The sequence below is a fragment of the Lissotriton helveticus genome, chromosome 7 (assembly GCF_964261635.1).
Source record: "Lissotriton helveticus chromosome 7, aLisHel1.1, whole genome shotgun sequence".
Classification (NCBI taxonomy): domain Eukaryota; kingdom Metazoa; phylum Chordata; class Amphibia; order Caudata; family Salamandridae; genus Lissotriton; species Lissotriton helveticus.
In genome coordinates, this window is record NC_136068.1 from 648,273,152 (window position 1) to 648,345,240 (window position 72,089).

A 72,089-nucleotide genomic window follows, 5' to 3' on the forward strand; every position below is an offset into this window, starting at 1 on the left:
GCTGTGGGCGTACATTTGTGTCGGGTCGGGCACGATCATTCATATTTCCCCGTGGCTCCGAGGATCCTGAACCATTTCTCCCTTGGCCCCTCCCATGTGAATCCTGCTGGGCACGCAATAATGGGCAATTACGCATCCAATGGCCAAGCTGCTTACAATATGCACATTGATTGATAGATAAATTAGTACGAGTGTAAGGAGTATTGAGAGATGCTCGTCCACCTCTATCATAGTTTCTATCAGGGCCCCTATCATAACCTCTAGAAGGCGGACCGTAAACCTGGGCCAACATAACTTTCATTTTTAACTCTTTAGATTTCTTGTCCTCATTCCCCTTCGCCTCCGCTTCTTGGCGCTCATAATATTGAGCCATCGTTAAAACAGAGGCCGGAGAGGATGTAGTCCAAGAACTTTCGCTAGCTTTTAGATGGCTGGCTATCCCTGGTAACAGATTCATAACATATTTGTCAACAAACAAATCCCTGCCGGAATTATCTGTGAAAGACAGGCCACTAAAATCATGAAAAGCTTCCTCAAAGCGTGTAAAGAAGTCAGAGACCGATTCATCTGTCTTTTGTTTACACGATGCTAGAACAGTCCAATCAATCTTTTTAGGGGGAATAATCGTTTTAAGTTTAGTCAAAATGGCTGTAGGAAGAGCTAATATTAACCGATGCGGTTTTTGGGCGGGTTCCCTGTCCGCATCTAATTGTTCCAAATCTTTCCATTCAGCACTAAAAATAGCACGGTCATCAATTTTTTGAACAGTCCTCCACATATCTGGAGGCAAAATTTGACCGAAAAACAAATCTATATCACATAAGGTCATAGTACAAGAATTTAAAGCGCCTTCGACTTCCTCATAGAAGGCAGCTGGATTTTTACGCGGATCTGGCAAAGCTGTTTTATGCGCCATTACATCTGCTCTATTCCAAGGAGTATACACCCAATTATAAATAAAATATCCCTTAGAATCAACTGAAGTTTTATCGTCACTATCACCCGTTCCTTTAGGAGGAACATATAAGGGCGCGGCTTCCCGCATAGGTCTCATGTCAGCTGGTTTTATCTTATCTGTCTCGAAGATGGAGGACTGCGACTCTCCAGTCGGATTGGACTGTGGAACGCTGTCCGCAATCTTTTTCTGCTCCTGCAGGTGGCATGCCTCATTTCGTAATTTAATCAGTCATCTAACCGCGTCGGCTACCTGGGAAAAAACAAAAGAACCATCACGTAATTGTTTACGATCATTTGCTATATCATCAGGTTCTAAAACCGAAGAGTGTTTTCCAAACTTTTCCACAACTTCCTCAGCATATGTTGCAAGAAAATATAACTGCTCCTTCTCCGACCAATCCCTCATACTTGTTAAAAGTTCAGGAGCAGAATCAGTTTTACGTAATGCCAAACGAGCAGCTTGTCGAAGTTCGACCGAACGCGCAGTAGTCAGCATGGATCGAGTATCCCGCGCTTTTCGTTGGTCCAAATCAGAGTCCTCGTCGTCTCCAGACGGAGCGGACGGAATGGCATACGGAGATGGAGGTCGATCTAATAACAAAAAATCATCTTGTGGTTTATTAAGGACAGGATAGAGAGGCTGGCGAACAGGATATTGGCCAGATATCTGCAACCTACTTTCTTTTTCCTCTCGCTCCTGTAATTCTTTTGCTTCTTTCTTTCTCAATTCCAGCGCTTTCTCATACACAGTCTTTCGCTGTTCTTTTTCAATCAACGCTTGCTCACGCTTCTCTTGCTGTCGTACCTCTTTCTCCCACATTCGCAAACTTTCAAACATATCACGTCTAGACTGTCGCTCAAACAAACATCGTTCCACATACTCAACCTTTCGCGCATCAAATGACCCATAAAGTGGCCAACAAAACTCAGGATCCTTTTTAGTGTATTTGTGCCACAACGTGCTGTACATTATGGCAGAAAGACCAAACTTTACATACATATCCCTATTAGGCATCCCCTCTGGGGGAGCCGGCTGCGATTCCTCAAGTCGTAAACTGGTACCCTTACAAAAGCAGCACAACCTTCGAAGTGCGCTGAAAACAGGCATGACACAAGAATAGTGCAAAATATACACTATTATAGGTAAAGAGCGCTTAAGGTACTTCCTTAGTACATTGTGCTATACAAATCAAAAGTTGAGGAAAAGTCCTCGCATAACCTGCCTATATGAGTTGCAACACATATATTTCCCATATGCAAATACAAATACAAATACCAAAGTAGACAAGTCTATTCCCAAATGCAAATATGCCACAGTAAGTGTTCCTAAAACTACTTTACCATACAAGGGCATCCAAAACCTACAACAGGCGCCGCAAAACGGCTCTTACCAATCATAGGCTGTCCAGATTCCAACTGCCAAGTTCTTAAATTCGACCAAACAGTCACTGCACGGCAGACCAACAGAAGAGATCTCAGTCGAGGACCGGAGCCGCCTGGATGGTTGGATCGGAAAGAAGGGAAGAACCGCCTCGGGTGCCAAGACTCGGGTCTCCTCTGGCAGCGATCGCGTCCTCAGCGAGGTTCCGAACCTTCGTCACGACCAATCCTTCGGGCATCCGAGTCGTCGATGAGCCCCACGTGCCGGGCGCCAATTTGTCATAACAGGCCTCAGCCAGACCCGCTAGTGCAAGGGGTTCGCCCTTCTGTGCACAAAGTTCTTAGACCCCAAAGGAAAAAGTTGGCACGGAAACTGGAAATACAAACATAAACATTTATTACACCTCATGAGGTGGTGCTATAATTCAACGAGTACCCTTCGGTACTGCGAGAGGTAGCACCCAGGGCTACTGAACACATGGTTTATTTATACCCACACAGGGGCTCAAAAGAAGGCGTTACAAAGCATAAAAGCACATTTTATGTCCATACAAGGCAATATCGAAGAGCACAAGTGATCAGTGGGGGGAGCTAACAGTCTTGGGGTCTCGGCTAACACATTCCAATCTAAGGTTAACCTTTAACAGATGTGGACCCTAACGGTCAGCAGCAAAACTCAGGGATGCTATTAATAGCCTGTTGCCGGGCAGATAGAGAGGCAATGTGCAGAAAGGTAGGACAACACACATGGTCGACATGAGGCAACATGTGACAGACAAAATGGCAGCCGTGAATCCAAAATGGATGCCGCTAAATGTCAAGATAACGGCCAAAACTAAGATGTCTTTTGTTAAAGCTCAACTTAATCGCTGTTAAATTACAACAGAGGGACCAGATCGAATGCGGTTTTTAAGTCAATGAAAGCCAAATATAGACTACCCTTCGCGACAGACACAGATTTCCAATATATGGCACAGAATCTAAAGACCTGATCCATTGTGCCCACATTTTGCCTGAAACCTGCCTGGAAGTGGGTAAGTATGTTACCTTCCTCTATCCAAGACCCCATTCTAGTGACTATGACCCTGCCAACTACTTTCTGAATTGTATCAATTAAACTTATTGGTCTGCAGTTGGCAGGGTCTTCTCTGTCGCCTTTCTTGTATTTAGTCACTACCTCGGCACCCTTCCATGACTCAGGGACAGAATGTCCCTGGAGGATCATATTCATTAGGAGGACAATGAAGTCTGACCACAACTTGGGTGCATACAGTAATAGGTCGCCAGGGAGCCCATCTGGGCCTGCTGCCTTACCAGGAGATATATTCATAATGGCATCGTGTACTTCTTTTGTGGAAAAAGGGTCAACATGGCTATGATTCTCTATTAGAAGTGCAACTTGCACCGTTATTGCTACATCACAGTACAATTTAGCAAAGTGGCTATACCACTGGTCCTTGGTTATGTGATTCGATATAGGCTCTGTACCCCTTCTCTCCAGTTTATTTATCAAGTTCCATTGTTTGAGTTGCTGCCAGTGTTCCTCCTCCCACTCCTTTTTAGCCAGTTTGATGCTATTTTGATATTCCTTTCTGGCTACCCTCACTGCTATTGCATCTTTACTCCTGATTGAAGACGATATGGCAGACACACATTTAATGGATGATGTCATCATTGATGTCATCAGTGATGTCATTTGCGATGTCATCAGTGATGACCATCACTGACCATGTCATGAATGATGTAATATGTGACATCGTCAGCAGTGGATTGCGGGCGCGCGAGTTATAGTGAGTCCAACTAACTATAACGTGGGAATTTCAATGGTTTTGTATGAGTAAAATGTTCATCTAACTATAACTGGTGTGAAACCTATGGTTTTTTCAGTGAATTTCAAAGGTTTTTTCAATGCTAATTCCTAACTATAACGAGTGTTAAACCTGTGTTTTTTTCAGTGAATTTCAAAGGTTTTTTAAATGCTAATTCCTAACTATAACGAGTATCAAACCTATGGTTTTTTAATTGAATTATTAGGTTTTTTAATAGCTAATTTTTATTGCTATTAATTATTATATTTTTTTCTAATGTTCCAATATTCTATATTTTTATAAAAAAAATTTTGGAATGTATTTTTCCTGTTTTTTTAATATTTAAAGCTTGGAGTGCTCAGGGAGCGCGTACCGGTAAGCGCAGCCGTACACATAGCGTGAGCGCTATTCCCGCGATCGAAAAAAAATATATGTATGTAATTAAAGTAAATAATATTGCAAGACATTCAGTGGCTTACTCACAAAAGTAGTATTTTTGATTTTTAATCACCGTATTTTGACTTTTAAACATTTCCGAAAATCAAGCAAAACGTCATTCATTCGCGCCGCGTAAGCGCCACCGGAAGCGCCTTGGTAAGCGCCTACGTACGTGCCGCGTAAGCGCCCCCGGAAGCGCCCCGGAGCGCGTAGCGTAACCGAGCAACAAGCCATGTCACCTTAAAACAATACTTTTGATTGGTATGGAAAGTCTCCACCCATTTCCCTCACTACCTCTTTGCAATTGCTGAGAGAACACCTCTTCTGCATTCTTCTTGAAAAAACTTCTTCTTTTGGAAAGATGTCTGTTTCCAGGGAGCCCTCTTCAGACTCTGAGCTGGAATTCCTACCTGAGGACGCCCCCCAGAGAAAGGTGAAAGAGCACTTCATTTGGAAGTTCTTTAGTTTCCCAGAGGGGCAAAAAAAAGTTCATGCAGTGTCATGTATTCCTATAGGTTCTGAATCGATCCCCCTATTCCTGACCCTATTCTGGTTAAACTAACTATCAAGTTAACTAACAGTCAGCCCATGAGGCAAGAAAAGCCCCCATGATGCAGATACCGTTATCTGACGCAGTCACACTACGGCACAGGATGGTGTTATCTGATTAGGTCATAACGCTTGAGATCTAATTAGACAAGCGACATTCCTCCAGCCCCTGATAAGGCATACGACGTTCTCATAACAAATCAAACCTATGACAACCTGGAAAATCCGTGCGGCCATTGTTTTGATTTCACAGAGAACTTCAGTAAAAGAATGTGCTAACGAGCAAGTCGTATGACATCTTTATTGACGTATCTATGTCCATCCTTACGTCAATCTCGGCACCTTTAATATATAAATATTGCCGATCTTGCCCTATGCAAACGCACGCGTGGTGACGAGACGGAGCAGCCATACTTGCCGAAGCCCAGAAGCAGAGCAGACCCCGCTGGCAGCAGCCCCGCCTTCCTGACGCGCTGGGAGACGCGCTGCTATCTCCTACCGAGAGACCCAGCACCGGCGCTTTCGGGCAGCCCTCGCAGGCAGCCTGGAATATCGAGAGCAGAGAAAGAGATACCATTCCTCATTCATCCTAACTTCCAGGTACAGAACTGAATAACCCCTCACAGAGAATTCTTTAGTTATTCACTTGGCAAAAACAAACTTAACTTAAACTGTAACTTTCTATTCCCGCCCACGCATTAGACTTAGGTCAGGTACACGGGGTAGGCGTATTTAGAAACACCAGTTGAGTACGTTTAGTCAAATGTATATGTGTATGTAAATATATTTTAATCATTTTAAACATCATATGGCTCAGAAACCATATCAATGTTTTTACAGTATTATTTTATACTATTGCTTTTAATGTATGCACTTTACTTAACTACAAGTATTGCAATAATATCGATCCATTTCTCTTGTACGAGAAAAGAGACTGATCAATAAATAACACCTTTTTATTGAACACGCCCGTCTCTTCCTTTTCTCTACAATCTGATGAGACTAAGAATGCACGTACTGACTGAGTAAAATAATTGCCTTGTGCTCACACGACTCTGGAGATACACTCTTGATTAGGGGAGAGCAAAGTTGTCATGTTCTATGGTTGTCAGAAACTAAATTTCTTCTTGTCTAATCAGGGGAGTTAATTCTTTCCTGAACATTCGAGAAAGTTTCTAGCGAACTCTGAGCTATGCTGGCAAACCCAAAACTTAAGTTTAGTATCGACAGTAGTAGACCTAGTTAACGTCTGGCCTAGGCCTTTACTGCTGTAGGTATTATTCCAATGCGCAGAGCCTATTGGGAAGATAGGAACTACACTACATGGCGCCCAACGCGTTTGGAAAGGGCGATAAAACTAACGTAAGACATTTAGAGTAACTCAGTCGTGCTTTCTCACTCAGACCCCTTTTCCCAAATACTCCAAAGACGTCTGGAGTGGGTGAAAGGTTATATCCGCCAGACCTCACAGGAGGGAACTCCTATGTAAGGTTCTTGGTATAAGTCAACGTTGAAGGATACACTGTTCCAAAATATTGTGCATCTAATCTTTGTTCCATAAGAAACCTGATCTGCAAACAAACATAATACCATCCTGTCGGTAAAATGGGAGACAGTGATGAAGAAAGAGAGGCAGTTAGATTAGCAGCTGAAATAGTAGCAGCTGATACTGCAGCACTAGATGCGGACGGGGATATAATACTCATCCCGGTCGCCAAAAGGAAATCTATAACCTTAAAACTTATAGAAAATGGACTGACACCTAGAGGTGGCACAGTCATATTCGTAATTGAGGCACACGAATATCGGCAGACAGAGGTATACTATACATGGATACATTTTCCAGCAGCAAATGCTGTAACAAAGTACTTCCACTATTACAAAATAGAGGTTCCACCCGACATTTACACTCCTTTCGAGGAGGTGGAAGTACCACTCAAATTCCAAGAGCATTTGCTCTTATTTGATGGCGCCCTAATACATAACAATCACATTACAAGGCTCGGTCCTTTAGGTAGACCAGGAGCAACGTGGCCGGTCTTAGCCGGATACACACCACACCCAGACATCGAAGGGATGTCTACTGGAGAGCTGTTAATACAGCTAAAACAATTACTAAAAATTCATAGACAATTAGTCCAGTATGTAATGCGGACTTCAACAATTCAGCCAGCGATTAAACTTCCACAGCTGACCCCTCACCAGGGGAACACAAATAAAATTACACCACAGAACATCCAATCCTGCCTAGGTAAAGTTCCGGCTAAACCAGAACAAATACCATTCTGGTTGGCACAGAAAATCACCCAAATAGAGGCGGTGTTTCCTGACACCACCCCGCTAGAAAAACACAGGATTCTGACTATATGTCTACCAATGGGAATCGCACCACACATAGAGGACTGTGATACTTGGGGTACAGTCTTTGCTTCAATCTACACAAAAACGCACGGTGTTCCATCCATTTCGGTAATACCAGATGTGCTAAAAACAAATTCAAGATGAATACGGTCCAGAACCAGCTTTAACTCTTGGTATGAAATTACTGAAAGACTTCAAGCAGGTCTCGGCTATATTATTAGCCAATATAAAAGGTGAAGCAGCAAACGTGGCGATCCGCCAGAGGTTAAAAGAGACAGATATAGCAGACCAACCAGCTGAAATTGCCAGAATCATAGAAAAATCCTATGAGGAACTAGGTAGAGATAGTTTAGGTGGAATACCAGTAAAACCGCAACTGACTGAAAGTCCAGAAAAAATATTTTTTAATAATAATTCACCAAAAAAGAACTGGGATGGAAACAAACAATCCAATCCAAAAGAAAAGAAATTCCAGTCCCGAGGAAGGTCTCCTAGGCGAAGGGAGAAATCTCCGAACCAGAGACACAGGTCACCCCAGAGTGACCCCTCTGGGAAAAGATATAACCTTAGAAATAGGGATAATATTAAAAAACCTGATAGATATCAAGACATTGATACACGTCCCTCTCAATCTTTTCAGACTTCCTCGCAGAAATCGGAAAGAAGAGGACGATCAGAACAAAGAGAAGAGCACGCCAAGTCCAAAGACAAGGAACCTGCTCAACTAAAAAAGAAATTACAATTTCCAAAAAAGAAGGTAGCCAGTATCAAGGTAGTTAACAATGCCGAGAATACTGAGGACACAACTGAAGAATGGAGAGTGGGCTCAGACAATGCTAGACAGCGCAGCAGAAGTGAGCATAGCTCGCAAAGTCCTTATGAATCATCTGGAGACAGTGGACACGAATGAATATCTTCAAGTGGAAACTGCAGACACCAGAGTTAGCAAACCCCACAAGATATACGAGATAACATTACGTATAGAGGGAGATAAGACTAGGAAAATAAGGGGACTATTTTGGGATAACCTCTCCAAGGGTTATGACATCCTTCTAGCTGAAAAAGACTGGCCACCAGAGTTTGTCAGGGAGTGCCCTCATGGCGAAGAAGTAATTATGCCTGCCTTCTCGAATCAAATCCCGATTCATAAAAAATACACACTTGCTAGAAAGTGGGCAGTGGCCTTAGCACCTGCTTTATATACAAATCATGTAGGATGGGATGAGGATTCTCCTCCTCACAAAATCCAGTTAAAATCACAACCTACTGCACAAAGGCAGTACCCAAATAAGCAAAAAGCTAAAAAACAGGTAAATGAAATACTAGATCAGCTAGAATACCAGGGGGTGATTGAAACTTGCACCTCACAAATGAACAATCCTTTGTTTCCGGTCTCCAAACCAGACAATTCATATCGTCTAGTTTTGGATTACCGACACCTTAACACATGTTGCAAAACCTTTGCAGTGCAAAACTCACACAGTGCTGCACTAATGAATAACATAGTGCGCAAAAAATACAAAACAACCTTGGACATCTCCAATGGATTCTTTTGTCAAAACATAGCACCAGAGAGCAGATATTTAACTGCATTCTCAGTAAATGGCACTCAAAAGCAATTCTGTCGGTTAGCCCAGGGGTACAAGAACAGCCCGGGGGTATTCTCAGCGAGAGTAACAGAATTACTACATCTATATGATGATGAAGCATTATCTTATGTCGATGACATTTACTTAACAGACGATGACTTGGATACTCACTTGAAAAGAGTGAACACCATAATACTTGGGTTCGCAGCAGAGGGTTACAAATTCAACTTTAAAAAGTCCAGAATTGCCCATCTGACAGTCCTGTTCTTAGGATATGAGTTATCAAGTGAAGGTAAAAGCCTGGCAGACAATTTCCTAGAGAAATGTGCCGTAATCCAAGCTCCTAAAACACTAAAAAACCTACAGTCAATTCTAGGCTTCCTAAATTTCGGAAGAACATACATTGCAAATTACGCAGAAAGGGTCAAACCCCTTTATGATCTAATTAAACCAGACTTTAAAAGATCCAATTGGACTCAAACACACACAGAGATTTTGAGATCCTTACAAACAGACATGCTAATTAAAACAAAATTAGAAACACGTGATAACACACGCAATCTTGTGATTCGAGTCATCCCAGGGAGATGCGGATTCACATACCTAACCTCTAATGAGGGAGAAAAGGTACCAATTGCATTCAAATCACACTTGTACACAGAAGCTGAACAGAAATTCAGTAATACAGAAAAAATCATTCGTGCAGTTCAAACCGCAATAGCTAGAGAAAAAGACATAGCTGACGGTAGACATATCACAGTCAGAACAGCAGAATCAGCCTTTGAGGCACTAACAACACCGTGTAATTTACCAACAACAACATTGAATCCGGAATGGATACAATGGGTGAATTCAATCACAACGGACAAAGTATACTACTACTTTGATCCAGAACTAGAAGAATTAAAAAAATCTAAAATATGAAAAGACGTATCCTCTGCCAATCGACATTCTGCCTCTACGACATTACGCCTGTGTAATCTATACAGACGGACATGCTCAACCCTCCGTTTGGGGAGAACAAGCATACAACCCCACATGTGAGATTACAAAAGAAGTGTGGCGCGGAGGTAAACTAAGACCTCTATTAACAAAAACACACTCAGTTGAAACTAATTCAGAACAACAAACTGAAATAATAGCATTGAAAATGGCGCTAGATAATGCGGATCGCGAATTCCCGACACTTATAGTGTCAGATTCATATTACTGCGTCAAATCATATAACAAGGATTTGCAGACATGGATTCAGAACGGTTACAAAGATGACACAGATGCACCAATAAAGCAGAAATTGCTCTGGGAACAAATAGCTCTTTTACAAAAAAGAACTACCAAGGACTCACGTGACACACTCACTGAGTCATCAGCGTGATGGCGTTCACGTTGCAGGGAATTCATTGGCTGAAACAGCCACAGCGGCAGCAACTAAAACGGCTCCCGTAGTTCGAAAAAAGCGTACATTAAAATACATTGACGGTGAAACAGTGCTGGCAGTGAAAACGTCATCAAAAGGCGACTGCTCAGCGTTACCGATCAACTATCCACTCAATTATACATACATAATCGATGCAAACTCCGTCCCTTTTGCTCGAATCCCTGGAGTGGGGGATAGAGTGATTCCAAACATGGACAGGAGAAGCTTGTTAATCGCAGACGCACATATGGGCGAGGGTCTCAGACACCTTAAACTGAAGGATTCTCTGGAAGAATTACAATCACGGTACTGGTGGCCAGGCATGAGCCTGCATCACACCATGTTTGTAAAAAACTGCCCAAACTGCAACAGAGATCGCAGTGGGGAGAGAAACAGTTTAATACCTCGTCGTATCAAGGCAGATAATATGACCAATAAAAAGCAGGGCTTGCGATTAACATATACAGGCTAGTTTCCACTTATAATGTAGATCGCCAGCACTCGGCTGACGTCCGGACTGTTATACAAAGATTTGCGAGTCTAAATGGCATATACGCTAAGAGCATGCTACGTTCGACCATTGTTTACACTCAAGCCCACCAGCCTGGGGGGAAACATGGCCGAATGAGCACAGTCCAGCGGGAATCTTCTCACTTCCTTCCTGAGGGTACGGGATGGTGTAAAGAAAAAACCAAGGCATAAAGCAATCTATAGCGGAAAGGAAATTAGGTACGGGAGCTGGGTGGGTCAAACATCTAATAAGTGTCCAACGTAGTCTAAATAACTTGCCAAGAAATTCTCTGAAGGGATTCAGTCCGTACGAATTATTATTTGGAACTAGAATGATTATCTCTGACCTCGACAGTCAGACTTCAGTGGTTAAAGAAAAAAGCTTTGATGTCAAAGACCGTTTGGCTATTTTGCAGGACTTAAACAAAACAAGAAAAGACCTGAGCAACATACAGTTGAAACAACAGCCAACAACCACTGAAGAATCACCACCTGTCCCAGCAAGACCTGTCTGGATTCCAAAAGTCGGGGATCTAGTCAGGGAGAAGATCGCGGTAAAGAAGGAATTTGGGCCTTCTTACAGAAAAGCAGTTCCTGTCTTGTCTGTCAACGGGACAAGATCAGTTGTACTACCGCCACTTGCTGGTAAAAAGGAGAACCGAGTTGTATCCATCGACCTGGTAAAACCACAACATGTGGCCGATAACAAACAGTAGGCCAAGTGGACTCCCAATAAGTAGCAGAACACCAAGGTTTGCTACCAGTACAGAGGTCCTAACAAAGAGGCTCATCACATTCGAAACGCCTACAGAAGAACAACAAGGACTATGCAACAATGCAATAGAACTCAGACCTCTGAAAACCCAAATAAAAACATTTAGCAGAGACACACCAATCTATAATGAAGTACCAGGTGACAATTCAAGAAACAAAAATCCTAAAGCAATTGGAACAATTGACAGAACTGCATCCGGCTACTTCATAAACTTCGATGATTCCTCTGAAAGCCTCAGTGAATCAAAGACACAGCCATCATCAAAATCCTTTAAAGACAAAGCTAAGGAACTTTTGAACCAACTGAAAGAAACATATCTGATTTCTCCATGGATTGAATTTTGGGTGGGTTTTGGTGCATTTATCCTCATACTTTGGCTCATCATGGTATTAACTTTGGGACGCTTCATTGAGGGAAAATATGCTAGAATGGACACAGCAAGTCAGAACATCAACTTGGTCCTCAAACCACACACATCTTCACACGTCGAGAAAAGAGAACTTTCTTCAGCCAACTTCACAGCCAATCCTATACCTGGTGGGGTAGCCTGGGACAACACTGACTGTGAAATTTATGGTCCGGTCGAGATCCTGAAATATCCACACCAAATCAAGATCTCCTTGAGTGACTTTGCAAAACCAAACTCATTTGCTGATGATTGGGACTTCGAAAGCATTAATAACATGATGTCTGATTTAGTAATGTCTGCTAAATTTACAAAACATGATTATTTGCAAGGTTCTACAAATTATGACAGTATGTATTGCTATAACCACTATGGTAATCACTTTTTACATAAATCTGCACAACCTAGAAATGTTTTAAATTATAATCAATGGGAACATTGTGCAACACCTCCAAAAGGGAGCTCAAGAACCGTTTACGACAAATATTCATATTTTTCAGGTTTTAACACAAGTAATGCTGAAACATTCTATTTTAAATTGTCAAACAAGACAGGGATGAAAACCATGATAACCAACACAAAGTTGATATATTCAGATTCATTCTTCGAAGAAAGGAATACTTTTGGATTTGATTATTGGGACAAAAATGTTGATTTGAAAAGTGTTTGGGGTACAAAAGAATGGCAAGTACAGGGTTTAGAAGCTTTGTTTAGAGCTTGCATGATCCCAGAACAAATGATATTTTTAAATGACACTGTTCAACAAACCACCTGTCTTGGCCTAGCCAAAATCAAAGATTTAAATAAACCGTCTATTCCAAAGCCAACAATGTTTAGCAATAGCTCTGATACGGATGAAGAGATAGACGTAAACCATATATTAAACCAAAACAGAACACATCCTGATTGGAAACAATGGTTGATCTGGCCCACAGATACAAATAACTGTCAAGACAGATTCCTGAATAAAACACAGGGGTTCAAAATGACCAGGCCAGACCCTAGATATCCCCAAAGACATCACCCAGGGATAATAACAACCTACAGTGTGGGCAAATTATGCCTTCAGTGGCTACAAACTTCCACACTGCCTGAAATTAAGCAACACCTAACTTTACTTACTGATGGTGCTGACTTGCGTGATTTCATAATGGGACCACGCAAACAGCGTCAAAAGCGTTTCATAGCAGCCTCTGTATATGCAGCATGCAATGAGGCCTGGAAGGTTAATCAAATTGAAACAGCAGAGAGAATACGGGAAATTGACCGTATTAATTTGGAAAAATCACTTTCTGTAGTGGACAATGGGTTAATGACTCTGTCCTCCAGAATTTTTTCATTGGACAGCATTGTGTCTTCAGCAATCGATATATTATCGCAAGACTTACTGTTATTACAACATGGTCAGTCACAATTGCGTTCTATTGTACAGCTTGGCTGGACGTTACAAAATCTGCGTTCAGGCTATGTGCCTTGGCGTTTAATCAACACAACGTCACTATTCCAAATCTTTAACCTTACTGATAGACAAATCGGTATGGCGCAAAAGGGTGCTGATTATACAATCTTGAGCATTGAAAAACTAGAAAGATTACCAATGACAATGTCAGAACGACCTGTCAGTGAATGGATAATCCACGGAATCATAAATATTCCAATCTCAACCTTCAGGTTTCAATACTGCCAAAAATATATACAGGCTGGCATGTACGAGAAATTGGGGAAGGGGTACCTTAAAACAACTTGGAACCTGCCCTATTCACATGCATGTGTCAGTAATAAAGGACAGAAAGTGTTTCTTAGTGGCAACAATTGTGCCATGTCACTAAGCGGCACGCTTCTGTGTAACGGAATTAGTTTACATGGAGCCTGTGAAGGGAATTCATACAACCTTTCATGTCACCAGCAAGGCGCACCTGCAACTGAAATAGAACCATTCTTTCAAAGACTCTATAATGGGAGTTACATTCTTATTGTAGACCGCAAATGTTGTAGTCTTATGCCCGGGACTCCTTATCTAGTCACTACGACTGCGAAGGTCAAGTGCTGTGGACGTTCTTTGTTCCCCAGCTCCTTTCCAGACAGGGAGGCAAGGGCATGGCCCAGTTTGAAAATTACTTCTATTCGAATAGATACTTTAAGCAGAATGAAAACAGTGCTTCTTCAGACGCCTACAAGGCTCACGTCATCAAAAGAAACGTATGATCTACAAGTCGCAAGGACGACTGCAGAGATACATACATTATTATCGACTAATTCCCCCGTACATTTCGCGGAAATCCTGAGCGAAATCTTAAATATTTCTGATACCACTGGGGTCTCAAAGGTATTTAAGACAGTATTTTCGATGGCATTAACACCATTCAAAGCCATACTGGGTATTTTTCCAGATTTCGTCCATTCGATTTTTGGCGGACTTCCCCTGATCCTGGGACTAATTGCAGGAATCCTATTCTTAGTCCTTATTTTTCGTTATGGCAACCCATGTCACAGATCAAACTCTCGCGACAATGGAAGATACAATCCTACCCATTGGATACCGGGACCGGATATCAAAAATCCTGGGACTCTCCCGGCTTAGAGACCTGAACATGACTTGGTTTCTATCATTTCGACCAATGTGGCAAAGATGTGTTTTACCTGTATTGAGGTGTCTGCTATGCGGAGAAGAATGCGTGTTAGACACCTGTCTGACGCTACAATCGGATGCGCCAGTGGATGCAGATACATTGTTGATTCCTACCAAGGTTCACGCTTTGTGCTGCCCTCAAAGGCTGCCAATCCTGATGACGGCATTCGTGGAGTCTTCACCACTACGATTGAAGAGTAGTGAAGTTCAAGATGAAAGCAGCATCGAACAGGTACGACCTTCTGTCAGCAATGCGAATCAGAATGTCAATGGAGGCAATCATGCGCACGAATGCATGGTTACACCTATTTCCGACTTAGTGGAACTTTCCCATGAAGCTGTTGACAGTTTTTTCGAAAGCCTTAATGATATGATGTTCTCTCCAGAACAGAAATAGAGACTTTTGAGCAAGCTCGCACACGGCGTTCCCTGAATTCGGCCTTCAACTTTAAAAATAAAGTCACATGAACAATTTTTCCCACCAGTTCACGGACAACAATTTTTTAGCAGCCCCAAATTATTTTTAAAAAAATTTCGGGACACTTATCTTCTGCTTAAAGTAAGAAACTATTCCTAGAGAACTAAGATTTCTATTTTTAGATACTTTATAAACTTTAGTTGCCCGCTGGTATGTTCACAAATATTTTATTATGTGATGAAATGGTCTCGAACTTTCTTTCTGTATACCCATATTAAGAGCCATTTCATGTGTATTTCTCATATACCAAATAAGCAATAATGTCTACAAATGCGTGTTTACTTTAGCGTTTAATTCATAGCTTAAGTGCATACAATATATATGACTGCAATTTTTCAGTATATTTGAAAATTTCAAAATGCATTTATGTATTTTGGGGTGGTGAGGTATACACTATACTCTATAGTATGTTGTACTATGTTATACTATGCATAGATTAGTAAATATGACCATAGTTAGCGTGGAGTGGGTGTCATGTATTCCTATAGGTTCTGAATCGATCCCCCTATTCCTGACCCTATTCTGGTTAAACTAACTATCAAGTTAACTAACAGTCAGCCCATGAGGCAAGAAAAGCCCCCATGATGCAGATACCGTTATCTGACGCAGTCACACTACGGCACAGGAACGTGTTATCTGATTAGGTCATAACGCTTGAGATCTAATTAGACAAGCGACATTCCTCCAGCCCCTGATAAGGCATACGACGTTCTCATAACAAATCAAACCTATGACAACCTGGAAAATCCGTGCGGCCATTGTTTTGATTTCACAGAGAACTTCAGTAAAAGAATGTGCTAACGAGCAAGTCGTATGACATCTTTATTGACGTATCTATGTCCATCCTTACGTCAATCTCGGCACCTTTAAGGTATAAATATTGCCGATCTTGCCCTATGCAAACGCACGCGTGGTGACGAGACGGAGCAGCCATACTTGCCGAAGCCCAGAAGCAGAGCAGACCCCGCTGGCAGCAGCCCCGCCTTCCTGACGCGCTGAGAGATGCGCTGCTATCTCCTACCGAGAGACCCAGCACCGGCGCTTTCGGGCAGCCCTCGCAGGCAGCCTGGAATATCGAGAGCAGAGAAAGTGATACCATTCCTCATTCATCCTAACTTCCAGGTACAGAACTGAATAACCCCTCACAGAGAATTCTTTAGTTATTCAGTTGGCAAAAACAAACTTAACTTAAACTGTAACTTTCTATTCCCGCCCACGCATTAGACTTAGGTCAGGTACACGGGGTAGGCGTATTTAGAAACACCAGTTGAGTACGTTTAGTCAAATGTATATGTGTATGTAAATATATTTTAATCATTTTAAACATCATATGGCTCAGAAACCATATCAATGTTTTTACAGTATTATTTTATACTATTGCTTTTAATGTATGCACTTTACTTAACTACAAGTATTGCAATAATATCGATCCATTTCTCTTGTACGAGAAAAGAGACTGATCAATAAATAACACCTTTTTATTGAACACGCCCGTCTCTTCCTTTTCTCTACAATCTGATGAGACTAAGAATGCACGTACTGACTGAGTAAAATAATTGCCTTGTGCTCACACGACTCTGGAGATACACTCTTGATTAGGGGAGAGCAAAGTTGTCATGTTCTATGGTTGTCAGAAACTAAATCCCTTCTTGTCTAATCAGGGGAGTTAATTCTTTCCTGAACATTCGAGAAAGTTTCTAGCGAACTCTGAGCTATGCTGGCAAACCCAAAACTTAAGTTTAGTATCGACAGTAGTAGACCTAGTTAACGTCTGGCCTAGGCCTTTACTGCTGTAGGTATTATTCCAATGCGCAGAGCCTATTGGGAAGATAGGAACTACACTACAGCAGCAAAAGTGACCTGCAAGATATGCAACACAACTTTGTCATGTGGGGATCCCACCCGCAAATATAGTTTTGGGAATGTCAACTTGATCCGGCATGTACAGAGGAGGCACCCAAATAATTTTGCAAGGGAGAGCACCAGGGACCTGGCACACAATCCCCCAAGAGATGGCCCCAGCACCTCCACCGGAGCAGCAACACCTTCTGGTAGAGAAGCAGCACATCTAATCCCGAACATACAGCCGGTGTTTGCAGATTTAAAAATTAAATGCAAACAGTGTGATGAACTACTCTGCTACGGGGAGCAGAGCATTGAATTAATTGTTTGAAAGAAGGAGGAACACCGCTGCGTCAACCATCCCTAATTTTTCCACTTTTTTTTGCTCCTGTTGAGCAGTTTGGCATTCCCTAGTTTTGTTTTTGTTCTGAAAAAAAGACAAAAAAAATTAAAAACGTTTGGAAAAAGTAAAAAAAGTTCTTTTTAGAACTACCTCCAATTCTCCAAAAGAGCTATATTCTTTACATATTCTCAAGGAGTGAGTGAAGTGGAGTACAGTGAGAGAGGAAAGGAAAATGAGTGAGGGAGCGAAGGAAGGGAAGAGAGGGGAAGGGAAGTGAAGCAGGGGGACTGAAAGAAGGTGATTGTGGAAGGTGAGTGAGGGGAAGGGGATTGAACATGGGGAATGAGGATAAGTAAGGAAAGCGGAGTAAGGGAACGGGGGTGAGGAAGGGTAAGAGAAGAGCAGTGAGGTTGAGGAAAGAGTGGTGATGGAGGCTGGATAAAGGCAAGTCAGCGTGAGACAAGGGGAGTGAGGAAGTGAGGAGACAGAGAGAGTGAAAGAAAAGAGTGAGAGAAGGGGACTGAGTGAGGGTGCATAGAAAGGTAAGTGAGGGAGTGTGGGTGAGTTAAAGGGAGTGAGCATGAGGGAAGGGGACTGAGAGAGTGAGGGGATGGAGGTAGTGAAGCTAAAAGAGAGGGAGTGAGGGAAGGAGAATGAGGATGTGACAGGACAGAGGGAGTGAGAGAAGGAGTGAGTGAAGTGGAGTAAGGTGAGTGAGGGTAGGGGAATGAGTGAGTGAGCGAAGGAAGGAAATAGAGAGGAAGAGGACTGAAGCATAGGTACTGAGAGAAGGTGAGTGGGGGATGAAAGTAAAGGGAAGGAGAGAGAAGGATGGGGAATGAGGGATAGTGAGGGAACAGGGATAAGGGAACGGGGGTGGAGAAGGGTGAGAGATCGGCAGAGAGCGTGAGTAAAGAGGGGTGAAAGATGGTGGATAAAAGTGAGTGAAGGTAAGACAAGGGGAGTGAGGAAGTGAGAGGATAGAGGTGTGAAGGAAAGAGTGACAGAAAGGGACTGAGTGAGGGAGCAAAGAAAGGTAAGTGAGGGAGTGTGGGTGAGTTATAGGGGGTGAGCGTGATGGAAGAGGAGTGAGAGAGTAAGAGGACGGAGAGAGTGAGGCTAACAGAGAGAGAGTGAGAGAAGGGAAGTGAGGATGTGAGAGGACAGTGGCAGTGAGAGAAGGTGTGAGTGAAGTGGAGTAAGGTGAGTGAGGGAAGGGGAATAAGTGAGGGAGCGAAGGAAGGGAAGAGAGGGGGAATGGAAGTGAAGCAGGGGGACTGAAAGAAGGTGAGTGTGGGAGGTGAGTGAAGGGAAGGGGAGTGAACATGGGGAATGAGGATAAGTGAGGAAAGCGGAGTAAAGGAACGGGGGTGAGGAAGGGTAAGAGAAGAGCAGTGAGGTTGAGGAAAGAGGGGTGATAGAGGGTGGATAAAGGCATGTGAGCTTGAGACAAGGGGAGTGAGGAAGTGAGGAGACAGAAGGTCTGAAGGAAAGAGAAGGGATCTGAGTGAGGGAGCATAGAAAGGTAAGTGAGGGAGTGTAGGTGAGTTATAGGGAGTGACCGTGACGGAAGAGGAGTGAGAGAGTGAGGGGACGGAAGTGGGGAGCTAAGAGGGAGGGAATGAGGGAAGGAGAATGAGGATGTGACAGGACAGAGGGAGTGAGAGAAAGAGTGAGTGAAGTGGAGTAAGGTGAGTGAGGGAAGGGGAATGAGTGAGTGAGCGAAGGAAGGGAATAGAGGAGACGAAGACTGAAGCATAGGTACTGAGAGAAGGTGAATGGGGGATGAAAGTAAAAAGAAGGGGAGAGAAGGATGGGGAATGAGAGGTAGTGAAGGAACCGGAGTAAGGGAACGGGGTGAGAGAACCGCAGAGAGCTTAAATAAAGAGGGGAGAAGAACGATGGATGAAAGTGAGTGAGGGTAAGACAAGGGGAGTGAGGGGATAGAGGGAGTGAAGAAAAAAGTGACAAAAAGGGACTGAGTGAGGGAGCAAAGGAAGATAAGTAAGGGAGTGTGGGTGAGTTATAGGGGGTGAGCATGACGGAAGAGGAGTGAGAGAGTGAAGGGATGGAGAGAGTGAGGCTAAGAGAGAGGGAGTGAGGGAAGGGGAATGAGGAAGTGAGAGGGCAGAGGGAGTGAGAGAAGGAGTGAGTGAAGTGGAATAGGGTGAGTAAGGGAAGGGGAATGAGTCAAGAAGCGATGGAAGGGAAGACAGGGGAAGGGAAGTAAAGCAGGGGGTCTGAAAGAAGGTGAGTGTGGGAGGGGAGTGAGGAAAAGGGGAGTAAATATGGGGAATGAGAATAAGTGAGGGAAGCGGAGTAAGGGAACAGGGGTGAGGGTGGTTGAGAAAAGATTAGTGAGGTTAAGTAAATGAGTAATGAGAAAGTAAATTTTGTTTGTCAAACTTACCTTATAAGTAATGTAAACTTGATGACATTTATTTTTAAAAATGTAATATCTGTGGAAGAGAAAAAAAAGACTTATAATTTTATTAATAATTATTTCAAAATACAAGAGACGAGGCAGGAGATTAAAAGTCATAAAAGGGTAATAAGAGATAAAGTAGGAGTAAAGGACAAAGAAAGGGAAACAAAAGAATGGTGTAGGACAGAGAGAGTGAAAAAGAAATAGAGGGAGAACAAATTACTAAGAGGATAATGAGGCGAATAGGAAAGGGGAGTAAGGAAAGGGAAGTGAGTAACAGGGAAGGGGGAGTGAGTGAGGGTAGATTCACGACAATGAGGGATGGAAAGTGAGTGAGGGTGAGTGTAGGGGCATAAGAGAGTGAGAGGACAATGGGAGTCAGGGTAACAGAAAGGGAGTGAGGGAAGAGGAGTGAGGAAGTGAGAGGACATAGGGAGTGAGAGAAGGAGTGAATATAGGGGAGTAAGGTGAGTGAGGGAAGGAGAATGACTGAGGGAGCAAAAGAAGGAAAGAAGGGGAAGGAGTGTGAAGCAGAGGGACTGGGAAAAGGTGAGTGTGTGAGGAGAGAAAGGGAAAGGGGAGTTAAGGATGGGGAATGAGGAGAAGTGAGGGAACCGGAGTAAGGAAACAAGGTTGAGGGAGGGTGAGAGAAGGGCAGTGAGTTTGAGGAAAGAGGGATGATAGAGGGTGGATAAAGGCGAGTGAGTGTAAGACAAGGGGACTGAGGGAGTGAGGACATAGAGGTAGTGAAGGAAAGAGTGACATAAAGGGACTGAGTGAGAGAGCAAGGAAAGGTACGTGAGGGAGTGTGGGTGAGTTATAGGGAGTGAGTGTGATGGAAGAGGAGTGAGAGAGTGAAGGGACGGAGAGAGTAAGGCTAAGAGAGAGGGAGTGAGGGAAGGGGAGTGAGGAAGTGAGAGGACAGAGGGAGTGACAGAAGGAGTGAGAGAATTGGAGTAAGGTGAGTAAGGGAAGGAGAATGAGTGAGGGAGCGAAGGAAGGAAAGAGAGGGGAAGGGAAGTGAAGAAGGGGGACTGAAAGAAGTTGAGTGTGGGAGGGGAGTGAGGGAAAGGGGAGAAAACATGGGGAATGAGAATAAGTGAGGGAAGTGGAGTAAGGGAACTGGGTTGAGGGAGGGTGAGAGAAGGGCAGTGAGGTTGAGGAAAGAGGAGTGATAGAGGGTGGATAAAGGCGAGTGATTGTAAGACAAGGGGACTGAGGGAATGAGGACATAGTGGTAGTGAAGGAAAGAGTGAGAGAAAAGGACTGAGTAAGGGAGCAAAGAAAGGTAAGTGAGGGAGTTTGGGTGAGTTATAGGGAGTGAACGTGACGGAAGAGGAGTGAGAGAGTGTGAGGACGAAGAGAGTGAGGCTAAGAGTGAGAGAGTGAGGGAAGAGGAGTGAGGATGTGAGAGGACAGAGGGAGTGAGGCTAAGAGTGAGAGAGTGAGGGAAGAGGGGTGAGGATGTGAGAGGACAGACGGAGTGAGAGAAGGAGTGGGTGAAGTGGAGTAAGGTGAGTAAGGGAAGGGGAATTACTGAGGGAGCAAAGAAAGGAAAGAAGGGGAAGGGGAGTGAAGTAGAGTGACTGACAGATGGAAAGTGGTGGAGGGGAGAGAGGGAAAGGGGAGTAAAGGAATGGGGAATGAGGGGTAGTGAGAGAAGTGGAGTAAGGGAACAGGCGGTGAAGGAGAGTGAGAAAAGGACAGTGAGGGTGAGGAAAGAGGGATGATAGAGGGTGGAAAAAGGTGAGTGAGCGTGAGACAAGGGGAGTATAATATATATTTCACATGACAAAATACAAAATAACTTGTACAACATGTTATATGGTTTATTTCTGCTATTCTCAGAATATATTGAATTTCACTTAAAACAGTGAGTTTAATACTACTCATCATATGACAGCGGGCAAAAAAAAACACAATCAAAAAGATTGTGTTTAAAAAACCCATACAACGTTTCAATAAATAATGTAAAATTTATAAAAAAACATATCTTAACTCACTTTTGATCCATGTACTTTTCCACGAGGCCAAATAGTATATGGAAAGTCCTTTTCTTTGGAAATTACTCAATAGTATTCTTAAACTTCCATTTACCCGAGTTTCTGAAAGAAAGGCTCCAACATCTTTTACATCATGAAACAATAGTTATCTTTTTACCTCTGGCTTACTCATGATTAACATTTCCTATAATACTCATATCACTCACTATGTGATACACTTACACTACCTATATGACAACTACAAGTTTTTTATTATCTTGATCAATCTCACTCACAAACTAATTTTGAACAGTAGACTAAGTTTTATTAACTGCTCCAATCTTCATAGGCCAATTACCTTTCCTAAAATTTCGGTTGTAAGAACACTAGGTAAGAGTTTGGTAAGTCAAAAGGCAAACGTTTTTTAAAAGTCAATTGAGTATCATTACAGTGTGTCCAGCCTTTTGGACATTTTAAATAAGCTGTGTAATGTCCTGATGTTGTCGAGGGACCATCATGGAAAATAATTGCTGCAGTTGCAAAGGTTCTTCCTGAAATTGATAATTGAGAAGCCACAACATTTTTAATTAGAGTTGTCAATTTAGTTCCATCAGGTCTACATCGTTGGAACATTAAAATGACATACTGTCCATATCTTTGTATAAATAATGTTGATAGCATTGCAGATTTACATTGAGTACAGACCATGTTTTGATTGGCTTCTCCAACTAGATTATTAAAAGACACTGATTTGCAGTCTGGTAAAGTCAAATATATAAATCTTTCAGTGTCTATCATAGTAGTACTTGAAAAGGAACAATTGTCGCAGTTATGCTGCCATTTATAAGAAAGGCCAAAAAGATTTTCTACACCTTCATCTTGCAATATAACATGCATATACATTAGAAATTCCTGACAATCTTGCTGAATATTCTGTGAAAATTGATTTAGACCAGAACATATGTCTAAAACATTTTGAATTTCAGAAACACTTTGTATTTTTGTTCTATCACTGCTACATTTCTCAAACACAGAATTCGACAAACAACAAAATCTTTGATCACGATTTTCAACAATCTGTTCTTGTACAGTTTGGAGAAAAAACAACAACATTAACCACTACATTAGCATAGCAGTTGACACCAGAACTGTTTTCAAACTGAAATCCAACAACATCTTTAACTGAATACTTTTCCTTTCTGCTTACAATTACTGGTTCATCTACTTTTTTTCTTTTTGCTACAACTTCACTACACTTTTTCTCATTTCTTCTTTTATGGCCTACCACACGCTTTTCAAGTAGAGGATATTGAGGTAAATTTGGAGCATACTCTCTTCTTAACCTATTATACTCTTTTACACAATTTAGATCTGCACTAATATTTGTCTAATCAAAATCATTCAAGTACAATCCAGATAAAGTTCTGACTCGAGAGAAAGCAACATATGCCATACCCTCCTTGAATACAGAACTTTCAATATTCACCAAAGCAATATCTACACTTAAACCTTGAGATTTATGAATAGTTACTGCATATGCCAAAGAAACAGGAAACTGTTTTCGGTGGACATATAAATCTTTCACAAGCAGAAATCGAGCAGAACAACGACTGATTTGTTGTACTTCTTCAATTCCATCAAATGTAATTTTTAGAAATTCAATTCCATCTCTATTTTGGTAATTTACAAAATCAACAACATGACCCATTGCTCCATTTACTAAACCTCTTTCCACATGTAAATTCCGTCGTAAAATTATACGACAATTTAAAGATGCATACAGAGTCTTTTCCAAACCAGCAGTTTTAGATATTGTCTTCTCTAAAGAATACAATTTTGATTTCAACTTTTCTGACAAAATAATAGTTGCTCCTTCATACGCTATTTCATCAATAGCTTCCAGTTTCACAATCTCTTGATTTTCTAACTTTAACATTTTGTTGTTGAAGATTGAACATTCTTGCAGAGTTGGCATCAAGCATATGACAGATTTGTTTTCAGGAATTTTCTTAAAAATATTCTCTGGGAGAATGTTTTCGTTTGGAAACAAATTTGAAATTAATCTTGCATGTAAAGCTTCTTTGCCCTGCTCACTTACTTTTCCAATTCTTACATCTTGTAGAATATTTTTATAATCTTCATCCTTTGCCTGTCGCATATTTTGAAGCAGTTCTGCATATTTGAAATGTAACCATGTGTTAACATTTCCAATTCTTCCTAAGCACTTCCTAGTATCTTCATGCGTAAGCATTTTAAACACTGGTTGTCCTTTCACTGGAGTTAGCTGCAGTAGATCTCCAAAAACAATGATGTGTCTGCCTTCAAATAACACATCATACTCTGTTTTTAAGAATTTCTTGCATTCTTAAATGCACAAAAGCAAGCATTACATTTGATACCATGCTTACCTCATCAATGATAAGAAGTTTCATTTTCTTTAGGACTCTTGAAACTTTACAACAAGTTTCTCCAGATAGCTTGTGGTATTGTAATTTATTATCATGCTCTACTGGCAGCATCAATAAACGATGTAAAGTAATCCCATTAATGTTATGTGCTGCCAACCCAGTTGGAGCGATAACAACACAAGACAGGGATGACTTTGTTCTTTTCTGCAGATAAGTTGCAATTGCTTTAATCAGAAAACTTTTTCCAGTTCCTGCTTCTCCACTCACGTACAGTCGGACAGGTATAAATGATGTACATGAGCACCCTTTTTTTTCCTCATGACATAAACCATGCTCAATCTGTTCTGTGACTTCGTCATATATTTGTCTCTGCTCAACGTTTAGTTCTTTTTCCAAATCTTCTAAGTTAACTACATCTTCCTGAGCTTGTTCCATGGCTCTTTCCACTTCATCCATGGCAGTTGTAGCTTCATTTTGGATAATTGGTCCTCCTAGTGGATCCTGACTCAATGAAGCAGAACTCTGACTGTCTTGAGAACTGTCTCTAGCAATCTCTGCTGCAATTGTAGCTTCTTGCTGTATTTCCTCATTCAACATTTGCAGATAATTTGAAAAAACAGGACATTCTATGGTAACCTCGGTTGCATTGAACGAATCTTCATAACTGAGAAAATCTCCAAGTAGTTCCTCTTCTGTACGCCATGGCTTAAAGAGTTGCAAAAGAGCTAAATAGTAAAATTCCCTTTTGTCAGGAGATTCACAACTCAATTTTCGATGATTAATCAAATGGCCTTTTCTTTGTTTCACCAGACATCCTTCACATCCAATTACAGCATATACACCTTTTTTGATTTCTTCTGTGATGTTCCTCTTAAAAGTATAGGTTTGTAGAACTTCATAGAGACAAACGTTCTCAATATGACTACTTCTATTTGGATAGTATGTATCCAACATGTTTGTCTTCAAAATATCTGTACTGTTTGGTTCTTTCTCCGCCAAATACTCTATTTCTTGTACAGATTTCAAAACTCGGATTCGTGTTGCAGCAAGACCTAGACTCACCCAAATGATTGTTCTAGATTTCCATATAGACTTGCTGATGATAACCGATCAGAACATTCATATGCTCCAATTTCTCGATGCGATAACATCTTCAGACTGTAACTGTATAATTTCTTACTTAGGCTCTTTTCATGTGAAATTTCCTTCAGTTCCGTCTTTTCTGATTTTGTGATGTAAGACGTCTCATATCGAGCCACAGCAATAGAGTTGTCAGCAACATATTGAATATCCATGTTAGCATTCCACATGGACAAAATGACTGGGTTGTAGTCTTTTATGTATTTCGACTCTTCATTTCTTCTTCGGTTGTATGTATTTTTTGGTGATGTTCTTGTCACAGTATATCGCAGAGAAGACATAAAATTGTTCACTCTTCCTTTCGATGTTACTTGACGTGGAAATGCAAAACAACATTTTGTGTAGAACTTGTCCTTGGATTTGTATTTTCGACGACAGTATTTTCCACAACGATGGGTTTGAAAGCGTAAAACTTGATTTCTTAAATTGTTTTCTTCTGTACTTTTCGGAACAGCACATGTAGAATACTGTTTAATGAAACTGATCACGGTGTCATCCGAATCTGTTCCAAATTTGGGTGCATCTTCGATCCATAGCAGCATATGTATGTGAGGAGCACCTCTTGCTTGATACTCCTTTCTCCAAAAGAAATCCAAAACCTCTCCAAGCGGAGGATTTGTTTTGTTTGTGATGAAAGACATCATAGCTTCAGACCTATGATTGGAATACCTGCATACATTAACTGGATCCAAAGAGCACAGTTCTCCAGGTGTCTTGTATTCTATATTTTCAATGTTTGCATTTGCCTCTCGTAGAAAGTGAAGTAAGTCTTCCTAAGCATACTCAGCACAGCTAAGAGTGAGAAACCATGTAGGAGTTCCTAAGTATCTTAGCATACATTTCAATTCCCCATGACGACGGTATCAATATTCGTTAGTACCACGCTGACATGCCATGAGATTAATTAGCTGTGATTTCAAAATACTGTCTTGCAGTTTGACTTTATCCATAAAGTCCCTTCCCGAAACATTTTGCAGATGTACTCCACTTTTCAGTATATGGTTCACTGCATAAGAAAGTCCAGACAAGTCACTATCAAACAGTAGATGAAACAAATATGGAATGCATTGACGAAACCTTGGATCTTCTGCATATAATCTTAAAGTCCGGTATTCAGATGCAGGAATTTGAACAGGTCGGTCGTCATATCGTCCAACTTCACCTGTTGGAAATAACTGTGGAAAACAACGAGCTTCCAAACTTTCTACCCATACACTAATGGGACTTCCTTTTGCTTCTTTCATTTGAAACAAGTCAATAGCATTCTCCATTACTTCTCTGGAATGCAAATGATGAACACTATAATGCTCATAAATTTCTTCACTTCTAGAGACATCAACTTTTTCAATTTGTCCAGCTGAGAAATCACTGTCCTTTTCTACAGTTGTTTCCTCTTCTCCAATATATACATTTTTGTAGTAGTGATTATTTTTTACCAAATACAACGTTGCCTTTTTGACTTTCCTAACATCCACTAATTCTTGCCAGATTTTTTTACTCTTTGTTGGAACACCATTAACTAGAATAACCAGAGGTTCCTCTTCTACATTTTCTACACCAATTGTATCAATATTTTTCTTAAAATCTAGAGGCAAATAAATAACTCTTCCCTTTAATCCTCTCTGTAAATCTGAAGGAGGCAATTTCCCTGTCTTAGGCTCCATGCGAACAATAGACTGAAAAGGATGCACACATTGAATCAGAATAGACTCATAGGTATTTAAATCCATCAATTCAGAAGGAATGTCTACCAACTCCAGATTATTATGAACAGCACTAGCAGGCATTCTGTTTTCATTTAATTTATTATAACAATATTTACAAATACGTTGATCAGAACCCAAATCAAAACAATTTTCTACCCACAAATAAGTTGCAAAATCCTTCCACTCATCATTATTTTCCATTTCACTTTTTACATATAAATCAACTAATCTAGTCTGATTCTTATAATGAGTTCGTCGACAACACACACAAGAAAAATTAGGCCTTTCACTTGAAATGACCTTAAACTTTGTAATTTCATGTTCAAATTTTTCTGTACCTGAAATCTGTACATTCTCTTCCACATTACCTTCTATTACTGTATCAGTTTCTGCATTGTCCTCTTTTTCACCAAAGTAACAAAACTCAATTTCTTGACAAATGTTCTTTACACCTAATTCAGTTGCATGCCAAAGAGCACTGTTTAACTGTTTTAGCTTAAGTGCTGGACTTTTTGCATAATACAACCTTCTCACTAATTTCCTCACTTTATTATGATGCACTCCTAACATCCTAAAATGGTGAAAAACACTCTGACATACTTTTCCTGAAAGACAAGCTAGTGAATGCCCATTCAAACCTGTTTTTTCTCTCACTCTACAAGGATCTAACTCTTACAAAATCTTCATCTTTTGTTTTAGACTTTTCTTAGTATATGTCCGTAAGAAATTCAGAAACAAATCAATTGAATCCTGTTGCACACTACAAATACTACTACAATTCCAAGTATACAATGGAGCCTTAAGACATCTCCCTAAAACTTCATCAGCTAACACCTCTTCTGCATTTCTAGGCACAATTTTTTCTTTTTCAACCGGACAACCACCCTTCACCTCATATGCTCAACCACTGGTGTCAACTGCATGCACCAAATCATTATCCTGAAAGTAACTTTCTTCATTAAAAAATGGCTCACAACTTAAACTATGCTTCCATTCGCCGGAAAAAACATCACGAAAATGAGTCTGATTAATTATTCTTTTCCACTTACATTTTGATTTGAAAACATTGAATAACTTATCTAGTGTACAAATCCTATTGATTACTAAACCATATAATTTATTTTTCACTTTAAATGCCTGATCCACAATCTTCACTATGCTTTTTTTTGTTTTTTTGATACATCTTTACATTTTTTAATACATTTAAAACAATTCTGTTATAAAACATTCATCTACGAATGTCAATAAATTGATTTCTCCGTCTATTGCTATAGAGAATATCATCTCCTTCTACAGGTCTAACATTTTTTGAGGGGCAAAGTTTTTTCTTTGTATTTACAGATGTTTTATTTTTCTTTGAAAGAACATCTTTTTTTTTACATTTCATTAATTTCCTTAAAAACTCCTTTGTTTGCTTACAAGGAGCCTCCTTTTTTTTCACTGAAGATTGTGTTTTGGATGAATCTTCTAATTCAGTTTTCTTGGACCATAAATCATGTCGTCAATCTGTGGTAAAGAAAAAATAACATATTATAGACCTCTACAAACATACCACATAGCAATTACAATAAGTAAATGATATAAATACCAGTTTACAACATAAGTAAGTTTATAGCACAGCAACAGTGTCACTACAACAGTTTTTTACAGTTTCATTATTAATCTCACTCGCTGCCTGCACCATCTTACTCTGTGCCTGTGTCTCATGTCACTTTGTGCCTGTGTCTCATCTCACTCTGTGCCTCTGTCTCATCTCACTCTGTGCCTGTGTCTCATCTCAGTCTGTGCCTGCCCTATCTCTCTCTTTGCGTGTCTCATCTCACTCTATGCCTGTGCCTCATCTCACTCTGTGCCTGTGTCTCATCTCACTCTGTGCCTGTGTCTCATCTAACTCTGTACCTGTGTATCATCTCACTCTGTGCCTGCCCCATCTCTCTCTTTGTGTGTGTCATTTGTCTGTTTGTGTGTGTCTCATCACACTCTGGTAAAGGTTTTATGGTAAGAAGTATGGCTTTAAAATTTTTGACAAGGATCACACTGAGTGTCTGTATGAAATAAGGAATTATATATTCATATTTTTCAATAATGTCACATGTGTCTGCTCACAGTTTACAACTCTAAGCTTAAAGGGTACTCTGTGCCTGTGTCTCACCTCACTCTGAGCCTGTGTCATCTCACTCTGTGCCTGACCCATCTCTCTCTCTTTCTTTGTGTCATTTGTCTGTTTCCTTGTGTCTCATCTCACTCTGTGCCTACCCCATCTCTAGGGTGTGCAAAAAACAGACCACATATATATAAGCAAGACATAACATTCCGTATTCATTTCAACAGCACACCCTAGATCTTTATTGCACAGCTTACAGCCTATTTGTGAACTAAGAGGCCAGACAGACATGCTGCCTAAGATTCTCTACTAATACATATCCTAAAGCCTAACTGACTTCAAGAATACATGTATTCCCATATTTTTAAACACATCAACTAAGCAAATGTTTCACCCAGATTCATTTTAAATCAAGCTTGACTCACAGTGTGATCTTAGGCACATGACCAGGATGTAACATGTAATCTACCATGTCTGTCTCTGCATGCAATATGTGTGTTTGTGCTCATACTATCTCACTGTCTCTACTGGCAAAAAACAGACCATATATATAAGCAAGACATAACATTCCTTATTCATTTCAACAGCACACCCTGGATCTTTATTGCACAACTTACAGCCTATTTGTGATAAAGAGGTCAGACAGACATGCTGCCTGAGATTCTCTACCAGTACATATCCTAAAGCCCAACTGACTTCAAGAACACATGTATTCCCATATTTTTAAACACATCAACTAAGCAAATTATTCACCCAGATTCATTTAAAATCAAGCTTGACTCACAGTGTGATCTTAGGCACATGACCAGGATGTTACATGTAATCTACCATGTCTGTCTCTGCATGCAATATGTGTGTTTGTGCTAATACTATCTCACTGTCTCTACTGGCAAAAAACAGACCATATATATATATATAAGCAAGACATAACATTCCTTTTTCATTTCAACAGCACACCCTGGATCTGTTTTGCACAGCTTACAAGAAAGAAACCTGACTCATTTTCAAAATACATTTCCAATATGCACCATTCATGTTTTTTTGCCAACATTACATAGAAACATGAGACACAATGCAAGAATAAACAAGCCTAATATGCTTCTTAATCTTCCCTATAGTGCATCCAGCACTCTATCTATATTAAATGAATCATTACTCACCTTTAAAAATGCTTATGAAGATTTAGAACAGTGTCAGTCACACACACCAGATTTTCTTAAGCAGAATCTCTGAAATGCACATCAAACACTGCACCCACAAATGGCCCTGATTCCCTGTAATTCTTCACACATATCCCTGGACTTAACCAATCAAAATTCTTCCCACACTATTTGAAAACCAAACTAACATTTTAATTGGTTCTACATTTCAACACTTTAAAACTTACATAATATTCACCAATCTCCCAATGCTCATTCAGCCTGTTACCATGGTAACTCCCACCTAACTAAGCACACAGGTGAAAAGTTCATCATAGTATGTTGCAAATTAATCCAGCAAGGGTGTTTGACCTCTCAATATACTATCTAATCATGTTCAATGTTTCTTTCATTGTCTTTTTCTCAACCATTAGAATTACTTCTTTCAAAAAACAAAAGCATGCACCCTAATCATTTCTTCTTTTTCAAGTGCACTGATTCTTAACCACTTTTTTTCATAACTCCTACTTTCAAACTGCCATTTCATTTCCACAACGCATCTAATACAAGCACATCTACCTTCAAGATGCCAAAAGTCTGGATTGTGGGTCATAGCTTTGTTCATTGGAGTGAAAGATATGCAGCAAACAGAGGTATTTACAACCTTGATTAACCAAATGTAGATATTATGTGGATTGGCAAGAGAGGATTGAGATGTCACCAATTGATACCATTGGTAAAATCCTTTATGCATCTCCCACACCCTGACCTTATAATTGTGCACTGTGCTGGCAATGACCTGGGCACTTTGACTGGGGTAAGTCTGGAAATGCTTTTAAAGGACATCTTTGGGCAATTGATATCAATTTTTCCAAAAACTGCCTTGGTATATTCTAATATATGCCAAAGGCAAAAATGAAACTGGTCCAACCAATTTTGTCCACAGATTGAGAAAGCAAGGAAACATGTGAATAAATCTGTTTCTGCTTTCCTCAGAGACTATGGTATGGGTTCTATATACCACAACAACTTGCGTTACAACATGCAAGGCATCTATAGGAGAGATGGTGTACATTTTACAGATGAGGGGAATAGAGTCTTCCTCTTGAATTTTAGACTCTGCATCGGTACCTACTTGTAGGTACAAAAAACAAACACCCACATAAAAAACAGCTCTTTTCAGAGCTACCCTACCTCTAAGCACTCTAAATAATTTGTTTACTCTAATTTTTTTCACTGTTTTTCCCCGTGGTGCGCTCAGGGTACGCGTACCTGGACGCATACATGGGAACGCACCCAGCGCTTACCCCGTGAAAATTTCAAAAATAAATAAATGTTTTTTTTGCCCTTCAGGGCCCCTCTAGACCCCCTTCAGAAAACCTAGGGGGTCAGGGGGTATCTACCTTGCCACCTTTTAATCATTTTCCCCTTTATTTTTTCACCTCTTGTGTCTCGATTCTACCGAGACACAAGATGGCTGACTCTCCAGACTGTTTAGAATGTTGACATACACCCGAGAGCTAATCAGCTTTCCGCTCGCGCACTCCCTGTGGCGCGCCGGGTGCGCTCCCCGGTACGCGTACCGGTAAGCGCTGGAAGCACGCCCATAGATATATAATTTTTTTTAAAGTTAATTTTCGTAAAAACCACTGGAGCAATTTTCAACAAATATAGAAAAGGCACTTCTGCGTACCAGTCCCTACAATTTTGCAAAGTTTGGTGTAATTCCATTCAGCGGTTCGAGCTGTAGCCTTGTCTATTCGTCCTATGGAAATTAACATGGGGAAAACATGTTTTGGACCCCCCATTTTTCTCGGCCCCCGCATGACGAATCCCCCCAAAACTTCCTGGGAAGAAGCGGAGCGGAGCTGGCCTAAATTTTGGAAAATTACGCGCAAATTCCTCAACCGGCGCAATAGTTATGCCCAATAGAATGTTGCGGATTTCCTATGGTAGCTAGGTCCTAACTATAACTACCTACTGGCGACCGCCAGTAGGGAATATATTACCTACTGGCGGTCGCCAGTAGGTATATATAGTTAGGATTTTTTCTCAATGGGTTTTTTGAAAATTCTATGTCTAATAACTTTGGCGTTTGTGGACAGAATTGGCTGAAATTTTCAGGAAAATGGCACATTTTGTTTCTGAGCAGCCCTTGAAAATTTGGGGGGGGTTCGTCCAGTGGGGGCCGAGAAAAAAGGGGGGTCCCAAAACGGTTTTTAACATTGAGTTTTCCATAGGGCGGTTGGCCTCACTTTTAGCCCGAACGGCTGAATGGATTTGCACGAAACTTGGCAAAATTGTAGGGACTGGTAGCCCGATGTGCCTTTTGTAGGTCTCAATATATGTGCTCCAGTGGATTTTGAGAAATTAACGTTTAAAAAAAGATATATATCTGTAACAGCGGACCGGGCAGCGGCCCAGGACGCGTACTTTTCGCGCAACGGAGCTTTGTGAAGCGAAGCTGATTGGTTCTCTGGCGTCTGTCAACATTCCAAACAGTCCGTAGCGGCCGCCATCTTGTCTCTCGGTAGGATCGAGAGACAAGAGGAGGCCAAAGCGAAGGGGCAAATGACCATAAGGGGGAATAGTAGATCCTCGCTGACCCCCTAGGTTTGATGTGGAGGTTTTAAAAGGGCCCCGCAGGGCAAAAAAAAAAAATAATAATAATAATCGAACGGCTGAATGGATTTGCACGAAACTTGGCAAAATTGTAGGGACTGGTAGCCCGATGTGCCTTTGCTAGGTCTCAATATATGTGCTCCAGTGGATTTTGAGAAATTAACGTTCAAAAAAAGATATATATCTGTAACAGCGCTCCGCCTCGCGTAACGGAGGTTTGCGAAGCGGATTGGTCATTCTGTCACTGGGCTATAGTTGGGCTACATCTGGCTGATATTTGGGCTACATTTGTTTTTTTGTGTGTCTGGCGGCCATCTTTGGGCTACATTGGGCTACATTGGGCTTCATTGGGCTACATTGGGCTACATTTGGGCTCCAACATATATATAGGCCAATGTAGCCCAATATATATTTTTCAAAGTTAATTTTCGTAAAAACCACTGGAGCATATATCTTGAGACATAGCAAAGGCACATCGGGCTACCAGTCCCTACAATTTTGCCAAGTTTCGTGCAAATCCATTCAGCCGTTCGAGCTAAAAGTGAGTCCAATCGCCCTATGGAAATGAAGGAAATGAATGGGTAATTTGTAATTAGCAAATAGCTAATCGCAAACTAGGAATGGTAAAGAATCGCTATTTATTCCTTAAAGTTCGCTATTTAGGAAATGCAAAAAACTTTGATGATACATATGGCGGTTCATCTCTAACAAGATAAGAAGCATAGGGATACATTTATGATGACTGGCGCATCACCAGGGATGTGTTAGTCATTCTGTGCCGCTGTTCCGTCACCTATGGTGTGCTGCATTTACAATGCGGCGCATCATGGGGCAAAAACAGCACAGATGCGTGATGTATCTGTGCCGTAAAGGTGGCGCATTGCTGGAGTTGTATCGCAAGTGTGATGAAGCTCCAGCAAGGGTCGGGGGTGCCCCTGTCGCAGGGTTTCTGTTCTCACACAGAACTGTGGACAGAGGATTGGAACCTCGGCGAATTAGGGTGTCCCAAAACTCACGTTAGTAATCAAAAACTCCTTAGCAAGCTAGGTACAGTGTCACATTGGATATAACAAACTCTCAATGTTTAGACAATCCAGAATATGAACTTATAGTACCTCAGGATACGTGGAACTCATGAACAGTCGGTCGTTATATATTTCTTAGAAACCAGAACATGGAGTTAAGAAGAACACATGTGTATTTGAAATGTTTATTTACTAATGCCGTCTTCTGAGGCGTAGTATCTTAGATTATACAAGTACACATATTATCAGTAGCAAAATTACCAGCATAGTCAGTAGTACATAAAAAGCGAATGGTGACAGTATGTTAACATGCTGTAAATGAATAAGAGTTAGCAACACTTATAAGCAGCCGCGGGCCGTGGAGGGAGTTACGGTGAGGCAGGGAGGCGGGGAGGGGGAGAAGCAGGGTGGAGAATACAAGTACACATATTATCAGTAGCAAAATTACCAGCATAGTTACTAGTACATAAAAAGCGAATGGTGACAGTATGTTAACATGCTGTAAATGAATAAGAGTTAGCAACACTTATAAGCAGCCGCGGGCCGTGGAGGGAGTTACGGTGGGGCAGGGAGGCGGGGAGGGGGAGGGGCAAGGTAGAGAGGGCTCCACCCTGCTTCTCCCCCTCCCCGCCTCCCTGCCTCACCGTAACTCCCTCCACGGCCCGCGGCTGCTTATATCTCACCCTCCCTAATACACATATTATATTATTTGCTAAGAAGGTCTCTTTGTGTTGGTTTAGGGCGTGCCCATACTTTAGTGTCTTAGATTTGAAGGAATCACATCAGCATACACCAGCTCTCTCTTCATGTGAACCGCATCAACTGTTGTGTATGTGTGTTCGGCAAAGCAATATAAAACCCGCCTCATGCCCAGAATTGGCAGAAGTTGCACTTATGTTATGAGTATGAAGTCGTGGAGATCAGACCTCATAACAATTCTGTATCGTGTTGTTCTTGAAACTTTAGCACTCGCTGTACAGATATAGTTTAACAAGCAAAGCAGATAGTAGAGCAATAACATATTATTCTCATGTAAACCACGATGAACTACTAGGTGGAAAGCTAAAGCAACAACTAAGTGTCGTGTGCAGAAGTTGCAAAAAAGGAAAAATGATTTCATACCTTCTTCAATCTCGGCCCAAAAAATCTTTAAATTAGGACAGGTTAAAAACATATGGAGATCGTCCGCCTTCTCCAACTTACACTTTGGACAGCATGGAATAGAGCCTTTAGAAAACTTAGCCAATCTTGACGGAGACCAATAGACTCTATGAAGGGAAAAGAGATGGTTTCGCTTTAAATTGGCAGGTGAGACTGTCAGATATAGTAAGTCAAAAGATACTTGCCATATAGTCTGCAAGTCGACATCTAGGTCATGATTTTTCCAAAGATGCTTTTTAATTTTGATATACAGGTCAGTATATTACTAGTTTTCTTTGGATTATTTGGTAATTATGATGAACTCTCTCAAGATACCAACAAACTGTCTCTTTATTTAATAATTCTTGCTCGCAGAGAAATATGTAAACTTTGGGTGAGTGATAAATCACCTTTGTATATTGATTGGATTAGGGCAATCAGACATACACTTAATTTAGATAAGGTTGTATGGAAAAGAAGGAAGCATTTCTGGAACCCATGTATTAATTGGTTGGATAGGATGTAAATAACCTTGTCCAATGATTATGCCTTTTTGCAGACGGAGTTACCCTAAGATCAGTTCATGGGCCTCGATACTCGGTAGAACTGAATTGAGCCGGTATAGTGCAGTTTTGCTATGGACGCACTTGGGTATCTGCAGAAAGCGCACCTATAAGGATCGTCAGAGTCTAAAAAGGGACCCCTCTGCATTCTTGCAGAGGGTGGTTGGAAACACTGACTTTGAGAATATCCTTACGGCATATGAGGACAAAAAAAATAATTAAAAAAAAAAAAAAAAAAAAAGGAAAAATGGCGTTTAAACCGGTAATGAGCCCATGCTAACTTAACACGGTGTAAAGATATCCAGGACCTAGATGACACCTCCCCATGATCCGGAAACGAACTGAATAAGATAATAGAAGTGCCATCTCATGAGAGTAGATTGCAAGTTTATATGTGGACGGTCCGCAAGGTAAAGCATTAAAAACGAGGAAAATTTAATGCTAAAGAAAAATAAAACAGCCAAGTACTTTATCGAGTCTTAAGCCAATAGGCAAGGTAAATAATAAAAACTTGACAAATAAGTCAATGAATTGTCAATGAAATGCTAGTACTCAGCATATCAAACATGAAAAAGGTCTATGACATAACTGTGTATGCAAAATAAGCTGCAACAGCCTCCAATAGGAAGTCACCGTCTTCATCCGAAAACAGTTCAGCCATCCAATTTAAAAGCGGAAAAGAACATACGTGCTCTCCCAGCACCGGATCCTCTATCACCATCAGAGGACAGCTCGGTGGGTTTTCAAGAAAGCTCTGTTCCAAGAAAGACTGTGCTGCCGCCAGTAAATTCCAGGGACCAAGTAGTCCATGCATCAATGCCACAGCCATAATCCTTTCGCCAGGACAAACCAACTCGTGAGTAATGATAGGAGTCATCAGCTGATTAAAGTCGACATCAGGAGAAACCGGTCCGCAGAGACACAAATCAATGGCCCAATCGAAATCACAGGTCAGGCAGTGAAATACAGGCTGGACACAGGTGAAGTAGGAGAATCGAAAAGATAATCCATATGCCGTGCTTAATATCGCCAACGGCATTGTGCCATAATATTCTAGCATGCGATTGCGGAACAGTGTCAGCATCTGCAGGGTGGGAGGTTGCATAGGAGGGACATCCATATTTAAAAATGTAAAAAAGCACAAGAGCGTCCGCTGGTAATGCAAGTAAAAATGCCAATCCACGAAGCAGAGTGGAGAAAATATAATGAAAGGAAGCAGGGATGACTCCAAAGATTTTCTCAAATGAAGTCACGAGACCACTGGTAACAACTTTAAAAAAGTGCGCCAGGGCCTTTGTGGAGGATACGTTAAAGATAGTCGGAACCATCTTGCTGAAATTGAAAGGCAAATGTTAATTGAAAAGGGTCTGCACCTCTGTACGGGTGTTCGCTATGTGAAGCACGAAAGTTTCACGGGCCGAACTCAAGGCCACCTCTCTCTGAGACAAAAGAGCTCTTATTCTTGCCATGCCGTTGAAATGTGCTCCCAAGGTTGGTATTTGTGGCCAGATTGAAAACTCCCTATGTTCATGTGTGGGAGGAAATAGAACATTTCTGCAGCAAATAACCCGTTCACTTACTGTTACGATAAAAGGAATACTTTTAATTAACTCAGAACAATCTTCATTAGTGAGCATTAAATAACTACCATTTTCCAACAACTTGAACGTGGGGATGATAGCAGGAACTGGCGTGCCTTGCAACACGCAAGCCATATTTGGTCGGTGTTTGTTGCATGAACCGTGTAACTGTATGTGCCTACACATTAGTGAATGATCTGGCGTCTCAGTGCATTCCTCTCCATTCAGATAAACTTCTTGATCATCTTTGAAACATCTGTATGTGTATGGAAGCGACCAGACCTCATGAAGAAAAGCACTACCTAAAGGTTCATAACGACCTATTGGTATATATTTCATACAATTTGAAAACTTATATAAAGCAAAAGGCAGCGTTATTAAACCGTGGATAAGGCACGTTGCCAAAAAACCCGCAATCCTCTGCTGATGATGTCACTGAGCATGTCATGAATGATGTAATATGTGACATCATCAGCAGTGGATTACGGGTAATAGTATCTCTAGTTTACTCCCCTATAGCTGTCTTTCTTTTAACATAAGTGTCTGTTTCCTTCCCTTATACTTACTGTTTTTGGTTCGCTTCCGGTTCGCGTACCGGCGAGCGAACTGGGAAGCGAACTAAGAGAAATAGAGGTTGGCACAGTTCCAAATATTGTACCAATTTTTTAATAACGGGGAGGTAGTTCTGAAAAGAACTTTTTTTTTAATTGTTTTTGTTGTTTTATATTTTTTTTATTATTTTTCGGAACATTTTTTTACTTTTTTTGAATTTTTCTGAACAGTTTTATATTTTTTTGGGTTTTTCTTGGAGGGGGCAATGAAAACGATTCATTGTAAAGGGCTCAACAGGAGCAACAAAACAAAAAAAGAAGTATTTATTATTTTGGGCGTTTCGTACAAACTTGCATATGATAGTCAATAGCTCTGTTGATCAGAGTGATGCTTCTTTCTCCGTAGGAAATGAATCCATCGCAAAATACGCAGATGTGTTTTACTTCACCAAATTTCATTTGTATATTTGGCACCATCTCCCTGCCCTCTGGTCCCGTTACTTCCGGTACAACAGATCTTCTGGCCATAATAGGGAGATTATCTAGGTCGTTCCGAAACTGTGCAGCACTGTAGTTGTTAGGATGCCACCTAGTCATATGGCGATGCATTGTGTAGTTTCCGAAACTGTATTTTTTCTCGGTTCCTCTGGACAGTCTATCTTGACATATAAGGCAAGTTACGTATCTTGCATTTACTTTTTTCTGACCTTTGGGAATTTTAAAAAATTGCCAAATGAAGTTTTCTTTCCGGTGAGACGTCTTGGGCTGCTCAGGCAAAAACTGCCTCTCTTCGTGCTCGTCGTCCTGTTCCTCTTCTTCCTCTTCTTGTTGAATTATAACTTGAGCAGGTGGTCCACTCTTCCTTGGATGTGGTGGAGGTGGTGGGGAAGCACCAGCTGAAGCTACTAAAGAAGCCATTGCTCAGTGATCACAAAGGGTCTTTCTCTCACAATGATGAAAGTCAGAGTGAGGAAAGAAGGAGGGATTTTCATCATTTGGGAAAAACAAGAGTTCTCAACCAATCAAAAGTGTTCATTTTAGATTATATGACCTAGTCTTACATCATTAGGAAACCAAAAGTGAAATGAACCAATGAAAAGTGTTATTACCAAGTCACATGACTTGCTGTGTTTACGTTAAGCGCTTTGCAGGGCCTCACGGTTTGCTTCCAGAAACCTGCGCTTTGCGACTCGCTTCGCGTACCAGTTCGCTAACGTAGCACGTCATATGACGTATCACGCGACAACGTGGAACGTCATGCGGACGGGAGGCGTCACGATGTTGTTTTCTAACGCGGCACTTGCGGTAAAGAAACGTTTACCGGCTCGCGGTCTATTTCGCGGCATCAAGGTCAGCTAACGGGAAGCTTCCCGATTCGCGAAGCGGGAACGTAGAAAAAAAAATATAAAAAAAAAAAATTATTCATAAACATATAAAATATATTTTTGGATTTAAAGAAGAATACATTTTACAGCTACAGATATTAGCTGTTAAAAAACCAATGAAATTCACAGAAAAAACCATAGGTTATAGACCATATATAGTTAGGAATTAGCATTTACAAAACCTTGAAAATTCACTGAAAAAACCATAGGTTATAGACCATATATAGTTAGGAATTAGCATTTAGAAAACCTTATTTTACTCACACAAAACCATTGAAATTCCATATATAGTTAGTTGCACTAACTATATATCGCGCACCCGCAATCCACTGCTGATGATGTCACATATTACATCATTCATGACATGGTCAGTGACATCACTGATGACATCACTGATGACATCTCAAATGACATCACTGATGATATCTCATTTGACATCAATGGTCACATCAATGATGATATCATTAATGTGACAATACAATGCATCTCCTCACACTTTAATATAACCTCTGTTACACCCAGTGTTAAATACAGAGTATAATTTTTGAAACCATTGACACACCAATACTAGTTACTACATACGCACTCACTGATTCCTACGTCTACACACACATTCACTCATTCACCCATACAATCATTCATACATACAATCACTCATCTTTACAACACTATCATATGCACTCATACACCTATACAGACACTCACACTCTGCCACTCATCCATGGAGTTACTCACACACCTAGTCAGTCCTGTAAAGAATCAATCACAGTTCCATTTTCTAATCTACACAGTTAAACATAGAGTACCTTACATTTTCAAACATATACTAACACATACTTACTCTCTTATAGAATCACTGATACAAGTACACATTGATCTGCACAGAGTCACACACCTCCCAGCCAGCCATACACACACTCAGTCTCCCATACAAATACTTGTGCAACCAATCAATAACCCATATAGCTACTTATATAGCTACTGATCAACACATGCAGCAGCTTGCACAACAACAGACATGCTGATGCACACTTTCAGACAGTTTAGTCACTAACCCGTGCATTTAGTAAGACGCATTTAATCACTCACTCATACAGTCAATCACGCACCTACTAAAACCTTCATTCAGACACTTATACATCCACTCATTCTTCAATATGTAAAACATATTTAAACTTTACAGAAACACATAATCACTGGATGTTGTCATCAGTGATGTCATTTGAGATGTCATCAGTGATGTCATCAGTGATGTCATCAGTGATGTCACTGACCATGTCATGAATGATGTAATATGTGACATCATCAGCAGTGGATTGCGGGTGCGCGATATATAGTTAGTGCAACTAACTATATATGGAATTTCAATGGTTTTGTGTGAGTAAAATAAGGTTTTCTAAATGCTAATTCCTAACTATATATGGTCTATAACCTATGGTTTTTTCAGTGAATTTTCAAGGTTTTGTAAATGCTAATTCCTAACTATATATGGTCTATAACCTATGGTTTTTTCTGTGAATATATATATATATATATACATATATATATATATATACATATATATATATATATATTACCTACTGGCAATAGCCAGTATGTATATATAGTTAGGATTGTTTTCCATAGGGAAATTGCAACATTCTATTGGGAATAACTTTGGCGCCGGTTGAGGAATCTTCCTGAAATTTTCCTTAACTTTGCCTCGCGGCGCTCCGGTCCTTCCCTGAATGTTTGGGGGGGATTCGTCAAGCGGGGGCCGAGATAAAAGGGGGGTCTCAAAACGTGTTTTCCCCATGTTAATTTCCATAGGGCGGTTGGACTCACTTTTAGCCCGAACGGCTGAATGGTTTTCCACCAAACTTGGCAAAATTGTAGGGACTGGTAGCCCGATGTGCATTTGCTATGTCTCAAGATATGTGCTCCAGTGGTTTTTACGAAAATTAACTTTGAAAAATATATATTGGGCTACATTGGGCTATATATATGTTAGAGCCCAAATGTAGCCCAATGTAGCCCAATGTAGCCCAATGTAGCCCAAAGATAGCAACCATAGACAAAAAAAACAAATGTAGCCCAAATATCAGCCAGATGTAGCCCAACTATAGCCCAATGACAAAATGTCCCAGAGTGTTCTAAAGAACAACTAGAGCGCTAACAGTCTTACTTAGGACAAAAGTATGGCACACCTGAAGTCATCTTGATTGGAATAAAGTGTTAACACTTAAAACATTTAATTTGCAAAGGAACAAAATGAGGGGGTTCATTTTGCCATAGAAATTATGATTAGTGCTGAAGAAAGAAAAATTAGGGCACATTTTGAGTGACTTCTCAAATCCTCTTATATTTCATTAAAAAAATTCTGATATGCAGTCTCCCAAGATGGCCACCAGAGACAAAAGAGCCTGTGCTTAAAAACACTGGCAGGCATTTGAGATTTAAAAAACGTTTTAATATATAAAAACGTTATCCGCTAATAGAATTAGCATTTAAAAAACCTTGCGAATTCACTGAAAAAACCATAGGTTTCAGTCTTTATATAGTTAGGAATTAGCATTTAAAAAACCTTTGAAATTCACTGAAAAAAACCATAGGTTTCAGGCCTTATATAGTTAGGAATTAGCATTTAAAAAAACCTTGCGAATTCACTGAAAAAAACATAGGTTTCAGGTCTTATATAGTTAGGAATTAGCATTTAAAAAAACCTTTGAAATTCACTGAAAAAAACATAGGTTTCAGGCCTTATATAGTAAGGAACTAGCATTTAAAAAACCTTGCAAATTCACTGAAAAAACCATAGGTTTCAGGCCTTATATAGTTAGGAATTAGCATTTAAAAAACCTTTGAAATTCACTGAAAAAACCATAGGTTTCAGGAGTTATATAGTTAGGAATTAGCTTTTAAAAAACCTTTGCAATTCACTCAAAAAACGATAAGTTTTAGTGGTGTTATAGTTAGCTGGACATTTTACTCATACAAAACCATTCAAATTGCTCCTATATAGTTAGTTGTACTAACTATATTTCGCGCACCCGCAATCCACTGCTGATGATGTCACATATTAGATCATTCATGACATGGTCAGTGACATCACTGATGACATCTCAAATGACATCACTGATGACATCACTGATGACATCATCCACGTGACAATCACATACACCTTTTCATACACTATTACAATTTGTCATCACTCTTTGTAAAATACAGAGTATCATATTTAAATCCATTGTCACAGCAATACAAGTATCTAAAAATCCACTCAGTGATTCATAGATGTATACACACATCTAATCACTTACCTATGGATTCACTCATACATGCTGTCAATGAACAATAGAACACTATCAAAAATACTTATACATCTATATCGACATTAAACAACAGCAAGCATTCTATTCACATATGAAGTCATCCTACTCACTTATGCAAACAATGGATCATACTTACATATTTTCTTAGCAAAACACTTATACAAACACCACTTCTTCTATTCATTTAGATAGTAAGTCATACTTAGTGAATTATAAAATCATTATTACAAGTATACAGTTATCCATACAGTCACTCACACAATCATTGAGTCTTATGTATACTTATTTATATACAACAACTGACACATACACTGCCTTTTATTTTTCTAGTTTGTTGGACCTGTACCATTGAGAAATGTATTTGCTCATCACCACACCCATAAAGATATTCACTCACCCAAACAACTGTTAGAACATGTAGTTTTAACTTCATATATCTACTGAATCAACTATTCACACATCTTTGGACAGTCACACACCCCCCACCGAACCACACACACTTTCACACTCCCATACAAATACTCAGTTAACTAATCAATAACTAATATAGACTTTCACATAGCTAGTAACCAACTGTAGAATCAGTTTACACAACAACTGACAAAGTGATACAGATATTCACACAGTTTAGTCACTATCCACTATATTTAGTGAGACATTATAAATTGGTCAAGTAAACAGTCAATTACACTGCTACTAAATCCTCCATTCAAATATTTATTTATATATCCACTTATTCTTCAATGCAAATTGCTATATATATAATGCATATTTAAATAACGAAGAAAACCACATTCACTGGATGATGTCATCAGTGATGTCATCAGTGATGTCATTTGAGATGTCATCAGTGATGTCACTGACCATGACCATGTCATGAATGATCTAATATGTGACATCATCAGCAGTGGATTGCGGGTGCGCGAAATATAGTTAGTACAACTAACTATATAGAAGCAATTTGAATAATTTTGTATGAGTAAAATGTCCAGCTAACTATAACACCACTAAAACTTATAGTTTTTTGTGTGAATTTCAAAGGTTTTTAAAAGCTAATTCCTAACTATATAACTCCTGAAACCTATGGTTTTTTCAGTGAATATATATATATATATATATATCTCCTACTGGCGGTCATCAGTAGATAGTTATAGTTAGGACCTTGTTTCTATTCAAAAGAGGTTTTTCTTTTGCCAATCTCTTTAGCGCAGTTTGATGAATCTTCGCAAGTTTTAAAAATATTGGTTCACTCAAATCAGCTCCTGTCCTGAAAGTTTTGGGGTGATTATTCAAGCAGGGGCTGAGAAAAAAGAGGGATCCAAAATGCGTTTTCCCCATGTTCATTTCTGTATGAAATTTTGGAACAGGCTACAGCCCAACTACTGAACGGAATTACACCAAATTTGGCAAAAAGGTAGCTCTTGGTTAATATTTATGCAGTTCTCTTCCTCTTTCTGCACCCCTCCTGCCTCGTTTTCCACCATTGTTTGTTCTTTCTACCTCTCTTTTGCTTTGTTCTGCACTTCACTTGCCTCTTTCCCTACCCCTTTTGCCTCTTTCTGCACCTCTGTTAGTTCTTTCTACATTGCTCTTGCTTCTTCCTGCACCTCTGTTCAACATTTCTGCATACCTCTTGCCTTTTTCTACACCCATCTTCTCTCTTTCTGCACGTCTCTTGCCCCAGTCTGCCCACCTGTTCCCTCTTTTTGCAACCCTTTTGCCTGTTTCTGCAACTCTCTTGCCTCTTTCTGCACCTCTTTTGCTTCTTTCTGCACCTCTCTTGCCTCTTTGTGTACCTCCCCTAAATATTCATAAACACCTCTTGCCTCTTTTTGCACCTATGTTGGTTCTTTCTGCCTGCTCTTGCTTTTTTCAGCAATTCTCTTGCCTCTTTCTGCACTTCTCTTGCTTGTTTCGGCACCTCTCTTTCTTCTTTCGGCACCTCTGTTGATATGTCTGCATCACTCCTGCCTCTTTCTGCACCCCTTTTCTCTCTTTGTACACCTCTCTTCCCTCTTTCTGCACCACTCTAGCTTCTTTCTGCATTTTTCTTGCTCTTTCTGCAACCTTTGTGCCTCTTTCAGAAACTCTGTTGCTTCTATCTGCACTTCTCTTTATTATTGCTGCACCTCTCTTGCTTCTTTCTGCACCTCACTTGCCTCTTTCAGCACTTCGGTTGCTTTTTTTCAGCAGATGCCTTGCTTCTTTCTGCACCCTACTTGCCTCTTTCATCTCCTCTGTTGCTTTTTCTGCAGATCTCTTGTCTCTTTCTGTACGCCTCTTTTCTCTACTGCATCTCACTTGCCTGTTTCGGTACCCCTCTTGCCTCTTTCTGCACCCCTGTTCCCTCTTTCGATACCTTTCCTGCCTGTTTCTGCACCCCTTTTGCCCCTTTCTGCATCTCTGTTGCTTCTTTCTGCACTTCTATTGCCTATTTCTTCACCTCTCACTTCTTTCTGCAACTCACTTGCCTATTTCAACAATCTGTTGCTTTTGTATGCAGATATCTTGCCTCTATCTGCACACCTGTTCCCGCCTTCTCCACATTTCCTGCCTGTTTCTGCACCCCTCCTGCCTCTTTCTCCACCTCTCTTGCCTATATGTACATCCGTTTAACCATTTTCTGCCCCCCTTGTCTCCTTTTGCACCTCACTTGGTTCATTCTGCACTGCTATTGCTTCTTTCTGTTCCTTATTTGCTTCTTTCTGTACTTCTCTTGCTTCCTTCTACACCTCTGTTGCTTGTTTCAGCAATTCTCTTGCCTCTTTCTGTAATACTCTTCCTTCTTTCAGCACCCCTCATGCCTCATTCTCTACCTCTCTTGACTCTTTCTGCACTTCTCCTACCTCTTTCTGCACCCCATGCCTCTTGTTGTACCTCTGTTGGTTCTTTCTGGACTGCTCTTGCTTCTTTCTGCACCTCACCTGCCTCTTTCTATACCCCTCGTCCCTCTTTGTGCAACTCTCTTGCCTATTTGTAGACCTCTTTTCCCTCTTTCTGTACCACTTGTGCCTCTTTCTGCACCCCTGTTGCTTCTTTCTGCACTTCTCTTGCCCCTTCCTGCATCTCTGAGTTAGAGGTAGTTTTAATCTCCATGCCCTATTATGTACGATGGTGTTACATCTTTTATTATATATTTCTTTTCTGTCCATTAACCTTTTGCTGGGTGACATCATGATGTCTTGAGCTGCCTGTGCATGCACTATGTTTATATTCCAATGGTATTCTAGATTCAGGAAGGTTATGAGGAACCGGAGCCAGTTGCATCTGGACTTTCAAGCAAGGAACTATGAATGCTGCGCTGGAAATAAAATACTAACTTATTTTTACCTGATTCATGGATTTAATTCTTACAAATTTGGCGACGAGGGAGAGGAACCAAGATACACTCCAGTCATTTGCCAGTACAGGTACGGAGTGCTTCATAAATATTTTACTTTAATAACTTTTGTGCTCTGATAGCACCAGCGGCAGTTTGTCATATTACTTAGTATTTATTGTGCACTGATAGCACCTGCAGCTGTTTATTTCCAAGAACAATCAAATTAATGTATTTTATTTGATTCTTTTTCATTGGAGAATAGTTACTACTAAGAGAGACTACTTTAAAACAGTACATGCTTTGGAATTATTAATGTGAACGTTTGCTACAGCATTTTGTCGTATTTAGCATACTGTGCTATTTGTTACCGTTCCGACATTGCTCTACTGTGAAAGGAAGGCGAACAGAGGCATATATCTAGTAAACGATAACTTACTCTTCCGTTTTCAATTGACCAGCGGAGGCGGGGAAGCGCTGTATTACAAAGTACTTTTTGTGTATTGCAGAGTACATTTTTCATTGTTTCAACAATTCATATTGAACGGTGCAGTCTATTTTCACCAGCGCATCTTTTAAAAAACTTGACTCACGTTTACCGAGTTGGCATTTTTCGATCGGCAGAATCCGAAAGCGGTTCTGCGTCTCTCTGATTCTGTGGGGATTCGAGGTTCTGCTTCTGCGGTCTTCATCATCGTTGGACTATCCTACGTCCTTACGTCAGCGCGGATGCATTTTCCATGAAACCTCATGCTTCACGCTGGCGTGCAACGTCATCGGCGGCCATTTTGCCATCACCTTGGAGATTATAAACAATAATACACGGCGATTTTCTTTTGTCATTTCCAACGCGAAAGATGTTAATACACGATGATTTTTTATGTAATTCTCAACGCGAAGGATGTTAAAATGTGCAGTGCAATCTTCTCTTTTAAATAGTAAGATCTATTATGATGAATGTTAAACGGTATTAGGACATAAATAGTAGTAAGGTAATAAGTATTATTATTTATTATTCTACAGTATTTTTTATTAGTGTAGCATCTGGTTTCATATTTAGAAATTCAGTCAACGTACAAATACAATATTTAAGTACTGTTTATAATCACATTTTATTAACACAATTATCAATATGCAATTTGACCACCCGGCAAAGTTTTTACAGTCCAAGGGTGGTCCTCCCATGCCCTGGGCAAGATGGAAAGAAGAGTTTATTACGTACATTAAGACCATAGATGGAGAACGCATGGGGGCAGAAAGAAAAAAAGTATTTTCTTACATTGTTTAGGGTTGGAGGGCCAAGTTATTTTTAGGTCTTTGCCTCAAATTACGTCGCAGAGTGATGGAAGTGGAGACAATTTGAATGTATATAATGAGGCTTTATTGAGAATAGAAAAAAGATTTAAGCCAGTTACAAGTATTGCGTTAAATAGATTTAAGTTTTATACCAGGTCGCAAAAGAGTGATGAGAATTTTGATGATTTTCATACTGGATTAAGATCTTTATCTTTACATTGTAATTTTGGACTTTTAACTGAAGAAATGATAAGAGATCAGATAATAGTACATGTTAAGAATTAGAAAATACAAGAAAGGTTATGGGTTTTAGGGAATCCCAGTTTGACTGAGGCCATTTCGGAAGCGAAAGCACTAGAACAATCTGAAAAATGGATGGAGGTTGTCAAAGAAAATTCTAATAAGAAAGTAGCAGAAGAGGAAGTTTGTTATATTAAATCAAAAGAGGAGAACCAAATGCAACAACAATCAACACGTGTCCAACATAATTATAGAGGTGTAACATTATGTCTGATGTCCCTACATACACTTGTAAAATGCCCCATTCTACCACAGTTCCTACATTCCTTGTTAATCGCAGGACATCCTGGAAATGACGCAAGATGAGACTTGTTGCCACAACCAAAGCAAACAGTCATGTTCCGCGATTGACCTTGAGTATTTCTATGCATATTACTGTTTGAATTTCCTGATGCAACAACAATCAACACATGTCCAACATAATTATAGAGGAGGAAATTCAAACAGTAATATGCATAGAAATACTCAAGGTCAATCGTGGAACATGACTGTTTCCTTTGGATGTGGCAACAAGTCTCATCTGGCGTCATTTCCAGATGTCCTGTGATCACAAGGAATGTAGGAACTGTGGTAGAATGGGGCATTTTACAAGTGTATGTAGGGACATCAGATGTAATGTTACACCTTCTAGGGGAGCAGTGTCCTATATTGCAAATAATGAGGTAGCTATTCCTAATGTAATACATGAAACACACAAGGTAGATAAGGGTTTTTTTGTGTCTATTATTGATGGGGTTCCTGATCATATTATGAAGTCACCTAATAGTGATTTCAGAGTTTGTGGTGTAGATATTGTTTTGATGGTGGATTCAGGTTCTCCATGGACGATCATCACATGTCAATATTTTCTAGAAAAATTTAACAAACAATTGTGTCTAGAGAATTTAGTACCATCTGACATTATTGTGAAAGTTTCGAAGGTAATACGATTGATGTTGAGGGTTATTTTAGAGTAAATATCTGTTTTAAATATAGAATTGCTGAAATTAAACTATACATTGCAAGGAAAGGAGTAAACGCCCTAGGATGGCGTGATCAATATAAACTAGGAATTATTTTGAACCAAAGAGCAAAAGAGCCTGTCACTTTATGTGATGATACACTATTTAACCAGGTTGCAACCATTGGTAACAATGATAACTATGATGAAAAGGAGAAGGCGTTAGTAAACAGCTACAAGAATGTATTTTGTGATAGGTTGGGGAAGTTGAAAACTTTTTCTCATAGAATTGTTTTAAAGGAATATGCAACATCAATCAAACAAAAAATCAGGGGAGTTCAAATAAGTGTAAGACAAGAATTGAAGGATATGTTAAAAGAGTTGTCTGATGAGGGGATTATTGAAACAATTGAGTCAGCAGAATGGGTTTCTCCCATTGTTCTGGTCCGCAAGCCGGATCAAAAGTTTAGAGTGTGTGTAGACCTTAGAGCTCTCAACGCTAATAATATTATAGATTGTCATCCATTACCGAATATTAATGAGGATGTATCAATGTTTGAGGGAGCTCAGATATTTTCAACATTAGACTTGTGATCAGCATATCATCACATAGAGCTTATGGAAGAGTCAAAGAAACTCACAGCGTTTATTACGCCCTTTGGCTTATATCATAATACGAGGATGCCATTTGGCCTGGCATCAGCGACGTCAGTGGTCCAAAGAGTGATGTTCCAAATATTTAGATATTTGGATGAATATGTCAAATGTTTTCAGGACGATATTTTAATCTTTTCAAGGAATGAGACTTAGCATGTTGTTCATTTGAATGAAGTTTGCAAGAGGTTAGAAGGTCAAGGTCTCACATTAAAGGCACACAAGTGTAAACATTTCAAACGTACAGTTGAATACTTGGGTCACACATTGTCCGGGAATGGAATTGTTCAGAAGAAAACCAATGTAGATGCGATTGTTAATGCTCCATCACCAGTTAACAGGGATTAGTTGTTATCATTCACAGGTATGTGTGAATAGTACAGTAAGTTCGTGGAAAGCTTTGAAACTAAAATGGAACCATTGCGGGCTTTATTAAGACAAAATGTGAAATATGTGTGGTCAGACAAACAACAGGAGGCTTTTGAATATATAAAGAAAGATATAATTAATGCACCCACATTGAAACCTTTTAGGATGAAGAAAGAGTGTGTAATCACAGTGGATGCCAGTTTATATGGTTTAGGGGGTATTCTTTCACAAAGAAAAGGAAAAGAGGAATGGAACGTGGCATTTGCATCACGCACATTGAACGAGTGTGAAAGGAAATACGCAGCAATTGAAAGAGAATTACTTGCATGTGTGTGGGCGGTAGAACATTTTAGATTATATGTGTGGGGTAGTAGATTTATATACAGACCATAAACCGCTAGTTAATATATTGTCTACAGGTGGTGGTTGGCATTCAACGGCTAGGATTGCGAGATTATCATCAAGATTACAGGAGTACAATTTTAGCACAGAGTATGTTCCAGGTAAAAGAAATGGTACCGCCAATTTCTTATCTCGGTTGCCGTGTGAGCAGGATAAAGTGGAAGTAGTTAAGGAGGTGGAGTTTATTGTAACCATAGCTGATGTGATGGGTGACCAGTTTCAAGAGATTACAGAAGAGAAGTGGACCAGTTGTGTAAAATAGATGATATGTGGAGTACCCTTAAAAAATATGTGATGGAAGGTTGGCCAAAAAGAAATTTAATTAAAGAAGCGATTTTACCATTTGCAAAAGTTGCAGAAGAATTAGAATGGGAAAATGATTTTCTGTTTAAGTCAGGCAAATGTGTTCCACCACAAGGTATACAAGATGTCATTCTTAAGTTGGCTCATAAGACACATCCGGGTACATCCCCTATGAAAAGGCTAATTAGGAGTTTCATTTGGTGGCCAGGGATGGATACATTCATAGATAGGTTAGTGAGAGAATGTCAAGATTGTGTGTCAAGTGAGAAAATGCTCAGAACCAATGTTCCAACTTTAAAAGTTGTGAAGTGGCCAGACATGCAGTGGCAAAAGTTAGCATTTGATATTTTGGGGCTATTTAAGAATTTACCAGAGAATTCACAATATACATTAGTTTTGATTGATTATCACTCAAAGTGGCCATAGGTAAAATTTGTACCTAATGCTACCACTAATGCAGTGATTTTTTTTTAAAGAGATTTTTGCTCGGTCAGGTTGTCCTTCTGTTTTAGTTACGGACAATGGAGTGCAGTTGAAATCAATAGAAATGGAGAACTTCCTAAAAGAATATGGTATTACACACAAATGTACATCACTATATGAACCACATGAGAATGGTCAAGTGGAACGGTTTAATAGGGTGTTGAAGTCTACAGATGTGGTTAGTACACGGGGAGAATGGATGAATGAGTTAGGGGAAAGATTGTGGGTTTATCGAATTACGCCTCACTCCACAACGGAACTTAGTCCATTTAAGTTACTTAAAGGAAGAGATCCAGCGTCAAAAATGTGTCCATGGTGGTTTAAGAATAAATGCCAAAATAAACTGGACATTAAGGAATGTGTACATGACACAGCTAGAAGAGTAGAAGCGAAACAAAACAAAACTATGAGTTGGTATAGTAAAAAATGGAAAGTTAAAGCTCATGATTTTGTTGTGGGGGATTGGGTAAGGATTCTAAGACCAGGTTTGATGAATAAAGGTTTATGTAAATTTGGAAAACCTATACAAATCAAAAAAGGGTTTAGTAATTCTGTAGTTACCCAAGATGGGAAATTGTGGAACGTAAGAAGATTTGTAACAATTTTACTTATAATTCTAGTGTTAGTCATCACACCAACTCTAATAATCTAGAACAGAATTTTTATGACACGGTAGCTTCAAGGATCAAACAAAATGCTCGTGAAAGAAATAGACCAAGCAGATTTACTGATTATGTTTGAACATCAATGTTTGCTTAATGGAAAAGGGGGATATGTTACATCTTTTATTATATATTTCTTTTCTGTCAATTAACCTTTTGGTGGGTGACATCATGATGTCTTGAGCTGCCTGTGTCATGCACTATGTGTACATTCCAATGATATTCTAGATTCTGGAAGGTTATGAGGAGCTGGAGCCAGTTGCATCTGGACTTTCAAGCAAGGAACTATGAATGCTGTGCTGGAAATAAAATACTAACTTATTTTTACCTGATTCATGGATTCAATTCTTACATATGGCCTTACAGGGAGGTCATGTCAATCACAGTGGTACCCCATCCCTAGTGTATGTAGGTGTTTTCACTGTATTCTAAGTGTTTTTTAGAACAGCACTGGCTCCGGGCCTGGTTAGTCAGAGTCAGCTACCACCAGTACCAGTCAGCAAAATGTTAGGGACACAGGGTGTCTTTGCAACAAGGCCTCTTTCTGCACCTCTGTTGGTATTTTCAGCATATGTCTTGCTTCTTTCTGCAATTTTCTTCATCTTTCTGAACTTCTGTTGCCTCTTTCTATATTTCTCTTGCTTCTTTCTGTGCCTTTCTTCCTCTTTCTGCACATGTCCTACCTCTGTGGCATAGTTAGAAATTAGTATTTAAAAACCTTAGAAATTCACTGAAAGAAACCTAGGTTTCAGGGACGTTACAGTTAGAAATTAGCTTTTGAAAAAGCATATAAATTCACTGAAAAAAGAACAGGTTTAAGGGATATTATAGTTAGTTGGACATTTCATTTGTACAAAACCAGATAAATGTGTCCGATATAGTAAGTTGAGCTAACTAAAACTTGTGCACTTACAATGCACTACTGATGACATCACATATTACATATTACATGTTACATTACTCATGGTTAGTGACATCACTGATGACATCTCAAATGACATCACAGATGATATCACTGAGCCCCTCCTTCCCCACACTGCCCCGGGGAGAACCACCTTCACTGGGCATTACATATCTAAATGGGGGTTTTATTGCAGACCCCTGGGCCCTGGGGACCACTACCTCCCAGGGGCTTAAATTAGTTGGGAGGGGACCGCGCAGCCCCCTTTTTGGAACCTCGATGGCCCTGGGGACCGCCACCCCTCAGGGCCAGCTCCTGCAATGTCCTGCCGTGCTCACCCCCAAGACATTGCCATTTGCTATGGCAGGGCAGGAGCTCAGCTCCCGCCCTGTAATAGCAAACTCTGCTTTGCTTCATTGAAGAGAGAGCAGGAAACTGCTCTCGCTTCAACAAAGCAAAGAAGAATTACTTTTGGGCAAGGTAGCTGCATGTTGGTTGCTCCCTTTGTCCAAAAGTAATGCCCCGCAGGAGGCAGAGAACCAGTGGGGACTGTGGGGGCAATGGGGCGCCCCCCAAAGGGTTGCCAAGACTGAGGGACAGACCTGGGGGATGGGGTCCCCAGTCCATAATTGGCCATGGCCCTCCTGTACTATTTTTATTTTTTTAACGAGGCAACTCCCCAGGCGATAGGGTCCCCAGGCCATTATAGGCCTCAGGAGGGGGTGTCACGCGGTCTCCCTCCCCCCAAAAATTATGGACAGGCAGTGAGAAATGGGATCCCCAAGGCCAGAAATTGCCAAGTGAAGGGGGGCCATGCAGCCCCCCTTCTGTACTATTTATTAAATAAAAATAAATGACAATGCCCTGGGGGATGGGGTCCCCAGGGTCATTACAGGCCTCAGGAGGGGGGCCACACTGCCTCCCTCCAAAATAAAAATTAAAAAAAATGCTGGCCAGGCCCCTGTGTATGGGATCCCTGAGGCAAATAACGAATATTGGAAGTGGGGTGTTTTTTTTTTCTTACGAGTTTGGAGACATGACTCCAGCACAGCTCTCAGCATGGCCCCCGCATGTAACATTGCGTTGGATTTGTGAATTCATCTTAAATAAATAATTAAGTAGGATATAATTTAGAAGTTAGCGTTTTATTTATGAAGTTGTTTTAAAGAGATATTGTGATTGAAGTTAATGACAAGATTACAATTGATAGACTTGTTAAAAATACATAAAATTAAAAAATAATAGTTAAACTTGAAAAGTGTATTGTGTTGTAGTACATTGAATTCATGCTTTTGAAGATTTGTGTCGGGTGCATGAATCCACAAAAATATTTTAAAAAATGTATGTGAATTCTTTTTTATATTTGCTACTTTGTTAAAAGGTACCTCTAAAAAGAGCCTTTGTGTTTATTATGAGTTTGTTGTAGCTACATGTAATTGCAGATGCAGAGCTTTAGGTTGTTGAGAAAGACTCTTTCCTGGGAAGTGTACTCCATCACTTCTGTAATGGTCAATCATATCAAAACGTATATTGTTATTGTAGGTGGATGCCATTCTATGATCTCTTAGGTATGCAGAAATAGCTTTATTGAAATTTTCCCAAGCTTTTTTAATCATTGGACAGAATTGATTTGACCACTTCTATTTCTGTCTTTAGCATTCATTAGAGTAAACAAACACAGTTTGAGGTAAAAGCAACATCAATTGTGCAAAGGTGTCCTTCATGAGCATTTCCAGTCCTGCCCCAGTCAATGTGCCTAGGTCATTGCCACCACGGTGCACAATCATGAGGTCAGGGGGTTGGAATTGAAAAGGGTTTTAACCAAAGGAATCATTTGATGCCACTTTAATCCTCTCTGTGCAATCCATTTAATATCCAAAGCTAGGTCTTTGTCAAAACCTCTGTGTTCAGCATACCTATTGCACCAGAAAATATAGCTGTGGTCAAAAATCCATACTGTAAGCATATTAAAGGGATGTCTGGAAGTAGAGAAAATATGTCTGTAGCTCAGGTAGTCAGTTGGTAGAATGAGAGGCATGTAAAATGGTGGACAAGATGCTGTTTTTTTTAAAAATAGAACATTGATTGGCTGTTTAAGAACATTGAACATTCAAAAATAGGGTGCACTTTACTTTCTTTAAAAAGCATGTTTCTTATTGGTTAGTAAAAAATGTTTAAAGGTACAGTAGATAGGATAAGGTGATATTTTGGAAATGTCAACCACACCTGCTATTTGCATTTGCAACATTGTGTGGTGAACTTGAAAATGTGGTGAACTTGTGACCTGTCAGTTTAATGGAATGTTCCATGAACTGTTACTATGGAAGCTGGCACTAAGCAGAAGGGGGGAAGGGTTGAAACTTAACTGTGGACTTAAAATGTGAAAATGTAATTTATATATAAGTGATATCTTATTAAAGTTAGATTTCCCAAGTCAGTACTATCTTTAGAAGTAGTGTGTCCTTAGAAAATAGTGCTATTTTTATTTGTTATATATTTTTGACCTCCTGTATGGATTCGCCGCTCCATTGTGTTGGTGCATGGGGAAGTTGCGACTCCCAAAAATTCCAGAACTAGTTTGAGCACTTTTAGAAGACAGTTGGTAAGGGTGAATATGTCTAACCAATAGAAATGTGTATTATAATTTGAAATAATGTAGAAAGCTATTTGATTTGTTACTTAAAGGTATTTGTGTGGAGAAAGAGAGAGAAACATTGCCATTACTTGTTTTACTTTGCTGGGAGTGGTGCATTACATTGGTTGTGTGCATAAGAAAATCATTTAAGAGTATGTGATATTTTTAAATTCTACAAATCTATTTGGAAGGTGAGTTATACATTTATGAGGTGTATTATGTATCAGGTGTGTTTTAAACTTTAAAAGTTATCCAAAAACTGTGATGTTTGAAATATAATATTTAATGTAGAGTTGTGTATTGTAATTTGTTTTATTGTAGTTAAATGTTGTTTGAAATAGATTCTGTATATATGTATATTAGAAGATGTATTAGTGATTATGGTAGTTTGTTTTAGTGTGTGGGTTTGTACATTTGCAGAATACCGCATAATTTTAGCTGTTGCTTTGAATTTGGAGATGGAGTCTGTCAAGTTTTAAGGTGTGCATGAAGTTCTGTCTTAAGTATGTTTCTACTGGTATATGTTTTTTCATATGTCTTATACATTCGAAGGTCCATGATGTATAACAAAGAGCTGTTGTTGCTTTTTATGTGGTAGGCTCAAGACTGTGGGTACTAGTAGAATGGTGAAGTTGCAACACAAATGTGTTGTTTAAAAGATGCTGACATAAGGTGTAATTGATTAGGCCTCTTTTTTTAAGTTTCTAGGGAGGTACAGTTGAAATATGCTGCATAATTTTGGATGTTTGCTTGAAATTGGAAGTTTGTTCTGTGAACTTTTAAGGTTTGGATAATGTTATGGTCAATATATACTAATGTATGCTTTTAGAAATATGGGGAATCTTGTACTGAAGATATGTGACGGGTTCCTTATTTGTATTGGGTAGGTGCAATATTATAAATAGTTGTAGAACGGTTAAGCATCAGCCTGAAAGTGTGATTTGAGATGTTTCTAGAGATGTTAATTATTAGAGTAATTTGTATGATATAAGGAATGTTATATTTCATATATACTGCATCATTTTCAATATCTGAAAACGTAAGTGTACTTTGTGAAGTTTTGAGATGTGCATGGTGTTGTGATTGAGATGTATGTCTACTTATTCTTATATTATGGTATGTGTTATGTATCTGAAGATGTTATATGTATAAAACACACATGTACATTTATCTGTTTTTTACTTTTATATATGATGCTGGTAGGAAAAGGTACAGTCATCATCAAATCTTTATTTGAGTCAAAGAATCATCAAAGCTTATAAAACAGGTATTTGTACATATTATAATTTACATTCATCTAAATATAAACATAAAAACGTATTTTATTTACAAGGGTCTTAAATGCAAAACATATATAGTGTTTAAAATGTCTCCTTTTTGTCTTGACCCCTATGGGACTTAATTTGATTAAAATTCTTCCCAATACAGTACAAAGATAACAATTAAATTAGCATGAGTGGACCAATTTGGGCTCAACTACTGCTGGGATTTTCAGATTAATCCGACTGAAACCATTACAAAATTAGAAATACATTCAAGATTCTATAAATCCATTTTAAACTTTTTAAAACTTAAGCCTATTCCCATATCTTATACGACTGACAGCTAACAAAAATGTACTAATGCCAAATACAATAAGTTGGCCACTGTCAGTTTTTAAAATTCTAAGTGACTCTAAGTAGATCCTGATGTTCAAACTTCTGTACAGGGGCTTGATCTATTGATGTCTGGGGCTAGCATATGCTGCCCAAAAGAATAAAACATGCGCAGTATACTCATTAGCACCTAATGTACACAGTGAGCATTTAGGATCACTAGCCTTCAATTAAAGTTTTGCCCATTTAGCTGTAAAAACAATAACTTGTAATATCTCATACCTAAATTTCATATAGAAGGACTTTGCTAGTTGTGGTTCAATCTCATCTAAAAGGGTTCAAAGCTCGGAGTCAGTTTAAAAGACCAACATTGAGTAGTCTCCCCAACTCAGGATTTAAAGTGACTGTGAGTTATGAATTCCCAGTATATAGATTTGATCTCTCTCTTTGAATCAGGGGTCAGCAAGCTTAGGGTTGCCCAGTATCGGCTCACACCTAGATCGGACAGCCATTTATGGATGTGGGTCAGCCAGGGAAGAGTGACAAATACATCCAAATGCAGTAGCTCCCTCAAGGTGTGCCTGTAAATCTCTAATTCCTCAATTGTCCAAATTCTGATCCAATAGGCCGATAGCCTCCATACAGCAAGATATCCTATTCTTTTTATACCAATATCATATGTAAGAGTGATCATCAGGGTATTTTTGGACATACTTGTTAGCATTCTCATGATTTGGATTTCCCCAATTATGAGAGGCTGAAGATTTTCTTCCCCCCCATAGCTCAGATCCATAGAGTGTAGCTGATTGAGCTCTGGCTTTATAAACTTCCAATGCGGGAGTGATTGCCTTTGATGAAGTAGAGTTCTATTTCTTCACTACAGGAATAGAGTTCTGCATTAGGATTGTATTTGATTTATTTATTCGAGACTTCCATGTAGGATTCGAGTCTAGTGTAACACCTAGATACACAATATTTGGGACGCATTCCAAAAACTTCCCATCATTGGTATTTTTTTCTGAAAGTTTTTATGTGGGCTGATAGCCATGTATTTAGTTTTGTCAGAGTTTACCTCAAGTCCTTTTGTCTTGCAATGATTATCAAGGCTATTAAGTAAGTTTTGGAGACCCGTAGGTATTTGTGACAACAGTAATGTGTCGTCTGCAAAGGTGCGGGCACAAATACGGGTGCCTCCAAGCTTGGGGAAATCATGTAAAGCTGAGTGTAGATGTTCTACCATGTTGGTTACATATAATAGGAACAGGGTTGGCGCCAGGACACTGCCCTGGCGCACCCCTCTCCTAATCGGAATTTATTTCGACAGCTCTCCTCCCGGACCCCAGTGAACCTTTGCAAAATTCCTGTTGTGAAGTCTTATGATCTGATCTAAAATCTTCTCTGGGACTCCCTGACTCTGTAATGATTTCCATAAAAGATCTCTGGGAATGGAATAAAAAGCTGCTTTCAGATCTATGGTAACATATCAGTATCCATGTTTTATCTTTGTGTACTTCCAAGCTATTCTGAAGAGTATAAATACTTGATCTATTGTGCGTATTTGCTGTCTAAAGCCAGCCTGACAAGGCGAGAGGATGTCTTTCTCTTCCATCCAAGCATTTACACCTTTTGGGTAATATCTATCAGGCTGATAGGCCTGTAATTCACTAGATTGTCCCTACTACCCTTTTTGTGGATAGACGCGATCTCAGCCCCCTTCCATGTGTCTGGGATAGGCTCTCTCCTGGCTATTGCATTACACAATTGATTCATATAAGGAGCCCAAACTTCTGGGGCATGTTTCAAATGGTCCCAGGGAATTTTATCTGGACCAGGGCCTTTGCTGACTTCATGCTATCTATAGTTAGCATAGTATCATCTATTCTAAATTGAAGGTGTGTAGTATGTGCTTCAGGCAGGGATTCCTCAGTGAGTATGCGTGAATCTGAGGCAAGTACATCTGGTGTGGCATAAAGCATGGAGAAATGTCTACATCATGTACCCGGATCCAAAAAGTGGTCAGTAGTCACTTTACTCACTTTGTTCCCCTATGCTAATAATTTCCAAAATTTGGATTGTCTTTGGTTTTTGCAGCTACAAGGAGGTCACTCCAGCTAGCATCCTCCCAATCTCTCAGGGCATTAATTTGTATTTTTTGTAATTTGATCTTTCAATTCTCATCTGGTTTATATCTTTAGATTTTAAAGCTCCCCAGAGTCTGCGTTTGACATTGGAACATTCCTTGTTGAACCATGGGTTCGAGGATTCTGGTCACTATCTTGGTTTATTGGTATTCCTCTGGGTTTTGCTTAGCTGTATTTTTATAATCTGAGACTTTTTTGGTAGATCTGGCCCCCGGACATGACTCTGCGTAGCCCATTAGTAGTTCACTGAAATTGTTGTATATGTTAGTAAGGGTCTCAACCTGATCTAATATTGTTGACTATTTGACAGCTCTCAGATTGTTATTTACTAATGGGAGCCGAATCTCTTCTCTTAGGTTTGTTGGATTCAATGGATGTTTAGCAAACCAACTCACTGCTAGATCTAGACATAATGGGAAATGATCGCTCTTCCATCTTATATCAGCCCTGAAGTCTTGGATTTTATTCCATTGTGCTATGCTTGCCATCAAATAATCAATTCGGGAAGTGGCATTTCCTCTAATAAAAGTATTCGAGCAACCATTATCTAAAGGGAATCGCACATTGCATACCCTTAACCCTCTTTCAATGGTAAAGTGAAATATTTGGGTTGCCGATGTAGAGCACGCCACCTTTTTGTTTAATGCAAGTGGAGGAATGCCCAAGGCCAAATCTTCCTCATGCAAGATCATGTCCATTCCGGACATCGGTTCATAGCAACAGTTAATAAAATCGCCGCCCACCAGGACTGCTCCAGGTGGCTCAATGCTATCAAGCACTTCCTCAAGATGTTGGATATCCAATGCTTCCTTTGTCCACCACCTTGGTCTTAAATATATGCTGAAGAGGTAAGTGAGTAGTCCATTCTCAGATTTAAACTTAAACCCTAATATGTCCTTGGAACCAGAGTTCACTATCTCTATAGTGGTGTTTAAGATAATTCTCACCCAGATGACTAGCCCACAAGAGGGTCTTCCTCTCTTTGAAGGAATGGCCCCTATGTGAAAGGTTCTATAGCCGAGTTTGAGCGAAGGCTTAACCGCTCACGTCTCCTGGAAGTTATTTACATAGTTCTGCCTGTCTGGGTCAGAGAGTTTTTGATGTAGCCCAGCAATATTCCAGAACATCATCTTTAAAGTTTTTTTGGCAATGTCAGAGGGAGGCCTATCGGGGGTCCTGCGTAGGGAGTTATGTCTATTATTAACAGTGTTCGTGTGAATTATTAGTGGATCTTGTATATGGGTTCTTTGCAAATGGGCATCATATAGAACATGTTGCTCCTGCTCAGGACTCGGGAGCCTCAAGTTTGTATAACTGTGTGTGCTTCCCTTGAAGCAGTCCCTCTAGGCCACGCATATAGTAAATCAACTGATTCTAGGTTGTGAGTCCCCTCACATGCTAATGATAGAGTATTTCTCTCCACCGCTGATGTTTTTGTTAATCTAAAACAGATTTTTGACTCAAAGAGTGAATGTGTCCTTAAGTTCATGGATATCAATTTATCTACAAAATTTTGGGCACGAAAGTAAATTTTATGTCGTCCAAGTTCCCCGTTTCTTGCCGAATGCAATCTGCTTTTAGGATGTCACATCTTATTATAGAACGGCATGGGCATTTATTTCTAAACCAATGCATGACTTTATTTATTAGGGACTCTTCATCCTCTCTTTTTTCATTGTTTAAACTTGGGACATTGGTATGGAAAATACTATACACATTTTCCCTAGGACTAGTTATGTATTGGGGTAATAGATAAGCTCCCCTTAGATGTTGGCTACCTATAAACCCCCCGATCTGGTCTGGAGTTCTGACTCAGCCCTTCCTGCCCCCTACGATTTGGGCCATTTTGCGTTTAAGTCTTAGGGGGATTGTTATTGCGTGCCCCTTGCCGCAAAAATGGAAGGATTCTTGGCCTAGCCTCCAAGGTGGTATGTAGGATATGGTTGTTGGCTGGTAAGAATGGGCAAAGACTATTACCAGTTAAAAAGTTCTTATTACAGGGATCCTCCATAGGGGCAGGAATGGCAAGCGTTCTAGGTGGGCACCTATTCCGCTGTTCCTGAGTTCTGATTGCAGGTGGCTTTCCCCTGTGGAGGCTTACTATTCCCTAGTGTTTCGCTTAAGATAAATTTGGTTTGAAGTGTGTGGTGTCCAACTATTTCCTTAAGAATTATTATCTCGTCTTGTATAATGTCTAATCTTTGGTATAGGGTAACCATGAGTGCATAGATGTCTATGCACTCGGTCTGGGTCTTGATTTACTACTGACTTTCACTTGGGAAGTATCTGGGATTTGCGTTACTTGCTCTTCCTCTCAAGAAATTTCTAGCAATGAGTATCTTTTATAACAAGATATTGTCGGGCCTCATTGTTTGGTGTGCTAGCTTTGTCAGGTGCCACTGGCCCCGACGTAGCAGGGGTGGGCAAACAGGCTTGCTCTGAATTTGCTTCGGAGAGGATAGAGGAATAGGAGCAACATTCTCACTGTTAGCATGATGGACTGTAATAGAACCAATGGGAGGTCTGACAGTATTTGACTTGCTCTGTGTCTTATAGTATGATGATATATTTTTTGTGCAATTAGATATTAGGTCCCTTTCAGCTAGGATTGTCTCCTCAATTGCTGCTAGAGTGCAATTATCAGCTGCTGACTTAGCTGGCCTACTGAGTTTTGCTAGCTTTTTCTTCCCTGTTGCGGCCTCTACAGCCTTCCCCTTACCCATTATTGCTGCTGTATGCCCCTAGGATCGCAATTCATTTCAATTTCCGACTGGGCTACTTAATCAGTCGACCTTTGATGTAAAGATACAAAACATAGAGTAGCTAATTTATGAATACTAATCTCCTCTGATTTAACCATGCATTAGAGTCACAGCATTTATAAACAATCAGAGCATTAAATAGGATCAAATCTGTTGATACAATCTTTCCAGTTGATGCCTCAATTGGGGACAACACCTAAACCAATTAACAAGCACAGAGAACAATTGCAGTACTGTTCCAAAAAGTCTCATATGATTTCGGACAGTGAAGTGCTGTATATTTGGTTTCAGAAACTGCACATACAAAAGGAAGATGAAAAAGGTGAGGAAACAGCAAAAACGCTTCTCATGGCGGCTTTTCAATGATATCAAAATTTGTGATCGAATTTCCACATCATGGTTGCCCAGAAAGTAAACCTAATTTGCGGGCACTGTTAGAATGTGGTGTATAACTGCAGACATTGATAATTGAGCAGATGGCAAAGTTTTACCGGAGTAGCAGAGTTGTAGGCTTTGGGCTAAAGAGGAGGGCCCAGCCCTGTCTCCTCCTGTCGATGATGGGCGCAGATGGGCCCGACCTTGGCCCGACTTTGCCTGTGCGCATCCCGTGCTGCGGGATCCCTGATCTGGTTTTAAAGCGCCTCCAGGTGCTGCCTTCTGATGCTGTACTGGGCGCTGGTGAAGCAGGGCAGTGTGGCTCCCGTGGTCTTCCTTGGACCAGTGGTGGCAGGTAGTTATAGAAGAAGATGGCAAAAGTGGGACCCGTGCTGCGGGATCCAGCGTCTGGTTTTAAAGCACCTCCAGGTGCTGTATTCTGATGCAGTACTGGGCACCGGTGAAGCAGGGCAGTGTGGCTCTTGTGATCTTCCCAGGACCAGTGGAGGCAGGTAGTTACAGGGAAGCCGGCAAAAGGTACAGACATATGCATACATGATATTCAAAATATGGGGAGTCTTTTATGAAAGATAAGTAAAGTGTTGCTTTGTTTTTAGCTATGCTTTATACCTGATTACTGCTAGAATAGTGAAGCCTTAGTATTTGAAAAGTGATGTTTAAGATATGATGGGAGAGAAATTATTGAATATGGTACTTTATAAGAGCCTACTTATGTAATCACTCATCCAGTATTCATCATGTTATGAAATCACACAGGTACTACCTTTGCACTCCTTTATTCACTCAGGCACTACGTGATTAGTCTTGCAATCACCCAAGAAGTACCCATACACTTCTAAAATCACCCAGTCACTTCCTATGTACTCATGTAAATCCTCAAATATCAACCCTTTAGTCATGCAATCACCCATGTATTACCTATGTACTCCTTTAATCCCCCAGACGTTACCCCTGTACTCATTCAATCACCAATGCATTAGCAATAAAGTGCTTCAATCAACCAGGCACTATATTTGCAGTCTTGAAATCACGCAGGCACTACTCTTGTATTTATGCAATCACTCAGCCAGTACTCATGTATTTTTAAAATCACCCAGGCACTAAGTTTGCACTCCAGTAATCACTCGGGCAGTATCTCAGCACTTCTGTAATCACCCAGGCAGTACTCATGGACTTATAAAATCACCCACTCACTTGCTATGTAATAAGTAATCCCACAGATATTACCCTTGCAGTCATGCAATCACCCAGGCACTAGCTATGTACTACCCCTGCAGTCATGCAATCATGTAGGCTGTACCTATACACTCATATAATATTCCACACACTACCCTTGAAGTCAGAGAATTACCCAGGCCCTACTGTTGCACTCATCTATTCACCTAGGCATTACTTAATGACTCATCTATGCCTTCAGGTGCTTTTTATAGACTTATTCATGCACTCAAAGTCTATGTCTGCACTCATGCTATTAGCCAGTCACTTTTTAACGTCCCCTGCAATTACCAAGTGACTACCCTTGCACTCATACAATCACCCAAGCACTACTAATGAAGTTATACAATAACTCAGGCATATCTATTACATGTCTCGGTTTCTAGTTTTCACTATAGTCCAGAAATATTGTTTACATATTTCTTTTAGATATCATGATGATTTGAAAAGGTAGAGACATATGTATGTGTGCTTCTAACAATAAGGAGAGACTTACAGCTGAGTCATGTAAAAGTCTGCTGCTTTATATGTGGCTAGGCCCAGCACTCATTTAGTTATAAAAACACTCAAATACTACCCATGCAGTTTTCCAATGATCCAGGCACTGCATATGCAGTGCTGTAATTACTCATGCATTACTGCTGCACTCATGCAATCATCTAGGCACTAACTGTTCATTCATGCAATCACCAAGGTATTACCCATGCACTCTTTCAATCATTTAGCCACTACTCATGCACTTATATAATCACCCAGGCACTACCGTTGCAATCCTTCTATCACGGAGACACTACCTTTGTACTCAGGTAATCAGTCAGTCAGTAGTCATTGTGGTACGAAATCAGCCAGGCACTACCTTTGCACTCCTTAGCACTCCTTTATTCACTCAGGCAATACCTCCGTAGTCCAGCAATCGCCTGTTGGACGTGGTACTTTTTGCAGGGTCATTCCTGACCTTTTTGCCATCTTTCTGTATTTTGTCTGACCTGTTTTTGCTGGTTTTATGACTCAGGGCACTTTCCCACTGCTGATCAGTGCTAAAATGCATATGCTCTCCCTATTGTAAATGAATGTATGTATTAGTGATTCCATGATTGGCTGGTTTGGTTTACCTGTCAGACCCTGGTACTGACAGGGCTTGTAAACCAAATGCTGCTAGTGGGTTTGCAGCACTGGTTTTGCCACCCACAGAAGCAGCCTGTAAAAGTGTGTCTCAGGTCTGGCATTGCAGAACATGTGGGCAGTCAGGTACTGCAATGCTGACTGGGCAAGTGCACCCACTTGCCAGTCCCTATACCTTCCCTTTTCTTCATACCAGACACCCCTATGGTAGGCCCAAGGGCAGATATAAGGTAAGTATAAGGTAGGACATACCTTGGTGTGTGGCATGTCCTAATAGTGAATTACAGCCATTTTCTTTTTTCACTATTGCAAGGCTAACTGTTCTCCATAGGCCAGAATGGGCAGTTAGATTATTACACCTTATAATCCTAACTGACTCAGGGAAAATGATAGAAATTCGAATTTAGTATGCCTGAACTCAGAATAATAAATTACATCTTTTGGTGAAGTTGATTTTAACATTCTGTGTTTGAAAATACCACTTTTAGATAGTAAGTATTTTCTTGTCTAACTATCCTGGCCTACCTCTGCTAGGTTGTGTATTCCTTGTCTGGAGTTTGAGTGACAGGGCTGGGGATTCCAGGAGACAGGGTGAGTCCGCCCAGTGGCGAATAGACAGATCTGCATCTTGATGGGAGTGAGGAGTTGCACCTGGGACCTGAATAAGACTGTGCCTGCCCCCCACAGTGCTGGCTCCCCCCCAGGTGGAGTGTCTGATGTCCCTGCCATGCACTGTGAGAGGAGAGAAGGAGTCATTTCAACAGAGTGCTCCAGGGTTGTGCCCTTCCTCCACAATGCTGGCTCCACCTCCTGTGGGGCGTCTGATGTTTCTGCCCTGCACTGTGAAAGGAAAGAAGGAGTCCTGTAAACAAAATGCTCCAGAACTGGTTTGGACTAGCAAAGGCCCTCAGAGGACAAAGGATTTTGGGGTATAAATATTGGTGTCGGAGTAAGCCTCAGCAAGGCCTGCGAGTGCAAGGGATTCGCCCTTCTCTGCACACAATCCTCGGACTGTATAGGAAGAAGTTGGCACAGAACCTGGAATAGAAAAGATAAAGTTTATTACACCTCATGAGGGGGTACTACAATTCAAACAGCACCCTTCGGTATTGTATGAAGTAGCACCCCAAACTAAAAGAGCATGGTCCTTTTATACCCATGCAGGGGCTCAAAGGAAGGCGGTACAAACACAGAAGCGAGTTTTATGTACATATAAGGTCATATAGAAAGGCACAATCGATAAGTGGGAGGAGCTATCGGTTTTCGGGAACTAGTAAACACATTCCTATCAGTTACTAATTACTAAAAGCTGCAGACCCTACTGGGCATGTGCGAAAGTGGGGGATGCTAAATATAGCTCGTTGCTGGGCAGATTTCAAGCGCAGTTAACAAGAAGGTAGGACAAAGCACATGGTGAGCACATGGCAACATGTGGTAGACAAAAAGGCTGCCAGAAATACAAAATGGATTCCGCTAATTGTTGCATTAGTTGCTTAATACAAGATGCTTTCTGCTAATGCTTAATTTAATCGCTGTCAAATTACAACAGTTGACCCTTTCAGCATTAGCTGAAGACATCCGGTTTCCGAGATAGTCTAAATACTCATCTTGTATATTTATACTCATTATTTCAGCTGTTTCTTTATCTAACATGTGTTGTGTTCTCATTTCTGTAATGTATTTCTTGGCTGGTATACTGGCAGTAATACACATGGAGCAAAGCATTGGACCACAGTGAATACACATACAGTATGTGAAAACAATTACAATTATTATACACAGGATAGTCAGTTGTTTCCAGCCCCAAGCAGAAACCAGAGTCCAAAACCATCTAGCAAAAGTCCAGGTACCAGTTTCTGTGTGAATGTCTGCAGCAATTTTATGCATTTTAGATATTGCATCATATACTGAAGGTGAGTGATCAGGGATGTAAACGCAGCAACTACTTCCAATGATGCGACATGCACCACCTCGATCAGCTAACATCACATCTAGCACCATACGATTTTGGAGTGCTACAATTCTTGCAATTTGTAGTTCCTCAGTAATATTTCCAAGTGCTATAGATGCTTGATTAGTAACAGCTTCCACAACCCTAGTCAATCGTCTCACTTTCCAACTATTTAATGCATCACCCACAAAAAAGAACAAACCCAAATTAAAGCTAACATATTGTTGCAGGCTAGTGTCTGTCTGGTCTACGCCATCTGTGCTTATCGTTCTCTTATTTCTCTTTTTAGTGATGTCATTAAACAGTTTAAAATCTCAATGGTATGATGTGGGTGCCAAAAATGCAGGAGGTAATAGGAAAGTTACATAACATACACCTGACCACCCAACTGGTAGTCGATAATATCCATAATTACCACATACAAAATATGTATTATGTGAAGCTACAAAACTACTATTATTTACACCTTCAATATTCAGAATCCCAATACAATCACTTATCCCCACTGGAATTCGTCTAATACTTTGTACACATAAATCTGCTTTAGTCTTTGTAACGGAAATCACAAATTGTTCATTTTCAGCAGAGTCTCTTATGTTGGTGAAGACATATGGTGTTAAATATTGTCCGGTTGATACTCTTCCCATTCCCATTTAGTTCCTTTAGCTTGGCGATACCCATCTTTTTCTTGGTAACACACTTTATTACGGCGAAAAAGAAGTCCGCCCACTGTGCGTGTTCTAGATGCAAACAAAAGCGTATACCAAGCTTGACAAGAACCATTATGCGAGAAAGGAAGAGGAATAAAAGGTGTTCCTCCTTTCTTTTGATGCGCAGGTATCATCCCACATACCCAACAGTTGGTAGTGTTCGTGGCATTATGAGTGTGATGCAACATCTGAATAAAAGTGTTGTTGAGATAAGATTGGCGGTGCTTCTGCTCAAGATAGGGAAGCTTAAAATAATAGTGATCCTCTGGTACTGAAGTAGTAGCAACAAAAAGCTCACGAGCAGGGGCCATCTTCTCAACAGACCAGGTGATTGTTGCCATAATCACCAAAACAGCAACAAACCCTATAGCACCAAAAATAATTTTCCTATTCATCTTAGCAACAATAATAATCAATCCTTCCAGAAACTAAAGCAATTGTCGCAGCTCTTACCCCTGGGCAGCCGCTGATTTATTCACCACGGGCCAAGACGGGTGTCACTACACTAATGCATGCTGATCCCCCCCCCCCTTTTGTGGAAAAGTAAATTTTGCCATGTTCTGTGTCCCTACGTGTCCTCCATCTTATGTTATGTGTGCATGATTAATATGCATATGTATTCCCCATGTTCGATTAAAGACGCAATTACAGTTGTGTCCATCCCTAATATGCCAGTTTCCAGTTCTCGTGAAAGCTACGAATATTAGGCCTATGTAAAGTTACGTTGCCACGTCTCCCAGTGTGCACGTTATTTCATTGTAAAGTCCCCGTTTCTAGGCCTCAAATGGGCCCGGACACCAGATTCAGCTTCTGTCTCCTGAACCCTCGCTGAGGAGCGATACAGCCCCCACCTGTATCCTCGACCCTTCACTTACTTCCTGCCTCGCAGTGCCCGGCTCGGCCTGGCTCTGCCTCTGAGTCTGCCAAGAGTATGTTATGATTCTAGTTATCAGTCCAGCCCTCCTTCTCTGCATTCCTAAGCTACTGAATCGCATCAATAGTTTCCGTCATCGTCTAGCCTTTACGTCTCCATGTAAGAGAAATACTGAATTAATGGTCATTTAATATTCTTCATCACGCACTACATGTAGAATAATGCATGCTCCAGTCTTAGAGTCTGTTAGCCTCTCCCCTCCTGACTCTTAGTTTATATCAACATGTCCTCTAAACATTAGATACTAGATAGGGTTTAGGTACATGTCGCCCTGACTCTCCAGACTTCAGTCTCTGCTCCTAGCACAGAGTTCATAGCCCCCAGCTTCTCCTAGTAACACGTCATTGTCAGTTTGCGCGCACCACTAGGTTAAAGGTCCCGGCTCCTTGGGTAGCCCCCTCCATGTTTCCGCCCCATTTATGACATATTCTGTTACGTTTACATCACATGTCTATGTATACGCCTCCTGTTACACCCATTTTCACCCTTATCTTTCGCGACTGCTATTGACCACACCCACTGCTCCGCCTACTGTATTCATTGTAATGTAACTGTTTTAGTATATATGCCTGTGTATTGTTATTAAACGTTAGCGCGCTCATCCCAGATCTTGCCCCGGCAGCTGTCGGGCCCCCCTGCCGGGCCCTGTCATCCTATTCCTGTGCAGGTTGTCCTGTTCCTGTCCTTTATGCTGTATTAAACCTGCAAACTCCTACTACCTCGAATCTTGACTCTTATTTATTGAGCTATCTGTTATTGCTATGTCCAGTAAAACCTAGATCCGGTATTATTTATTTATATACCACATAATGGCGCCCGAACAGGGACTTGCCCTTTCCCCACGCGCCGGTGAAGCCACGCCGGCCCCCTGACCCTCTGCAGCCGTGACGGAACCATACCGTGCACGTGCAGATATTTCTGCTTCAAGTATCCCTCAGGCCCACGGAGGAGACGGAGGTGGCGGTCCAGCATCCAGACGAGGCGGTGGAGGAACGCGGCGAGTCCCGACCAGAGCCCAAGCCGAGAGTCCAAGGTCCGAGGTATCCGGAGGCCCACCCGTAACAGAAGTCCGAAGTTCGTCCGTCCGGCGTCGAAGCAGTCCAGTCCAGTCCGAGGCCTTCCGTTCTTGCTGCCCGGTGAGTACCGTTGCTGGGGTAGTATCTAGACAGGGTCAATCTAATTGACTCTGGTCCGTGGGTTGGTGGTACACAGACCCAAAACGAAGTGTCCACTTCGGTGGATGCGGGTCCTGACGTGTCTCTTTATGAGACCGGTAAGTTTCGTACTGTTTTAGCAGTGCATCTAGTTTCTGTTCTAGTCAGTTCTGTTCTCGAGAAAATTCATGTATTCTGTTTTCAGTATTCCAGGTAGTATTCTGTTCGAACTGTTATTTTAAATGTTCTTCATGTATTTTTAATGTCGTGGTATGAATGTGGAGTAATTATCGTGTTCATTGTGTATTGTATTGTGTCTAGATTACAGTTCAGTTATGCCTTTATTCTCGAAACTACGTCAGCTAAAAACTAGAAAAGGTCTGCTAGAAGCAGCAGTTCCTGTCCCACCTAGGGACAGTCCAGGTCATTTTATGTATCAGAAGCATGGCATAAGTGCCATATTATATCTAGATTTATGGGTGGAATACACCAAAGAGTTAGAAGAAAAGTATAGATGGCCCGTATCAGGCACATGGGATGCCGAGTGCATCATGCGAGTAGAAGAAGCATTATGGAAAAAGAAAGCCAGACAGTCACAGAAAGATGCCATCGAGTTATGGCGCAAAGAATCTCATAAGAGAACCGAAAAAGAAATCAGAAAGTCAGAATTAAGTAGAGAATCTTTAGAACGAGCCCAAGAAAGGGAATTAATCGAGATAGGTGAACGAGTCAAAACCGAACAGTCAGACAGACAGAGGCATGCCCTTATTAAGGGTATGTATCCTCTTCTTGCCGAGGGCTTGCCAAAAGCGACCCCGGGGGCATCCAGTAATTTTCCGCCACCATTAGTTCCGACTAAGCTACGTCACAAACCGACCGCAGCTGATATTTTCATCTCGTCCTATTTGGACGACACAGTCCCGGAATATGCAAATCCTGTTCCGCCAGTCCCTGTAAATCAGGCAATTCCTGTTCCTCCAGACACCGGAGTACCTGTTACGGTACCCCCGGTCCAGCCTGCATTACAATTTCCCACTCTGCCAGCACGAAGAGTGTCAGTCGACGATTCCAGTTTAGGGGCCGCAGGAGGAGGTCCTCCTGGTACCCCGCCACCACACCAACGTAGAACGTTGGCCGAGTTACATGAATGTGCGTTACAGCGTACGCCCAAATACAAGTCCGTTGCAGATATCCGACGAGCCCTTACTGAATGCCGCTATGATCCAGTCGCAGGTGATGATAGTACAGTTATATATTCCATCCGTGTAAGACGGGTGACCGGGTATTTGGACACCCTACCGGATATGAAAGAAGATCTAGACAGAATATATCGTTTCATCCGTACAGGGAATGATCCAGAAAGCATTAGCGAAGCCATGTCTCAAAGGAAAGCTGAGATCCAGCTCATGATATTAAAGTTTCTGATTAATTGTCTAATAAGAGAACAAGACTACCCGACTAAAGATCCGGCCGAAATGAGAATCCTGACAAGGTGGAGTGATAATATAGCCGAGGGTAAGCACAAGACTATCAGTAGTATAGAGAGTATGTACAAGAAAATCCGTAAAGAAATAATAAAGTTACACGAACAACGTAAAGCAGCACAAGTAAGCGAGAAAGAAAATGACTCTACCGAAGAGGTAGACGACGAGAATCCCACTAAAATAGCGTATGTAGGAAAATCTAGATTTCCAGATCGCCATTTATGCCTAGAACACAAGACAGTCTTTCATCATCCAGCACCAGAACAAGGTTCTCTAGAACAAGTATTTCAAGCTACCGATCACATTTTGAAGTCACGAATCGGTTATAGTGAGTTAAGTACTATGCATGAACAAGAACTAGTCCGATCAGCAGTCCGATGGATTACTGATTCTACCACTTTTCCAGACGAAATAGTGGCACAAATGTTTCTGAAATTGCCCCCAGCCGAGCAACGACTGGTGGGTATGTATATGATCCAGCACCTCATTACTCTGTATGAGGGTCAACATTCTGATCCAGGTCCGTTACACGATGTCCTGAACGAGTTACTCCAGTATAGATGGAAAGGTCTAGGTACCGATTTAATTAGTGTCATTCTAGAACAGCGCCACAAATATAGAACGTTTTTGAACCCGCATTTTGTTCATGTCTCACCCCCAGAAAGTAAACCGTTTTACATAGATAGACAGAACCCGTTACGAGAAGTACACCCAGTCAGGACAACAGATGGTGAAATGCAACGAGTGTTTGTTTACACCCCGATTACAAAGATGGAACTCTTAGAGATGAAGAAATTAATTCCCTGTCATGACAAAGATCCAGCAGGGTTCCACCGAGAATTAAAAGACATGCTCCGTATGGGAGAATACACGTATCCAGATATAATTAAAATGCTAAAAGTCCTATTGCCCGCAGGGGTATATGAGAAACTCAAGGAAAAAGATTGGGAGGTGGGAGAGAAAAAGATCGATTGGGCAGTTCTAGAAGCTGAAGATAAGATATGAGTACCAGGTACCGGTCTAGGAGAGAAATGTAAAGAATTACCAGAACTGTTAATACAAGTTTTGCCTAGATTATTAGCCACTAAAAAGGAAGACTGGGATGCAATCTCAGCCTGTAAACAGAAACCAGACGAAGACACTAGTGATTTTTATTCTAGATTTGAAAAGTGTTTTATTATAAACAGTGGCCTCAAGACAAGTAGTGAGTCATACCCTCATCTTTTTGTTACTAAATTAGTCGAAAATTCAAGTCCCCAAGTAAAGAATCGAGTTTTGAAAGTCGAAAGTACGTGGCAAGCTAGTACCCCGTCCCAGATGTTACAGATGCTCCAGTACCACCAGAATAGAATCAGAGAAGAGCAAGATCATGAAAGAAAACGTATGAAAGACACGAAAATGAAAGTACTAGTTGCACAATCTGTTCCTCAAGACAGTCAGAAGAGGGGTACGAATCAAGCCAGTCATCCTACAGTTCCCGTTAAAGGGACATGCAATTATTGTAAACAGCCAGGTCATTATATAAACGAGTGTGCAGTTCTGAAACACAATATAGCTACTGGTAAGACTAAAGAAAGACCACGTCCGCCTAGACAAGAACAAGTTTCACAGGCTTCTCAGCCACAGAATGCACAACAGACAGTTCCAGCACCGCAGCCTATTGCTGCAACACAGCATGTTACACAGCAGATGTACCAGTATGCACAGTCCGAGTATCCAGAATATCAGCCATATTCATGAAACAGCCTAGAGAGGGAGGTAGGCTTGCCTCTCATCGAGATACCTGTAGATCAAGAGG